Source organism: Cannabis sativa, chromosome 3 (assembly GCF_029168945.1).
Source record: "Cannabis sativa cultivar Pink pepper isolate KNU-18-1 chromosome 3, ASM2916894v1, whole genome shotgun sequence".
NCBI lineage: Eukaryota > Viridiplantae > Streptophyta > Magnoliopsida > Rosales > Cannabaceae > Cannabis > Cannabis sativa.
In genome coordinates, this window is record NC_083603.1 from 28,266,164 (window position 1) to 28,338,252 (window position 72,089).

At 34.1% G+C, this 72,089-nt stretch overlaps 1 protein-coding gene and 2 non-coding genes across 3 annotated transcripts; 1 reads left to right on the forward strand and 2 right to left on the reverse strand.

The window, feature by feature from the left end:
- Positions 1-7,605: 7,605 nt before the first annotated feature.
- LOC115711723 (small nucleolar RNA R71) lies at positions 7,606-7,712 on the forward strand. The gene has a single exon (XR_004010602.2). It is a non-coding gene; the product is annotated as a small nucleolar RNA R71 (small nucleolar RNA).
- Positions 7,713-24,465: 16,753 nt separating this feature from the next.
- LOC115709422 (probable LRR receptor-like serine/threonine-protein kinase At1g67720) lies at positions 24,466-29,860 on the reverse strand. The gene is made up of 15 exons (XM_030637522.2): positions 29,440-29,860; positions 28,317-28,845; positions 27,637-28,142; positions 27,350-27,479; positions 27,160-27,231; positions 26,996-27,064; positions 26,847-26,918; positions 26,677-26,745; positions 26,346-26,500; positions 25,995-26,239; positions 25,779-25,905; positions 25,639-25,707; positions 25,329-25,515; positions 25,042-25,177; positions 24,466-24,959 (listed from the first exon to the last, which is right to left on the reverse strand). The coding sequence occupies exons 1-15, from the start codon at positions 29,525-29,527 to the stop codon at positions 24,627-24,629; spliced, it is 2,787 nt and encodes a 928-aa protein (XP_030493382.1). The 5' UTR covers positions 29,528-29,860; the 3' UTR covers positions 24,466-24,626.
- A 5,299-nt stretch (positions 29,861-35,159) lies between these two features.
- LOC133036363 (small nucleolar RNA R71) lies at positions 35,160-35,266 on the reverse strand. The gene has a single exon (XR_009687020.1). It is a non-coding gene; the product is annotated as a small nucleolar RNA R71 (small nucleolar RNA).
- Between the last annotated feature and the right edge of the window lie 36,823 nt (positions 35,267-72,089).

Sequence of the window (72,089 nt, forward strand, 5' to 3'; positions counted from 1 at the left end):
TTATTAAGGGTTCAGAATCCACTTAATGTATATGAAAATATTTATGTTTATATTGATTCTCATAATTTAATCAGTAATCAAACCAATTATTTTCTAATAAAAAAAATAGATTTTCCTTCGCTTTAAAATTATAACTTCTAAGCATTAAATGTGAAACAATTTAATGTAAATACAAAAAATCAAAGAATATTATTTTTAATAAAATATGGAACCAAGCATAAATAATTTCTAACTATAAAAAATACTTGATATTAAAGATGAAATAAATTATTTTAAGAAGCGAAAATCATAAGCATATATTGTACTGAGAATCAAAATAAAAATAAATATTTAATTAAATACACTAGGTTTCATCGTCCTCCTTAATAATAAGGGAACTTAGAAACCCATAAGAAAATAAACTAAGAAAGCAGTAAACTAACACTGAGCGCTCTGAGCGTTTTCTCTGGATTTTTCTGTCTGAAACTGAAACTGTAACTGAATTCTAAAAACCTAAGCTTCTATTTATAGAAGGGTAAAAGGACTAATACGCAATTAAACTTATTACAAATTGCATGTGGGTAAAATTGTAAATACAAAAAGTTAATTTCGGAGTGCCACGTGTCGCATTCGGATTGGCTGCCTTTGATGAGTCGGTGCCACGTGTCGGTCACTTGTTGGCTGAAAAGAGAACAAGTTGGTCAATTTTGTGCCACTTGTCACGTGCTGAAGGAAACAAGGAAAAAGGCTTTTCAGCCTTGGAGAGCAAGACTAACGAAGCCCACTCTCGGCTGGGCGAGTGGACGAAACACACGGACTAGAAGGGTCCGTGCGCTTCACGCGCGCGTGGGCTTCGGAGGAGACAAGGCGCTGACGCGCCTTCTGCAGACGAACCGGTCGACGCCACGTGTCGTGGCTGTTGGCTGGGAGAGAAAAATGGGCCGGTTGGGCCTATTGGGCTGGACCTTTGTTTGTGCTTCAAAAAAATGCCATTTTTTTTATGTGCTTGGGCCACTTTTTTATCATCTTTTTATTTCTTTTCCACTCTTTTCACAAATGCTATTTTCTCAATCAAACACAAACAAAATTAAATCCAAACAAAATATTTTCAACTTAAAATATATCACAATAATTTTAATGAAAATATTTATTTAAAATTTAATTAATTTGTATTTCTTTAAATAAAAACAATGCATTTTCTTAACTTTTTATTTCTTTTTCTCAATTATGCCATAAATACTATTATTATTTATAAACAAAGATAAAATTAATCTTAAATAAAATATTTTCAATATAATAATATATTGCATTAATTTCTTGAAAATATTATAAAGAATTAATTTTATTTTGTATTTTTACACTATAAAATATGTAATATTTTGGCATTTAACACAACCCCCAACTAGCTTATTGCTAGTCCCTAGCAATTCAAGCAGATAACAAAATATTACCAAAATGAACAAATCAAACAAACTCTGACTAATCGAAACAAAATAAAATATTGGTGTAAACTCTAGAAAATACTATATTAAAACTTACAGTAGATATAATTCCAGATTTTGTGTGTGTGTGTTTCAAATCATATTCTTTGCTTTAATCTATAACACAAATAATATTGAAAAATCTTTAAAGTAAAAAGTCTCAACTCCAAATCCTCACAGGTATTGAAATATTTGAAAGGAGGAAGGGTTGTCACTCTAGGAGTTGGAAAGATAAATTAATTGACACTCAAATGGATAAAGATTTTTAGGACGAACAATGTAAACAATTATTGACCCATAGATAGGTTAACCAAAAATATTTTAAAATTCAAATGACAAGTTAACTTTCGGGATTTCATTACAATACCTAGAGCCAAAATAAAGAAATAAACAACGATTTTTTTTTTGTTTGTATTTGGTGACTAAAATTTACGAAAAATAAACTGTAGCAAAGTCTCTTTTGATTGATGATGATGTATTATTTTTCTTCTATATATATATATTATATATGCATATATATTTTTACCGATATATATATATATTTTTTTTACTTTGCTAAATGATTAAAACTAAGATATTGCTCTTTATATGATATATATGTATTTTTTTTTAAGGGCAATATCCACAATAATTATTTACCGTAGCAAAATTTTCTTTGGTATCTTTTGAATTTTGACCAAGCTACACTGACAGAGAAATGTTGCTCTTGTTTTTTTTTTTTTTTTTTCTTTTTTCTTTTTTAACAAGAGGCAACATGTGATAAGAAAATATAAAGATAATAAATTTACAATTAGGCTCAATTCTAAAAAAAGTATCCCTCTAGTAATTGTCATATTTTTAAATTTAAAAAAAAAAATTGATTTTACCAATTCAGAAGATCAATATATGTTCAAAAAATCGTTTTCTCAATTCTCACTTCTCACAAAAAATGAAAGCTTTTAACTTAAGATTTTTCTCAATTAAATGTGTTAAAAAAACATCAAATCATATGTTTGGTTTGTGCAATTTTTACTGGAATTACTATCTAAGTAACTAAATATAGTATAAACTAGTCTAACACAATATTTATTTATTCACATAATTAGCAGCAGAATTTGACTCAAAATTTTCAAAAAAGGTAAGAAATTTATCAAACTTAACGCAAGAATATACTCAGTACCCCCAACTAAAATGAGACAGTGTCCTCAATGTCTAAATATGTATATGATAAGAGCATGAGATGAGAACCGAAAAAAAAATAGAGAATATGCACAGTGATAGATGTTGATTTTCTAAAAAAAAACAAATGACAGAGAATAAACTAAAATACTGAAAATAAAGAAAGCAATTTAAAGATAGGACCAGTAGTGAAAGAATTCACTAACCTTGGTAAATTGGATCGTGAAGGAGTGTTTCCTCCACTTCAGGTGGTGTTAATTCTAAAAATGGTTTCAACCGTTGTCCATTGACTTTGAATATGTTACCAGTTTTAGAATTTTCAATTTCAACAGCTCCGTGAGGAAAAACAGTACGAACAGTAAATGGACCAGTCCATTTAGAACGTAACTTACCGGGAAACAGATGAAGGCGAGAGTTGTATAAAAGAACTTTCTGACCAGTGGAGAAATCTTTTCGCAAGATGTTCTTATCATGATACAACTTTGTACGTTCTTTGTAACTTTTTGCACAATCGTAAGCATCGTTTCTCAGTTCTTCCAATTCATTTAATTGGAGCTTTCTTTTCTCTCCAACTTTGTCTAGAGCAAAATTTAGTTGTTTAATTGCCCAAAAGGCTCTATGCTCTAACTCTACAGGTAAATGACATGCTTTTCCATACACTAGGCGGTAAGGTGACATTCCAATGGGAGTTTTGTATGCAGTACGATATGCCCATAAAGCATCAGTTAGTCTCAGGGACCAATCTTTCCTAGTTGGGTTGACTGTTTTTTCTAGGATGTGCTTTATTTCCCTATTGGAGATTTCAACTTGACCACTAGTTTGAGGATGATATGGTGTAGTGACTTTGTGTGTAATGCCATAATTTTTCATGAGATGTGCAAATGGCTTATTACAAAAATGTGTACCTCCATCACTAATGATAGCACGTGGTGTGCCAAAACGGGAAAAAATATTTTCTTTCAAGAAACGAACCACCACTTTGTGGTCGTTTGTGTGACATGCAACAGCTTCGACCCATTTTGAAACATAATCAACTCCAACAAGAATATACAAATTTCCAAACGAGTTAGGAAAAGGTCCCATAAAATCAATACCCCAAACATCAAATACATCAATAATAAGAATAGGGTTTAAAGGCATCATGTTTCTTCTAGACAGACTTCCTAACTTTTGACAACGTTCACAGGCTTTACAGTATGCATATGTATCACGAAAAATTGTGGGCCAATAAAAACCACATTGTAAAATTTTTGCAGCAGTCTTTTTACTACTGAAATGGCCTCCACAGGCATGATCATGACAAAAAGATATGATTTTAGTTTGATCACAATTCGGGATACATCTACGTACTATCTGATCAGGACAATATTTAAACAAGTATGGATCATCCCAGATAAAATTTTTCACCTCAGAATAAAATTTATTTTTATCTTGTTTAGACCAGTGAGATGGTATTTCACCAGTAACAAGATAATTCACAATGTCAGCATACCAAGGCAGAGAAGAAACATGCATCAATTGTTCATCAGGAAAAGTTTCGGTGATAGGGGTAGGCTCTTTACTAGTTTCAATAACTAGCCTAGATAAGTGATCAGCAACAACATTTTCAGACCCTTTTTTATCACGAATTTCTAGATCAAACTCTTGTAAAAGAAGTATCCAACGGATTAAACGTGATTTTGCATCTTTCTTTGACAAAAGATATCTTAAAGCAGCATGATCAGAATAAACAATTATTTTAGATCCTAACAGATAAGACCTAAACTTTTCTAAGGCAAAGACTACAGCAAGCAATTCTTTCTCAGTTGTGGAATAATTTAATTGAGCATCATTTAGAGTTTTGCTAGAGTAGGAAATAACATGTGGTATTTTATCAATTCTTTGCCCTAAGACAGCTCCTATAGCATAATCAGAAGCATCACACATTATTTCAAAAGGAAGGTTCCAATCAGGAGGTTGAATAATGGGTGCAGTAGTTAGCATAGTTTTCAATTTCACAAAAGCAATATGACAATCATGATCAAAAACAAATGCATTATCTTTTCCAAGTAAATGGCACAGAGGCCGTGAAATTTTGCTAAAGTCTTTTATGAATCTCCGGTAGAAACCGGCGTGACCTAAGAATGATCTAATTTCTTTCACAGTTTTAGGTGGTGGAAGTTTTGAAATAAGATCAACTTTAGCTTTGTCAACTTCTATTCCCTCAGATGAAATCACATGTCCTAAGACAATTCCACGTTTTACCTAAAATGACATTTTTCCCAATTTAGCACTAAATTCTTTTCTTTACAACGAATCAAGACAAGAGACAGATGGTGTAAACATTCATCAAACGAAGATCCATAAATAGAAAAATCATCCATAAAGATTTCCAAAAAATGTTCAACCATATCAGAAAAAATTGCAATCATACACCTTTGAAACGTCGCAGGTGCATTGCATAAGCCAAAAGACATGCGTCGATAAGCAAATGTTCCATAAGGACATGTGAAGGTGGTCTTTTCTTGATCCTCGGGTGCTATCGGGATTTGGTTGTATCCCAAGTAACCATCGAGAAAACAGTAGTACTCGTGACCAGCTAATCTTTCAAGCATTTGATCAATGAAGGGTAATGGGAAATGGTCTTTTCTGGTGAGGCTATTCAGTTTTCTGTAGTCAATGCACACTCTCCATCCAGTTTGGATTTTAGTGGGGATTAATTCATCGTTTGCATTCTTGACTACAGTAATTCCAGACTTCTTAGGAACAACATGGATCGGACTGACCCATGAACTATCAGAAATTGGGTATATAATACCCACATCTAATGTTTTAAGTATTTCATCTCTCACTACTTCTTTCATATTTGGATTTAACCTTCTTTGACACTCACGGGATGGCTTTGCATTTTCTTCTAAATGGATTCGATGCATGCACACCGAAGGTCTAATTCCTTTGATGTCAGCCATGGTCCACCCTATGGCTTCTTTGTGACTCTTAAGAACTTGTACCAATTTCTCTTCTTGTTTCTTGTCTAACGCAGATGCGATGATAACAGGGAAGGTTTCTGACTCTCCTAGGAATGCATATTTTAGATCTTCAGGTAAAACCTTTAGATCTAACTTTGGTGGTTCAGGGAGTGACTGTGATTCTAATTGGCGAAAGGGTTCAATTGACTTAACTTTGGTGTTCCACTCTTCTGTGTTTATCAATGGTGTAGACTCTAACAAAGAATTTACACTATCAAAAGAACTTTCAAAATTCATACCAAAATGACTTACACAATTTTCAAAAGAATTATCTTTGTTTAGCATGAAATCTTGTGTGACAGAATCAATAAAATTTACCTCATATACATCATCGCAATCAACAGATTTATTAGCAACATTAAAAACATTCAACTCAACAGTCATATTTCCAAATGATAATTTAAGAACACCATTACGACAGTTGATGATTGCATTTGATGTGGCTAAAAATGGTCTACCCAAAATGATCGGAATTTGAGCACTTATGTCTTCAACAAAATGAGTATCAAGAACAATGAAATCAACAGGAAAATAAAATTTATCTACCTTAATCAAAACATCTTCTATGACACCTCTAGGAATTTTCACAGAACGATCAGCTAACTGAAGTGTCATAGATGTTGGTTTCAGTTCCCCTAGACCAAGTTGCTTATAAACAGAATAAGGCAATAAATTCACACTAGCTCCTAAATCAAGTAAAGCTTTGTTAATCACATGATCACCAATAATACAAGGAATGGTGGGACACCCCGGATCTTTGTGTTTAACAAGACTTTTATATTGAATTATGGAGCTGACTTGTTCCGTTAAAAATTCCTTTTCCGGAACATTTGTGTTTCTTTTTGCAGTACACAAATCTTTCAAGAATTTAGAGTAGGCAGGTATTTGCTTAATGGCATCTAAGAAAGGGATATTTATACTTACTTGTTTGAATACCTCTAAGATGTCACCACACTGACTACCCCTTTTGATCGGGAGCAATCTTTGTGGGAATGGAGCTTTTGGAATGAACGGTAAGGTTTGACTCGATTCTTCAACCGAGTCTTTGGAATGTGAACTTTCAGGCTGACTCTTTTCATTTTCTTTCAATGAGTCTTTGTTTATTTCAGCATCAGTTTGAGGTATGTAATCAGGTTTTTCAATTATTTTTCCAGACCTAAGGATAGAAATTGATTTAGCTTCTTCAGTAGGTCTAGATGTACTTACCTCGTACTGACTCTTTGGATTTGGAATGGGTTGGTAGGAAGTTTTCCCTTTTCCCTTTCGGCCTACGGATAGCAAGCTGACCCATTTGTGTTTCAAGCTTTAATAGGGATTGAGAATTTGTGTGTAAAGCTTGTTGGGTGGTTTGCATAAACTGTTGTAGTGTATCCTCTAAAGATGGTTTTCTTTGTTGTTGAGGATATGGCATATTAGGTTGGGCTTGACTCTGATTGGGCGTGTTGTACTGGTGCCCTTGATTCATTGGAGGCTGGTTCTGTCTCCATGAAAAATTTGGATGATTTCTCCAATTTGGATTGTAGGATTGAGAAAATGGGCTATCAGATGATTTCCCATAAGTTTGAAGAGCGTTCACTTCTTCAGAAAATGCCTCTTGGTATATAGGCAATGATGGACATGACTGGGCACTATGACTTGTACTATAGCATAAGGAACAAATTTCATTCCTATGTATAGGAGTATTCATGGATTGACTTAATGACATAGCTTCAACTCTCCTAGTTAGATTTGCTAATGATGTTTTAATATCTACGTCATCTTTGACATCGTAAATTCCACCTCTCTTAGGTGTGTTGGAAGCTTTCGATCTAGGATCTTGGCAATTCCACTGTTGAGAATTTATAGAAAGATTCTCAAGAGACTCCCAAGCCTCATCCCCTCTAAATTGCAAAAATTTTCCAGTGTGCATTGATTGTACCATTTGTCGGTTTGAAGGAGATAATCCATCATAAAAGTATTTTACCAATCTCCATTTCTCAAAACCATGGTGTGGACATTTTAGCAATAAATCTTTAAATCTTTCCCAACAGTCATAAAATTCTTCGTGATCTTTCTGATAAAATTCGGAGATTTCTCTCCTAATATTATCCGTTTTAGACATTGGAAAAAATTTGGACAAAAATTTATTAACTAATTCATCCCAAGTAGAAATAGATCGAGTTTGGGAGTGAATTTAACCAGGCTTTAGACTTATCTTTTAATGAGAATGGAAAAAGTCTAAGCCTAACAGATTCATCAGAAAAATTTTGAAATCTAAATGTAGAGCAAATTTCTAAAAAATCTTTCACATGCATGTATGGATCCTCTTTACCTAACCCATAAAAAGATGGCAAAAGTTGAATTATGGAAGGTTTCAGCTCAAAATGTGTAGCATTTGTTTCAGGAAAAATAATGCATGATGGTGGATTAGCAGAAATGGGAGAAAAATGATCAATAAGAGTTTTTTCTTCCACATTTACTTGATTCGGTTCCATGATGTCAGAATTTTCACTTTTAATTTCAACCCACAATAATTTTCTTTTTACCAAACGATTTTTAGAATTTCGTTCCCAGCGAATCATACACCAAGTATCACAAAAATTAAAATAACATGAAAAAATTAGGAGGCGGTGCCTACCATATAATTGCGTAAATAAATACTGAATTTAAAATATAGCGGGAAATAAATAATATGTATATATTTGACAGAAATATAAATACTAATATTAATATATGTGCAGAAATAAAGACCGAATTTAAAATATAACGGGAAATAAATAATATGTATATATTTGACTGAAATATAAATATTAATATTAATTATAATTTATAATTTATAATATATACTTTATTATATATAATTATAATAATAATATACTTTTCTTAATAGTTGAGTAATGTATATAATAATAAATAATATATAATAAATTTTATATATATATATATATCGGTTTGCGATAATAATAATAATAAATATAATAATAATAATAATAACTTTATATATATGTTTTACTTCGTTATTAAGAAACGTAATATATAATATAATAACTAGTAGAAGAATTATACTAACCTGAATTAAAGTAGTTTTTCTTCTTGCAGTTCCCCAGCAACGGCGCCAAAAACTTGTTGTATACCAAAATGGTACGTTTTACATTTATCAACTCCCAAGCGCACGAATCTTTATTGTAGTATGGAGATTGTGAAGAACGAGGTCGAACCCATGGGAATTGCGTGAAATCGAAGAAAATACTTATTTAATCTAAGCTAATAAAACTCTAACCTAGTTCCGAAAATGGTGAGATTTTAGTAACAAAATAAAATAAAGTGTTTAAATGATAAAAATGACAGTAACAGATATTTTCAGAAATATTTTAGGATATTATTAAGGGTTCAGAATCCACTTAATGTATATAAAAATATTTATGTTTATATTGATTCTCATAATTTAATCAGTAATCAAACTAATTATTTTCTAATAAAAAAAATAGATTTTCCTTCGCTTTAAAATTATAACTTCTAAGCATTAAATGTGAAACAATTTAATGTAAATACAAAAAATCAAAGAATATTATTTTTAATAAAATATGGAACCAAGCATAAATAATTTCTAACTATCAAAAATACTTGATATTAAAGATGAAAGAAATTATTTTAAGAAGCGAAAATCATAAGCATATATTGTACTGAGAATCAAAATAAAAATAAATATTTAATTAAATACACTAGGTTTCATCGTCCTCCTTAATAATAAGGGAACTTAGAAACCCATAAGAAAATAAACTAAGAAAGCGGTAAACTAACACTGAGCGCTCTGAGCGTTTTCTCTGGATTTTTCTGTCTGAAACTGAAACTGTAACTGAATTCTAAAACCCTAAGCTTCTATTTATAGAAGGGTAAAAGGACTAATACGCAATTAAACTTATTACAAATTGCATGTGGGTAAAATTATAAATACAAAAAGTTAATTTCGGAGTGCCACGTGTCGCATTCGGATTGGCTGCCTTTGATGAGTCGGTGCCACGTGTCGGTCACTTGTTGGCTGAAAAGAGAACAAGTTGGCCAATTTTGTGCCACTTGTCACGTGTTGAAGGAAACAAGGAAAAAGGCTTTTCAGCCTTAGAGAGCAAGACTAACGAAGCCCACTCTCGGCTGGGCGAGTGGACGAAACACACGGACCAGAAGGGTCCGTGCGCTTCACGCGCACGTGGGCTTCGGAGGAGACAAGGCGCTGACGCGCCTTCTGCAGACGAACCGGTCGACGCCACGTGTCGTGGCTGTTGGCTGGGAGAGAAAAATGGGCCGGTTGGGCCTATTGGGCTGGACCTTTGTTTGTGCTTCAAAAAAATGCCATTTTTTTATGTGCTTGGGCCACTTTTTTATCATCTTTTTATTTCTTTTCCACTCTTTTCACAAATGCTATTTTCTCAATCAAACACAAACAAAATTAAATCCAAACAAAATATTTTCAACTTAAAATATATCACAATAATTTTAATGAAAATATTTATTTAAAATTTAATTAATTTGTATTTCTTTAAATAAAAACAATGCATTTTCTTAACTTTTTATTTCTTTTTCTCAATTATGCCATAAATACTATTATTATTTATAAACAAAGATAAAATTAATCTTAAATAAAATATTTTCAATATAATAATATATTGCATTAATTTCTTGAAAATATTATAAAGAATTAATTTTATTTTGTATTTTTACACTATAAAATATGTAATATTTTGGCATTTAACACCCTTCCGATGCATACTCCATGCATCCAACCTGAGCTTTACTTTAACCAATGCTCTGGAAAGAACATAACACTTCTCCAAATGCAAGTAAACTCTGTTGTAGATTATCATATCAGTAAAACCCTATGTCTGATAAATCTAGAAAACTTTATTCACATAGTCATGTTTACTTTCCAATGTGTTGACGGCACAATAAACAGGATCAAGTATGTGAAAAGGGTTTCAGATGAATTTATACATTATGTACATATAATCATGAAATAAATCATGTGAACCATGCAACATTAAATGTTATTTCTGATCTATATTAATAAGTAAATCTGATTATATTGAAATGAGTTTTATTTAGGGCATAAAACCCAACAGTTCTTTGATAATGTATCACACTACCTTAATTGAGTGGGAGAATTTTAAAATTCTTTACCCATCTTCATTTGGTTGTCACTTGTGATAGGAACTTAAGAACAATACTGAGAAAGTAAATCTAACCATTCATGTGGATAGAAATAACTTATCAGAATTATGAGAATAAGATAGAAGAATTCTTGCATAGTCCATTCGAATGACTTGAGTCAAGATTTCTAATCCTCATAACATTTTATGATATCTTAATTTGATCTCTAGCAAGTATTTTACACTTCAAATACTAGACTGCTATGTTGATAACTTAGTCTTAAAGAAACTTACAGTTTCAGACTAAGATAATAAGTCATAACTAGATATCCCTCAAAACAATAGTAACAGGTTGAAAGTATTATTTAACCAGACACCTATTATTGAGTAGGAGCCATCTGAGATGTAATCAAATAAGGAACATTAGGAAATACTCAAGAAAGATTTATGAAAGTGACCTATATGTTAGATATTAAGGAACTGTATATTAGTTATCCTTATATCTACATCAACTCATTCAGAATTTGAGATGATGGTTACTCTGGGGGTGGAGGAGTTATTCTAGAATAGTGTAAAAACCTTTCTATAATAATTCAAGCTTCACTAGAGAAGATATATATAACTTTGTAAATTTGAAATTACCAGAAAGTTATTCTAATGATGAAAATTCTACACTGTATTATCTCAGTTCCAAATTTTAAAGTATGAGAGATATGTCTTCTGTTTACTCAAATGTACTTAATAAGCAGTAAGGATTTCAGTATTCCTTGATGAGTAAAGCATATAGTTAAGGATGTTTCATAATGTTTTATGAACTTGGTTCTAGAAATTTGGGTGGTGTCAAATATACTACACTTGATCTGAAGATCAAGACAACAGATTGATTGGAATGCACAACTTGTTTTATGTTAGTGCAAGTGGGAGTTTGTTGGGTTTTGTGCCCTAAATAAAACCCATTACAATCTGATTAGTTATCAATTTAAGAGATTTGAAGTGGTTTATGTTAACATGTATTTTTCATGTTTATGGTTTAATATATATATTTAATATATGCACAAAATCAGTTAAGTCCAGAACATATATTTATTCACAATTACAGTATTGTCAACACAGTGGAATGTGATTGTGATTATATGATTCAAAAGACTAAGTCCCTGTTTCATCAGTGTTTTGGATTTACACTGATGTGATAATCAGCGATGAAGTATACTTACACTTGGAGTAAGTGTTATGTTTTTTCTAGGACATTGGTAAAGTATACTAGTTTCAAATGTATGGAGTATACATTGGATTTGAACGATATTGAACTTGGTCAAGATATTATAAACTTACCGTTGTATCTTTCCAAGTCAATATCACTAGTTGATCTTAGATTAAAAGAATCTAAATCCTGATATGCTTAGGCTCAATCTCAGGAGTGTTATTTGTTGGAAATTATTTTACCAGGATCTTAGATCTACTCACAAGTATGTTTATTAACATCCTAAATAAGAACTTTCTAAAACGATAAATTAAACACATATAAAGTTTAAGAAACCTTACATTGGGTGCAGCGGAATAATATGACTCCTTCCGTTCAGATATCTAGCCCTTGATTCCTTTCTGTAGCAGAGCATTATCAATATCTGAACCTGGATCTCTTTCTCTGAATCTTTGATGCTGAATCTCCTTTGCTGATGATCTTTCTTCACGATCTTCCTCACTATGATTGAGGTATCACTTGATGTGTGTGGGCACTACTCTAATCACTAAGAGAGGTTCGAAATATTGAGGAAGAAAAGAGAGAGAGAGTGGCGGCTAGAGAAGAGAGTGGAGGCTCAGTTTTTTCTGATTCAGAAAGTGTAATTTTCCTGAAGCCTTCACTATCTATTTATAGCATTCCTCTAGGGCTTGATTTGAATTATATGGCATTAAAATAATAAAAAAAATCATTTAAAAAAGATGACATAAGTGGCCGGCCCTAGGCTAGATGGACTGGGCCTTATTTTTGCAATTTTGCAATTTTACCACTTTTGTATCTGATTTTCTCAAAAATGCCAATTTCCTAATTCAATCATTTAAATGCCAATTCTAACTATTTAATAACTATAAATAATTATTAAATAATATTGTCATTTATCATATTTATTAATTGAACCATACAAAGTATCATAATTAACAAATATGCCCCTATAAACTCTTTCTTTACAATTTCGCCCTTACTTAGTGAAAATTTCACAAATAGACATAGTCTAATTCGTGAATTATAATTGATTAATCAAAACCAATTACATGAGTCTTACAAGCAATATTATCTCAACTAGTGGGGGGACCATGGGTCTATATAACCGAGCTTCCAATAAGTAGATCAAGAATTTAGCACTAAAATTCACTAACTTATTAATTCTTCGTTGAATCCACGCATAGAACTTAGAATTGCACTCTCAGTTATATAGAATGCTCTATATGTTCCACCATATAGACACATCATTAGTTATCCATTGTTATAATCCTAATTTGATCAATGATCCTCTATATGAATGATCTACACTGTAAAGGGATTAAATTACCGTTACACCCTACAATGTATTTATTCCTTAAAACACTTGACCCCGTATAAATGATATTTCAGCTAATGTGAAATGAGTACTCCACCATTTATGTTCGTTTGGTCAAGCTCGAAGGAGATCATCCTTTGCTTACTATTCGCCAGATAGAAGCTATAGATTCCATGTTTATGATAGCGCTCCCACTCAATTGCACTACCGTGTTCCCAAAATGTACGTATCACCCTGACCTAAAAGTAGGCTTAACTAACAAATCAAAGAACACGAATAGCCTTTCAAGATTGAGCCTAATCATATCAGGATTAAGATCATTTGATCTAGGATCAACTAGGCGATATTGACTTGAATAGATATTACGGTAAGTTTAATAAATCTAAGTCAAAGTTCAATATCGGTCCCTTCCGATGCATACTCCATGCATCCAACCTGAGCTTTACTTTAACCAATGCTCTGGAAAGAACATAGTATTTCTCCAAATACAAGTAAACTCTTGTTGTAGATTATCATATCAGTAAAACCCTGTGTCTGATAAATCTAGGAAACTTTATTCACATAGTCATGTTTACTTTCCAATGTGTTGACGGCACAATAAACAGGATCAAGTATGTGAAAAGGGTTTCAGATGAATTTATACATTATGTACATATAATCATGAAATAAATCATGTGAACCATGCAACATTAAATGTTATTTCTGATCTATATTAATACGTAAATCTGATTATATTGAAATGAGTTTTATTTAGGGCATAAAACCCAACAAACTCCCACTTGCACTAATATAAAACAAAAAGTGCGTTTCAAATAATCTCAACACCTTGATATACAAATCAAGTGTAGTAGTAGTAAACTCCTCGTAATAGGATCTGAAAGGTTGAATTAACCACAACCTTTCCTCCACTATTACTCTTCCTTTAATCACAAAAACATTGATAATGTGAAATTCCTCTCTATATGTTTACTCTCTTGGGATACTGGATTCTATACCTTTGGCAACTACTTTTGGTTAATCAGGAAATTAACACTAGTAGTTTAAGGCAATTTGGAATGGTGCCAAAGATGTATAGAACTTTCCTTAGACTGAATAAGTAACTTTCCTGCGGCTTTAACATTCAGTCCCTTTCTGGTAGACCTAGAGACTTCAGATAGGTTTTTACACTTCTCCAAAATCACTATTCCACCCCCGTAGTAACCACCATCTTATCATAAAGATTTACTAGCACATAGGCAAATTTCGAAATCTGATATGGTGTAGTCTAAGAGTTTTAAACACACCCTTATAGACTAACATATAGTTCCTCTTCTTTATCTTAAGATTTACTTGATTGTCTTCCAATGTTCTTCTCCTGGATTAATCTGATACCTACTCATTACTCCCACTCAACAGCAGGTGTCTGGTCTAAGGCATACAAAAGCATATCTAAGACCTCTCACTGTTGATATAAGAAATTTTTCCATGGCTTTATCTTTTCTGGAATAGTTGAGACTTTTCCTTAGATAAATAAAATCTATGCCTAAGAAGTTGTGAAGCTTCTATAGATTGCCATTAGAAAGAAAATGCTTCAGCATCTTACTAAAGTAAGTTGCTTGCATTAGAGTAAGTAATTACCAGGTATACCACAAGCCATAGGTTTAGATAAACTCAAACCTATAATACTAGGAACAGGAAGTTTTGTTAAGTCCATTGAATGGACTTATAAACGAAAATTTCCTTTTATGTCCTTGTAATAGAAAACTTTAGGTTACTCCATGTGAATGGATTAAACCATAGTTCTATTGGCTTTCTTCTTAGTTTCTTATCTTGACAATCCATTACTTGTTTAAACTCACAATGGATTTTTAATCACTAGTGTCTCCCAAGTCATTAGAAGGTGAGTTCCTAGAAACTCTCCCACTACGACGAGGTACCGTGAATTATGTCGAAGAAAACTAAATGGTATTAACCTCTTTGGTTGTGACAAGACAACAGAGGCAGTGGGATCATCATATATTATATAAGATGATAGAACACTTTTGGAATCAAGAATTAAATATCTCCTTTATTTGCTACTTGTTTTCCAGACTTAGTCATTTTCTTAGAAAAGTAGTATTTGTTTGAACAAACACTTTCTTATCTATTGACAATGGGATGGTCCACCCCTAATCACTTAGAATAGCTAAGAAACCATGGTTAACAGTTCTAGCTTTTCTTAAGATTTTGATTAGGTCATCCATGAATCTAGTAATGATTTACATTAAGTATACAACCATTACATCATTCTGAAATTGTATTACCATAGAAGGATTTAGGCAACGACTAGTAACTAATCATCAATATGCAACTCGAAATTTCTGGGGAGGTAAGTTTGGATATAATTCAAAAATCAATTTAATGATCTTTGAACTGCATATCTACTAACTATTTCTCCACCCCTATCAGTTCGCAAGATCTTTAACCACTTACCTTAATGGTGTTTAACCATTGCTAGAAATTAATGAAATTTTTCAAACATTTCAAATTTCTTTGCTAAAAGGTATAATCTAGAGTGATCGTTTTAAGAATACAACGAAAAACTCATATCCACCCCTGAATGTACATCCATCTGCGAATGAGATGAACTACTTTCAGTGGATATAGGCATATTAACTCTTTGCAGAGATTGATCTTGTCAAATCCACTATGAACAAGATACAAATGCCATAGATTAAGAAAAATGTGGTTGTGTCGTTTTGATGACTTAGGTATAGTTACATCAAAGAGTTCTTAGAATAGTGCAAGTGGATCCTGGTCACAGAATACCTAACTCATATTTCATACAGTTTGAATCCATTAATAAAAGATGGATATTAAACACTTGAGAAAGTGTAACTGTATTGTATCTGGAATTAGAAATATAAGAAAATTTCTATTTGGATTCTAAAATTAAAGTCAAAGACTTAAATTCAACCAAATATAATGAGTAATTCTTTCTTGGACCACCACTACTAATACAAACTCTAAGTCAGATTTGCCCATACAAGTAGGAGATTTCTAAGATTGAGGATTTATATCAATTGGGAATAGAATTTCGGGATTATAATCATATGCGTCATATAAAATGACATGAAATGATTTATAGACCATTCATCCAATGATATGTTTTTAAAGCTAATTCGAAATGAATAAGCTAAGAGGAATTAGGATAATTTCGTTTAAAATAAGAATCCAACGATGCTTCGATTAGCGAAAGTCAAAGTAATCTTATTTATACAATCTTCTTGTTTCATATCGTAAAAATACTAGTCTAAGGTGTCATCAATTGATGAACAGCTAGATGTCGCATGTACAATATTTATCTTTCGAAATCTAACACTATTATGTATGTCTAATGGTGAAAATCCACTAGGGATTTATCTCATTAGATAAACAAGCCAAGTTAGACCAACAATGAAGATTCGAAATTAAACTACAACTTAATAACAGAAAATAACATGGTTCAATATAAATTCATACACAATTCAGAAATTATAAGCATATAGCAAGTAGGAATGACAAGTGAAAATACTAAAACTTACAATCCTAAATAATTTCCAAGGTTTTCAACAAGGCGATATCAGTGTCCCGTTTAGGCGAGAGTCAAAGCTACCATTCATTGAATAGAGTTGTCAGCTCGTCTAAAATGTTAAACATTCTAGCAACCTTTTATTCGATCAAGATTGGAATTCAGCGTTGTCCCGTTTAGGCGAGAGTCAAGGCAATTCTATCTTATGAGCTTCCACCATTGTTTCATAATTTGCAAGTCAAGTATGGTCGCCACCATTAGGGTGATCCATACCATACAAAACACTTACAAACTACTTATCATGCGAGGTTAAACGGTGCGAAATTGCTAATGAACGTTCCTCCATTAGGGAGGATTACTCACTAAAACAAACGCGGTGTAAAACCCACAATGGAGATCGAATGTCTCTATAATAAAGCTCATTATTTGAAAAGAGTTGTATTTTCTTTTATTCTCTTTATTTATTCTATTTATTTTAAATATATATTTATTTAATTAAAATTTCCAATTTAGAATGAAAAATTCTAAATTTAAATTTTAATTTAATATTTATAAATTTTACTTAGATGGATATGAAAATAATATGAATTATTTCCATCTTAGTAATAATTTCCAATAAATATTTAGAAAAAATATTTAAGTTGTTACAAAATTAATTTAAATTAATTTACAACTCAAATTTAATTTTCTATAAATATATATTGCATTTCGAAAAATTAAAGTATATAAGAATACAATTTTCGAAAAATGCATATTAAAATAAAAAATAAATCCTGGAAAAATTATTCTAATTTAATGTTGGCCCAAAATTAATTAATAAAATTAATTTACAACAAAAAATATAATTTTCCTATTTAATTAAATATATATAAGAAAAATTTCAAATATTTAAGTATGATGATGAAAATCAACTTAAATATTAATTTTCTATTTAATTAAATACACTAGAAAAATACTTCAAGCAAAAATATCACATATCTAGATTTTCCTTTGACTAGTTAATTCAATTTCTAATAATATACTTTAATTCAATTTATTTTAAATTAATCAATAAATGAAAAAAAATCATTGATTTAAGTTGATCCAAGAATTAATTAAAATAGATAATTAATTTACAACTTAATCTATTTTTCAAGATAAAATTCGAAATTCTAGCATTTAAGAAATGCAATTTCGAAAATTGATTAATAAAATAAAGAAAAAAATATATTTTGAAAATTATTTAAATTTAGTTGAAAAATTAAATTTCAACTAAAAATAATTTTCTATTTAATTAAATGTCATGAAAAAGAAATATTTAAGTATGATGATAAAAATCAACTTAGATATTTAATTTTCAAATTAATTAAATGTATTAAATTCAAGAAATAAATAATTAAGTGTAGAGAAGGCTTAATTATTAATCTCTAGTTTAATACTAGGAAAAATATACTTAAAATAAATTGTACCAAAATTAATTATATAAATAATTAATTTCTCAATTTATAATATTTTCCTATTTTATATTAGAAATAATAAGTAGTCTAGAAATAACTATCTAGAAAATATCTTATTTGACTAAGTATCTTTTCCACAAAATTTGAAAAAATATCTAATTTAAGTTGTACTAGAAAAATCTAGAACTTAAATATTTTCAAATTTAAATTTAATTAAATATCAAAAATTAAGTTGTAACCACTTAATTTGAAAATATTCCATTTTAAGTTAATATTTGAAAAGATATTAACTTAAAAAAAATATCTAAAGAATCTTAATAACCAATGCCTAAAATTCCTCAACTTAATTTTGAAATTTTGAATTCAAAAGATATTCAGATTTAAGTTGGTTAGTTGAAGATAACTAAATATCAACTTAAATAGGAATATTTAATGAAAAATTTAAATTAAGTTCCAGAAAGAATCTAGATGGTTATAATTCTATATTTAATTAAATACAAGAAAATACATATAGTTTAGCTTAGAATAAAAAATTCCTTAAACTATATTTTTCTTAAATTAATTTCAAAATAAATGAAATTAATTATGTTGCTAATCAATTTTATTAGGTTAAACTAGTTTAATTAACCTAGTACGATCATTCAAATCGAGCAAATGGGCCTTCACAATTGGGGTGGTTTGTGTGAGGGAGTCTTTGAGTTCGGTATGTCGTACCCACTTCTATGGCTCCCAACTCTCACACAAGGCCCAAAAGAGGAATTTAACCTTAATAAGAACAACTGTTATTAATTGAATAAGCCCAAAACTAAATGGGCCTAAATAAAATCTATCAATGACTATGACATTTTATTTAGCAACATTAACCTATATGCATCTATAATAAAATTAAACACATAGGCTCACACGAGCACACTTTGGATGGGTCCTATCATGTTGCTAGGTCATACACGGATGAAAGAAGATTGTAAATATACGTTACAAATTATTATCTTGACCAAGGGAGCCATCAGATCATTAGATCTGGCAAAAAGTAACCATGGCTATTTGCAATCAAGTAATAATAGGTTTTAAAACTTACACACAAGCTAAAACACATACTCCTGCAACAGGGTTAGCTGGATAGTTGGATGTAGGATTTATTTAATAAATATTTAATTTCGAAAATAATTAATTAAATAAAAAAAATAAAAAATTTCGAAAATTTTTAAAAAAAAATTTAAAAAAAAATTCGAAATTAAAAAAAATTTAAAATTAAACCTACAATTTTTGAAAAATTAGGTTTCAACCAACCTAAATATCATTTCAAAAATTTGCTAACTACTTTTAAATTTTAAATGTTATTTTATAAATAAAAATTAAATAAAAATTAGAAAAGATAAATAAATATCTTTTTCAAATTTTTAAATGTAATTTAAATAAATAAAATAACAAAATTTAAAAAATTAGCAAAATATCTTATATCTATTTAAAATTACATGATTATAAATATCTTTTTTTTAAATTTAAATATGGTCAAAATATCTAAAAAGATTTAATTACAAAATCTTAAAAGATAAGATATTTTTAAAATATCTTAAAAGATATTATAAATATCTTTAAAAGATAAGATATTTTTAAATATCTTAAAAGATATTATAAATATCTTAAAAGATATTATAAATATCTTAAAATATCTGACCTTAAATTTAAAAAAAATATAATCAAATTTAAAAATAAGATAGATTTTTAAGCAAAAAGATAAATACTAATTCTATTCAAATTCAAATTACACTAATATCTTGAATTAAATTAAAAAAAAATTAAATTAATTCAAAATGATAATTAGAATTGAATTAGGAATAGTAATAGTATATATACAAAACCATACAAAAAATTGGAAGTTAATTCCATGAAAAAGTATGAAAAATTGAAGAAAAAGGAAAAAATCCGAAACTGTACGGACAGTTCTGCGATCGCAGGAAACTATCAAGACAAATTTCCGATTTTGTCAAATCTTCAAAAAATCATAACTAATTCAAATAAAATCCAAATTGAGTTCTGTAAAAGGCTAACTTGCTTAATTTTTTCCATACTATCCAATAAAAATAATTCCAGAACCGAAATAACAATTATTTTTCACGAAAATTTCACAATCATCAATCAATCATCAAATAACACTCAATACAACATGATACCATCCAAAGAACATACAAACAATCGTTTTAAAGTCCAAATTTCATGTAAGTAAATCAATTACCATGGCTCTGAGGCCAGTTGTTGGAAATTATTTTACCAGGATCTTAGATCTACTCACAAGTATGTTTATTAACATCCTAAATAAGAACTTTCTAAAACGATAAATTAAACACATATAAAGTTTAAGAAACCTTACATTGGGTGCAGCGGAATAATATGACTCCTTCCGTTCAGATATCTAGCCCTTGATTCCTTTCTGTAGCAGAGCATTATCAATATACGAACCTGGATCTCTTTCTCCGAATCTTTGATCTTTGAATCTCCTTTCTTGATGATCTTTCTTCACGATCTTCCTCACTATGATTGAGGTATCACTTGATGTGTGTGGGCACTACTCTAATCACTAAGAGAGGTTCGAAATATTGAGGAAGAAAAGAGAGAGAGAGTGGCGGCTAGAGAAGAGAGTGGAGGCTCAGTTTTTTCTGATTCAGAAAGTGTAATTTTCCTGAAGCCTTCACTATCTATTTATAGCATTCCTCTAGGGCTTGATTTGAATTATATGGCATTAAAATAATAAAAAAAATCATTTAAAAAAGATGACATAAGTGGCCGGCCCTAGGCTAGATGGACTGGGCCTTATTTTTGCAATTTTGCAATTTTACCACTTTTGTATCTGATTTTCTCAAAAATGCCAATTTCCTAATTCAATCATTTAAATGCCAATTCTAACTATTTAATAACTATAAATAATTATTAAATAATATTGTCATTTATCATATTTATTAATTGAACCATACAAAGTATCATAATTAACAAATATGCCCCTATAAACTCTTTCTTTACAATTTCGCCCTTACTTAGTGAAAATTTCACAAATAGACATAGTCTAATTCGTGAATTATAATTGATTAATCAAAACCAATTACATGAGTCTTACAAGCAATATTATCTCAACTAGTGGGGGGACCATGGGTCTATATAACCGAGCTTCCAATAAGTAGATCAAGAATTTAGCACTAAAATTCACTAACTTATTAATTCTTCGTTGAATCCACGCATAGAACTTAGAATTGCACTCTCAGTTATATAGAATGCTCTATATGTTCCACCATATAGACACATCATTAGTTATCCATTGTTATAATCCTAATTTGATCAATGATCCTCTATATGAATGATCTACACTGTAAAGGGATTAAATTACCGTTACACCCTACAATGTATTTATTCCTTAAAACACTTGACCCCGTATAAATGATATTTCAGCTAATGTGAAATGAGTACTCCACCATTTATGTTCGTTTGGTCAAGCTCGAAGGAGATCATCCTTTGCTTACTATTCGCCAGATAGAAGCTATAGATTCCATGTTTATGATAGCGCTCCCACTCAATTGCACTACCGTGTTCCCAAAATGTACGTATCACCCTGACCTAAAAGTAGGCTTAACTAACAAATCAAAGAACACGAATAGCCTTTCAAGATTGAGCCTAATCATATCAGGATTAAGATCATTTGATCTAGGATCAACTAGGCGATATTGACTTGAATAGATATTACGGTAAGTTTAATAAATCTAAGTCAAAGTTCAATATCGGTCCCTTCCGATGCATACTCCATGCATCCAACCTGAGCTTTACTTTAACCAATGCTCTGGAAAGAACATAGTATTTCTCCAAATACAAGTAAACTCTTGTTGTAGATTATCATATCAGTAAAACCCTGTGTCTGATAAATCTAGGAAACTTTATTCACATAGTCATGTTTACTTTCCAATGTGTTGACGGCACAATAAACAGGATCAAGTATGTGAAAAGGGTTTCAGATGAATTTATACATTATGTACATATAATCATGAAATAAATCATGTGAACCATGCAACATTAAATGTTATTTCTGATCTATATTAATACGTAAATCTGATTATATTGAAATGAGTTTTATTTAGGGCATAAAACCCAACATTATTCATGTTCTTTGATTTATTAGTTAAGCCTACTTTTGGGTCAGGATGATACGTATATTTTGGGAACATGATAGTATGATTGAGTGGGAGTGCTGAACATAAATATGGAATCTATAGCTTCTACTGGAGTATAGAAGTCAAGTGATGATTCCCTTCGAGCTTAGCTAAATAGAAGTAAATGGATAAGCTCTTGTTTAAGTGACTAATTCTTAGATCACTAAACATCATTTACAGGTAGCTAAGTGTTTTAAGGGGCAAAATACGTTGAGGGGTGAAAACGGTAAATTTATCCCTTCTCGATGTAAATCATCTATATAGAGGATCTTTGATCACATTAAGATTATAACGATGGTTAAATGAGATAGCGTATCTATATCGTGGAACATATAGAACGCTCTATATAAGTCTGAAAGTACAATTCCAAGTTCTAAGAGTGGATTCAACAAGGAATTAATAAGTTAGGGAATTTACTTGGTAAATTCAGTTCGGCTTATTGGAAGCTCAGTAATATAAAAATGTGAGGGTCTAAAATACTCTCTGGCTATTACATGTGTGTGTTAGTATTTATCTTTTTTTATTATTAATGTATATGAATGTAATAAATTAAGGTGTTAAAATATTAATATTAATATTAATATAATAAATAAAAAATATTAATATAGTTATTTTTCTCAAAGTATTAAAATTAAAAAATATATATTTAAATTTAACACGAAAATATAAATTAAAGTAAGTAAAATAAATAATAAAAATATTAATATCTAATAGTGAGAACTTAATGTTGCTAAAGAAATAAAAATTTGGGGATTAATTTACCAAAATATAAAATTTGGAGACTAACTTGCCAAAATTTGTATAGTTTGAAAACTAATTTGTCAAAAAATAAAATTTGAAGACTAACTTGCCAAAATATATATAATTTAAGAACCTGCGGTACAAATATATCAAAAAAAAAAATATATATATATATATATATGGTTATTAATTAATGAAGTAAGAAAAATCATAATAGCTTATGTAATTTTGAATTTAAATGTGAGTTCCAAATTTTATTATATTTGAATGTATATTTTATTATAATAACGTTTTAACTAAAATATAAAAATATCTAACAATTAAATTAAATTTTATAACTATAACATACCTAAATATCTATGTTTATTGTTTAGTAAAGTTTGCATGTTTTTTCTTTTTCGCTAAAGGGGAATGGGAATCAATTGTATGGATTGATTCCCATTTATTTGTTTACTAAATTTTAGAACACGAGAAATTAGTAGGTCCCACACAAATTAAGGAAAAAATAAAGAAAAATATTCTCTCCCATTTTCATAAGTAATTCCCTTTCTTTAACTTACTTTAATTATATTTTTTTTAATTAAAAATAAAAAAAAACAAAACAAAAAAAAAACAAATACACTCTTCAAAATATATAAATAAAAAATAACTACATGATAATTTAATCAAATTAAGTCATGTAAACAAAATAAAATGATTCTCATTTCCTTTCCCATCAATTTAGTAAACAACAAAATAAAATATTGTTTCCGATTATTTTATATTTTAACCCGTTTCATTGATTATTCTGATTTCCAATTGCAATTTAGTAAACTTGTCATTAGTAGAGACCCGTTTAGTTAGGAGTGATATTTATTAAATAATTAATCAAAAATCAAAGATAAAAATATTATTTAATTAAAAATCATACTTTAATAAAAATAACTAAACATACAAAATTTATAATCAGAATACCTGAATTGCATTTGCACTTAATAAAAATAGATAGATTTATCTAGAGCCAGAGTTTATCATCAACCAACGCTTCAATCAATTCGCTCTCTCTCTCGCAGCCTCGCTCTCTCTCTCTCTCTCTTTTTTTTTTTTTTTTTTTTTGTGTACAAGCCAATTTATTCTACAGTAACAGAAATGTGAATTCTTTTTTTCTTTTTTTAAATCACAGAGAAAATATTACTATTATTATGTGCTTCATTCACAGACCAGCTTAATCAGTTTCAACTTAATTATGTTACAAATTCCAACTCTCGGTCTCTCACTGATCCAAACTTGTCAATATTCAAAAATGACAAAACAAAAGCTTTTTTTTTTCAAAATCAAGATTTACAACTTCAACATTGTATGAAATTAAATGAAGCTTTTTCCCCCCTCAAACCCACTAAACAAAGAAGGAAGAGATAACTCTCATATGTACTACTGTTTTGTTTTACTAACCAAAATCACAATACTACCGAGCACTTGGGCGAGCAAACTCGTCAATAGACAAAAAATTATCAGTTCCAATAATGTCAAGGGAGCCCAAGTTGAGAGAAGAATGGCCTGAGTTTCTTGATGTGTCATCTGAGTTACCTTCTCTCACTGTTGTTGCTTCTCTTTCCATGGTGATGGCGTCCTGGACCTCCTTCAGAACTTCCGAGATTGATGGCCTCATGTATCCATGTGGCTGAACACACATCAAAGCTTTCTCAGCTATTTTCCACATGGATTGGATGTCATACTCGTTGCGTAAGGCAGGATCAATGATGCCTTGGATGTCACCACTCTCTATGTGTAGCTTTGCCTGCAGTACATATTAGTGTATAAAGAATCAGAATAAACTACAATGGAAGGAAGAAGAGAAGGAAACACTTTCTTAGACTTACCCATTGGACTATGTTACGACAATTAACGCCAAAACTTTCGTTAGATATTGCTTCTTGACCTGATATTAGCTCAAGAAGAATGACACCGAAACTATACACGTCACTCTTATCCGTTAGTTGCTGAGAGATGTAATACCTGCCATATCAATGAGAAGATGAAAATTTTATACAGACAAACTAAAAAATGCAGAGAGTTTTGTTAAGCTGACAAATTTCAACTTATCTCAAGCATGTTGTGCAAATTATCAAAAAACTAACTCTTAATGAAATATGGCAAACAGCCTTACTCAGGATCTAGATATCCCACAGTGCCCCTAACTATGCTTGAGACATGGGACACCCCATCAACAGCAAGTTTAGAAAGACCAAAATCTGAAACCTTAGCTCTCATTTGTTTGTCCAGAAGAATATTACTGGTCTTTAAATCTCGATGAATAATGGCTGGAGTACATCCTGTGTGAAGGTATTCAATCCCTGACCAAACATGGAGAAAAATATAACGTATAAAAATCAACTGGTTGGGAAGTTCTAAAATCTAGCCTGTGTAAAATTGGAAAAATAAAGAATAAACCAGAAAAGATCATAGTGCTTAAAAACCTTTTGCCGAATCTTCAGCAATCTCAAGGCGCTTGATCCAGTTGATACTTCGTCCGCGAGTTAGTGGCCCTACAAAAGAGCATAAATGGTTGGTCCTTGCAACTTGTGTAGATTCTATTGAAATTTATAGGTGATCCTACCATAAAGATGTTCCTTGAGAGTTCCATTATGCATGAACTCATAAATAAGCATACTCCTTTCATCTTCTTGGCAATACCCGAGAAACTGTACCAAATTCCTGTGGTGTATCCTTGAAAGAAGAGTTACCTGTTCCAAAGAAAAGCTAGGAACAATCCTTCAGGAAAGGCCACAAATTTATAAAATGTAAGAGACTCAGACAAAATAAAAGAATATACCTCATTTGAAAACTCTCGCTTTCCCTGGTAAGAGTTACTTGTCAAGACCTTGACTGCAATTTCTCTGTCATCTTTCAATTTCCCATAGTACACAACTCCGAAACCTCCAGACCCAATTTTCTTCTCAAACCTTTTTGTAGCAACTTCAATGTCTGAAAGTGCAAAGCAATGTGCAGATTCTGTGGGAGTCTCGCTTTTAGAAGCAACTACTGGCTTTTGAACCGGGAGGGAATGTCCAGGTTGCTCTGCAATAAGTACAAACAACTTCATCACATTAGAGTCAATTGAAACTTAACATCCATTTCCGCCTGGGGAATGGTGTAGGATCCTAATATTGTCATGGAATTGTACCTTTATCACGATTTCTTTTACTCCCTTTGTGCAAGCATAGGCAAGACACAATAGTAACTATGAGCAAAACAGCAGCACCAATTGATGCACCAATGATTGCATTCTTACGGCTTCCACTTGAGCTCCCTTTACGAAGATCTTTGTTTCCCGTAATGCTACAGATAAACAAAGTAGGAAGGCAAATTAATTTGTAGAACCATTTAAAGTTTCTCTACAAATATTACTTCAAAACTGAAGAATAAACTTCTGAATATTTGTACAACAAGTTATCATTTTTTCACCTTCATGTAATCTAGTCATGTGACTCATGTCCATAGAAAGAAATACTCACTTGAAAGTCATATTTTTGTTGAAAAGACCCTTTGGGACTGATCCGGATAGCATGTTATTTTGCACATACCTGCAACCATCAGATTCACCCAGTTGCTGCCTTATATTAACTATGTCAATGACAGTTTTTCATTCAAAAAATAATGAATATAAGAGTTGCAGAAAACATACATTTCCTTCAAATTGGGTAGGTTTGTTAAAGAGGAAGGCAGCCCACCTGTCAACTGATTGTTTTCAAGATGACTGTACAGAGCAAAGATATGAGTTAGGTAATTGTTTTGAACACACCCATTCTAAGAAATGAAGTCAACTCAGATTACATTATCTGTAAGTTCACGCATCCAGTGAAATCAGGTATTGAACCCGTCAATGAATTCCCATCTAGCCATCTAGCAGTTAAAGACAAAAGACAAGAAAAAAGTAAAGAGCTAAACCTCAAAAGAATTGCCACCACCCACAAAAACAATAATGAATTCATACTTACAATTCGACTAGTCCACTCAATTTTGTCAAGTCCAAGGGGATATTCCCTGTCAAGTTCTTACCAGACAACATACTGCCAGTCAAAATCAGCACCAATGTAGTTGTGATTAGATTAGACGCTAACCATAATCTACTCAAAGAGTTAAAGGACTAGGTACCCAATTAAATCTTCAAAAAGAATTAACTATTACATTGCAACTATTCTCGGTTGTGGATCTGAGGTACAATGAACCCAAGACCACGGAACTGGTAGGCATGGGTCACCGCCTTCTAGTGCCCAGTCAGATGAGTAGCGTGAGACTACATTAGAAATGATAGGCCCTGAAAGTTGTAGAAACTTCAGGATTAGTATGATTGTATAGCTTAGAAACAATTACTAGGAACATACAAACAAAAGCAATACGTGTAGTTAATATTTGTAGCTGATTTCAAATCTAGACATCAGACCAAGGCATCCAGTATCCAATAATGCACTTACCATCTATAGAACCTTCACTTTTCTCCAAATACTTATTAATCTCCATTGCATTCAGGAGAGGACCAAGGGAGGAGTCTACTGTTTTCCCAAATCTAAAAGATAATACAAAGGGAAGAGAAATATTTGTAAATCCTGGCTCGTAGAGACGGTATTTCCCTTGTGCATTTTCTTCAATATTGACAATAGCTTTGCTGATATCAGGATTGCCGGGGAGCACTAGCCTAAACTTTCTTGACTCATCCGGTTTAAGATCTTCAATTTCTGCAAAGTAGGTCATTGCCCACCCACTACCAGGAAAACCATCCAAGTTCAAACGGTAAGTCAATGACCCATTGCTACCAACTACAGCCGTCTGCATAACCTTTTCAGGTGGTCTCTCATCCCTGTTAGCATCAATTGGCAATTTCGTTGACACTTTTGTGGTTCCAGGTGCAACATCAACCAGATAATTGGCTTTCTTCACAGAGTCTGACTGCCATAGTCTATCAAACGGGTCATCAGGATACCTGAAATTAACAGGTACAGATTACTCACAAGACAAGTTCTCCTCTAAAGTATAAGACAAGTATATTTTCTTCCATTAAAGTTGAAGCTATCATTCTGGCGAAGAACATGTGAAATATAAACATATTAAGTTTTTCTGGATAATCCAGATTTAAACCAAACATACTCTAGCGTACCTAACAGGAGCTTCACTGTCTGCACCAAAATTTATCCTTGCAGAAACACTGAGGTAGTAATTATCTTCAAAATCGGTGTAATAAGCCGAACCATTGAACTGTCGAAGTTCAAGGGTTGATATAAATGGCTGCCCAGTTGTAGCATTGGATAAACATACGCTGATTGTAGGAGTTGAAGCCAAGAATATAAGCTCCCTAGTCTCTATATCATCAGCATCCGCAATAACAATATTTGACCAATGGGTTGCCCCAAGAGAGATATCAAATTTGGGATAAACATTATTGTTGTCAAAGTTACCATACAAGAATGTTGCTCTTATAAGGTATCTGGTCCTACTTGTGACATTAAGTATGTAACAATACTTCCTTGAATCAGCAGGAAAGTGTCTCAGAGTCATATATTCCCTCCTGGTCTCGTTTGCAACTGCTATACTCGCTGTCTCGCCATAAGCGATATTGTCAGGACTCCACATTAGCCCAATATCATCTGTGAAAGATTCATTACCTCCACAATCCAAACTCACAAAACCTGCTCCAACAACAGCAGCACATAATCAGTACCCTATATATATATATATCTTATATATATGAGATACAACAATAATTATGTAAACGAAAATCCATACTTCCCTAGAAACCTAAATCCAATATCCAACAAATTATTAATAACTTTAAAAGAGTCAAAATTACTAAATTTGCTTCCTTTTCTTCTCTATCTTGTTTTATTTTTATTTATTATTATTATTATTTTTATTTTTTTATTTTTTGCTTGAAGAAGCTTAAGCGTAGTTCAGATAACAGCATCACATATGAAAGATTTTATATATGAAGACCAAATTTCATTATTAAAAATTTAAAAATTCAGCTAGCATAAAAAAGATTATTATTTCCATATGCAATCTGAAAAGGGAAAAAAAAAAAAGAACAAGAAGAACAAGAAAAGCAGTGAGTTCCATAAAGAGCGCTTTTAAAGCAAGTAACAAAACATGGAGCGGAAACGAAAATGAATGAAAATCAAACAAAAGAAAACAGAGATACCTATACGTTTATACATGTATAATTTATATGTACATACATTAACGTATATGCGTGGATAGAGATTAAAGAGAGTAAAAGAACGAACCTGGCATCTGAGAAGAGGATGAATGGATGAGAAAAAGGAGGGAAAAAACAAGAAGAGGCAATCTGAAGTAGTAGTAGTAGTACTCCATTTGATTTTCCTTCTCAAAAGAGAGTCACAGACGACGTGACGATCATCCAAAGAAGAAACAAAATAGTTTCTTTTTCATGTATATTTACATTAAAGAAAAGCGAAGCAACGCAAAGATTATATTTTTTTTTTTTTCTCTTTTTCTGTTTGGTTACTGAGAAAAGAAAAGAGAGTAAAGTAGTGAGAGAGAGAGAGAGAGAGAGAGAGAGAGAGAGAGAGAGAGAGAGAGAGAGAATGGTTTGAATAAGTGAGAGTTTTAGTTTAGTATTTAGAATTAGCTGTTAGGAAAGATAGGAAGAAGAAGAAGAAAGCAGAAGGTTGAGAAGTGTGGGTCCCACTGGAAAAGGTGACAGAGAAAGGGTAAATATGTAAATCATCATTCTAAGATGCGGACCCACCATTGGTTTCTGTACAATAGGTCACATCACATCATACCCCCAACCTCTCCTCTGAGTCCTGATGTTGCCACTCTCCACTCTCTAGTCTCTACGCTATTCTTCCCTTCTCTCTTTTTTAAGAAATTGCGTAGATATATATTGACTAAAAAAAATTAGCGCGGTCACTGTAAATTAAAGAGCAATTTGCGGCGAAACCCTTATGTTTTGATTTTTATACACTTAACCCCCTTATTTTTATTTTTGGTGGCAAAACCCCTTTATGTTTTAATTTTTATACACTTAACCCCTTTATTTTTTTTTTTGTGGCAAAATCCCCTTATGTTTTAATTTTTATACACTTAACTCCCTTATCTTTTTTTTTGGTGGCAAAACCCCCTTATGTTTATTTTTCTTTGCAAATTTGACACGCCAGTTAAATATTACCGTTAAATATCAACTGGATGACCACTGTATACACCTTTGTATATGTAACGGTAAAACCTCGAAGTCGATACAGTAGTAATCCGGTTAGTATTTAACGGTAATATTTAACTAAAATTTTAAATTTGCAAAGAAAAGTAAACTGAAGGGTTTTGCCATCAAAACAAAAGATAGAGGGGTTAAGTGTATAAAAATTAAAACATAAGGGGGTTTTGCCACCAAAAATAAAAGATAAGGGGGTTAAGTGTATAAAAATTAAAACATAAGGGGGTTTTGCCACAAAAAAAAGATAAGGGGGTTAAGTGTATAAAAATTAAAACATAAGGGGGTTTTGCCACCAAAAAAAAAGATAAGGGGGTTAAGTGTATAAAAATTAAAACATAAGAGGGTTTCGCCGCAAATTGCTCTAAATTAAATTACACGGTATGAAAGACAGATTCACTATACCAATTAAATTGCTACTGAAAAGTTCATTTAACCACATTACAGACTGTAAAATTAAACAGTCTATAAGTAAAAAGCAAAATTACAGCCCGTCAAAATGCTTGAGAGCTTTTTACATTGAAGTGCATAATTAGTAATATCCCAAGTCGAAGTAGTTCCCTTCAGAGTATTAATCATCGTCTTCGAGTCGCTCTCAATGATCACAAAAGAATGCTTCTCTTGAACTGCTGCTTCCAGGGCCAACAGACAAGCTCAATTTCTCCAATAAAAGGGTCAGAGAATTTGAAGATTTTGCTTGCCACCCACAAAATTGACTCCTTATGATCCCTCGCTAAGGCCATCACACACATCGAATCGTTACCAACCTTAACGTCACAGTTGATACTAACCCAATCGTCTAGCGGTGGAGACCAAGAAGGAGTCGAGCAAATCACCAGCGGAGAAAACAAACAAAGGCTATAATCTGCATAACAAGAAAAAATATCGTCAGTACACTTTTTAATGTTACAAGTATAATTAGTGTATGAATCTTATCATTCCTGATTTTCTAAATCGTATCCACGATTATCGAAGTGCATAGGAAGATCTCATTGACCTCCACTCCTTTGTCCTTCAGGCCCCATAAGAACTTAACCCAATCCCACATTCGGCCCCCCGACTCCAGCATTTGCATCACACCCCAAGGGGATGATCTCCAAAGGCGAGCAACAAAATTGCAATATAGGAATAGATGCTCCACAGTTTCCTCTTCTTATCTGCAAAGAGGGCAGAACACCTCATCAATATGCATTCTTTTAGCTAGAGCATTCCTGATCGGTAGAGCATTTGAGAGGATATTCTACTACAAAATCTTATGACGCTCCAATACCCTAGAATTCCAAAGTTTATTCCAAAGTGTGGGTGCCACCGTGCTAGGCAGAGCTCAGGACATGGTCTGAGCAAGATAGGCAGATTTCGTAGAAAACCGACCAGCTGGGTCTTTTGTCCAAATCCATTTATCACTGTCTTGCCCCCGGCCTACCCCCTCTAAGGATATTAGTGGTTGTCACTTGGTCAAACAGGAAATTGAGCTTGTCAACATCCCAGTTCCCATCCTCAGTAAGAAAGTTTGCAACTTTTTCCAACTCTCAGGGCGACCATTTTTTGGATCGGGATAGAAATTCTAAACATGAATCACCCACAGATCATCCCTTCCTTCTTCTTTATTACAACTTCTTCTTTTCTTTCTTCTTTTTGCTTAAGATTCATTTCTTTTTTAAAGAAAAAATACAACATTCATTTCATTATAAAACAATGGCCTACAAAGAGCTCAAATGCTCATAAAATTTGGGAGATCTAGACACCACACATAACATTATTAAGAGTAAGAGAAAAATCATGTTTTATGGTATTAGCGGACCGATTACTATGTTTAAAACTAAAAGCATATAATAATATATATAAATTAATCACACCAATCAACATATTTCACCGAATATTATAGATTTTAAAATTACTAAGTTTCAGATATTTAGAATATCCTAATTTATTTTTCTAATTAAAAAAATAAAATTATTTCCTATCACATGTACCCAATCATTCTTACTAGAGTTAAGTCGGGTTATGTTAAGAAATATTAGATTTCATCTAAAATTTAATTGGTAACTAATCATCTATATAAATTTAGATCGAATTGTTAGAATATTATTTTACCAGGATCTTAGATCTACTCACAAGTATGTTGTTTAAATACCCTAAATATGAACTTTCTAAAATGATAAATTAAACACATATAAAGTTAAGAAAACCTTACATTGATGCAGCGGAATTAATGTCTCCTTCCGCTCAGATCTCTAACCCTCGTATCCTTTCTGTAGCAGAGTATAATCAAGATCTGAGCCCGAATGTCCTTCTTCTTCAAGTTTGATCCTTCACAGCCTTTCAATCTATGATTGAGTTACTGCTTGCTGTGTGTGGGCACTTACTCTTTCACTAGGGTCGAAATTGATGAAGGAGAAAAGATAAGAGAGGGTTTCGGCCAGGTATAGAAAGTGGGGAAGGCTCAATTTTTCTGAAGAGAGAAATTTCTGTCAGAAAGGCTTGTCAAAACTTATCAAAGCATGTGTTGTGACTGAGCCATCACTTTCTATTTATAGGCAACTACTAGGTTTAGGTTAGGAATTATTTGGCATTAAAATAATAAAAATATTAATTTGAAAAACCCTCAATAAGTGGCCGGCCATGGTGTTATAGTGGGCCCCACTTGATTTTGCAGTTTTATCAAATTTTATTTCTATTTTCTCAAAAACGCCAATTTTCCATTTCTAACCTTTTAAATGCCAAAACTAATTATTTAATAACTAAAATAGATTATTAAATAATATTGTCATTTAATTTAATTATTAATTAGACATATAAAGTCCATTAATAAATAAATAAACCTAGTGTTAGGTTATAATTAGCCTATGTCTCGGGTCTTTAAAGTTAGCATTATCTCGTCTATTGGTGTCTTTTGGAGCAGTTTTACGCTTGATTTTCATTATTTCAGGTTCTCGGAGTGTTAAAGTTCAAATTCAGTCAAATGGCGAAAAACTGGGATAAATTGGAAAAAAATTGGAAAATTCGTCTCCAGAAGCTACAGTAGTCGCGACTTCCATTGAGCTAGGTCGCGACCCTTTTTCCTGGTCGCGACCTTGGTCGCGACTTCGAGGTTTGGCAGAACCTTCGATTTTCGAGGTTTGCCTGCAGTCGCGACCAGCTTAAATGCTAGTCGCGACTAGGTACGGAAATCGCAGATTCGACCTAATTTTAATTTTTCTCTCAATTGGAGGCACACCACTCATCCCTATATAAGGAATACGACATTGAAGGTCAGAAGTAAGCAGAATTAGACCTAAATAGTGGATGCAAGTGGAGAGGAAGCTATCTTGAAGACCCGGAGCGATATCACCTTCTAGTTTCTTTCTTTTACCCTTAAATTCTTCTTTATGTTTGTTTTTATTTCTGAATTAATCATGGATGTTTTTAGAGTTATTATGAACTAAATTTCCCAATAAGGGAGGATGATGATTGTTGTTTAAGTTTATGCCTAGTTAATAAATATTTGCCATTCCTTCATCTTATGTGTGAATACTATCTTTATTTGTGTTTGGTTCCATGTGCAAGCTTGATCACCTTTTACATGTTTAATGATCTCAATTTGAAATCTGAAAAGTGAGAATTGAGAATGCTAAAATTTGGATAGTCTAGGTTTTGATGTGAAACGAAAGTATTTACATAGCCTCAGTGACGAATAGATTATTGCTTAATGCTGATTTTGTGTTGATTTAATTAAGAAGTTAATTAGAGAACATATTATTTAGAACCTAAAAGATCTGAAAAGAGTTAGGTTAATTTATAATCTGTCTTTCACATTGAGATAAGGATAGCAATTAGGTATTAACATTGGTAACTTATCAACAGGATTCACCTCCCTAATCTCTCATCTTGATTAATCGTCGTTTATTTTCACTTTAATTTTCTGAGTTATTTACTTTCAAATTGCAAACTTATTATTTTACCAAATAGAATCATAAGTATATTTTAGTAGTACTTAATCCAATTCCCTGTGGTTCGACCTCACTTGCGTGAGATACTACTTGATTGCGTACACTTGCATAATAAACATAAAAATTCGTAACAAGTTTTTGGCGCCGTTGCCGGGGAATTGTTTAAAGATTAATATTACACAAATTATACTAACTTCTACTTTGGTATATTTTCTCTTGCTGATTTTTCTAACCTTTTTCTTGCAATATTTTCGTGATCTATTTCAGGAATCATAAGTGTATGCGCCGTCAAGGACAAGCTGTCATATTACCAGTTGATCCCGAAATCGAGAAAACTTGTAGGAGAAACCGAAAGAACAAGAGGCAAGAAGGAGTTTCAGCAACTGCTAAAACTACAGAAATCATGGCTGCTAATGCTGCAAACAATGGAGGCAATAACGGTAACAATGGTGGCGCAGTAGAAGATCAAGCTAATGGCCGCAGCTTGAGAGATTACATTCTCCCTTCTCTGACGGGAGTCCAGTCATGTATCAGGCCACCGGCAGTGGATGCAAATAACTTTGAGATCAAACCTGTCATACTTCAAATGGTGCAGTCTTCAGTTCAGTTTGGTGGCCTCCCTTCTGAAGATCCTAACCTGCATCTCTCTAACTTCATGGAACTTTGTGAAACTTTTAAAGTTAATGGAGTTAGTGATGATGCCATTCGACTGAGACTGTTCCCATTCTCTCTCAGAGAACGAGCCTAGAGTTGGCTAAACTCCTTGCCACCAAACTCTATTGCCACCTGGAATGATCTGGCAACGAAATTTTTGTCAAAGTTCTTTCCTCCAGCCAAGTCTACAAAGCTGAGAGGAGAGATCAATAACTTTTGCCAACAAGACAATGAATCTCTCCATGAGGCTTGGGAGAGGTTTAAAGATCTAATCAGAAAGTTCCCTCATCATGGTATAGAGAAGTGGATGCTAGTCCACAATTTCTACAATGGGTTGGTAGGAAACACTAGAACTCTAATAGATGCAGCAGCTGGAGGAGTCTTTATGAGAAAAAGTGCTAATGAGGCGTATGATCTATTGGAGGAGATGGCTCTAAATAATCAGCAGTGGCCAACTGAAAGAAGCCAATCAAAGAGGGTAGCTGGTGTGTTAGAGGTGGATGCCATCACAAAGTTGACAGCTCAGGTTGAGGCATTGACAAAGATAATTGCAGGGCAAGCTAAACAAGCCCAAGTTGTGTGTGAGTTATGTGGAGGAAGCCATCACTTTTCAGAGTGTCAAGCAGATGTGGATGATTTGCCAATGGATAAAGCTAAAGCCATTGGAAACTATTCACAGAACAACAACAACAATTATGGGTTCAACCAGGGTAATAACCGAAGAAACAGTGGGTTCTATCAGCAACGAAATCAGAACCAGAATCAGAATCAACAGTTTAATCAGCAACAAACCTCTGGTGGAAATTCTAGTTTGCAAACAGATTTATTGCTTCAATTCATGACTGAAACTAGATCTTCAATCAAAGACCTGCAGATACAGATGGGCCAACTAGCAACTCAAGTAGCAACTCGTCCTCAAGGGAATTTGCCTAGCACAACTGAAGTAAATCCCAAAGAAAATTGCAAAGCAATTACCTTAGAAGCGGTAAAAATTATGATGGTCCTGAAATGCCACAACTAGTGAATGGAGAAAAGGAGAATGAAGCTCAACCAATGTCAACCCCAACACCCACTTCAACGAAGGCTACTGATAGTCCAACACAACCACAGCAGTCTCCACCAATTAATAGTGATCACCATGTGAAAATACCTTACCCTCAAAGGCTTAGAAAGTCAAGCTTAGACAAGCAGTTCACCAAATTCCTAGAAGTTTTCAAAAGACTTCACATTAACATTCCCTTTGCTGAAGCTTTAGAGCAGATGCCAAGTTATGTGAAGTTTATGAAGGAAATCCTGTCAAAGAAGAGAAAGATGGAGGATTATGAGACAGTGGCTCTAACTGAAGAGTGCAGCGCCATCCTACAGAAGAAACTCCCTCCTAAACTCAGAGATCCAGGGAGTTTCACTATTCCTTGTACTATTGGGAGAATTGAGGGAATAAATGCACTTTGTGACTTGGGAGCCAGCATTAACTTGATGCCTCTATCGGTGTTTAAAAGATTGCAGCTGGGTGAAGCAAAGCCAACAACAGTAACTCTCCAATTGGCGGACCGATCACTAGCCCATCCTAGAGGAGTCATTGAGGATGTGTTAGTTAAGGTTGACAAGTTCATCTTTCCAGCTGACTTCATCGTTTTGGATATGGAAGAAGATAGCAATGTCCCAATCATACTTGGGAGACCATTCTTAACAACTGGCCAAGCCTTGATCGATGTTCAGAAGGGTGAATTAAAGCTGAGAGTCCAAGGAGAAGAAGTGGTCTTTAATGTGCTAAAGGCTATGACGTACCCAAAGGCAAGTGATAACTGTTTCTTCATTGACTTGATTGATGAAATGGTGGGTAAGAAAAAGCTGCTAGATGATCCTCTTGAACTAAGTCTAACTGAAGATGAATTGACGGAGCAAGAAGGACAAGAGGTCATGGGTTATGTGAAGTGGCTTGATTCCTATGGGCCCTTGAACAAAAGATATTTTGAGGAATTGGTAGCAGTTCCAAAAGAGCTAAAGCCATCTACTGAAAAGCCTCCAGAACTTGAATTGAAGGTGCTTCCTAGTCACTTGAGGTATGAATTTTTGGGTCAAGATAAAAAGCTGCCAGTTATTGTTTCAGCTTCTCTCTCTGACGTGGAAACTGATAGACTTCTGAGGGTACTCCGAGCTCATAATAAGGCCATCGCTTGGACACTAGGTGATGTCAAAGGAATCAGTCCTTCAACAGTGATGCATCGAATTCTCATGGAAGACAATGCCAAACCAACAATTGATGCTCAACGAAGACTTAATCCACCCATGAAAGAAGTTGTCAGAAAAGAAGTAGTTAAGTGGTTGGATGCTGGAGTTGCTTATCCTATTTCAGATAGTAAGTGGGTTAGCCCGGTGCAAGTGGTCCCAAAGAAAGGTGGCATGACGGTGATCAAGAATGAAAAGAATGAGTTGATTCCTACAAGAACGATCCTTTGGTTGGAGGATCTGCATCGATTACAGGAAACTCAACAAAGCAACAAGAAAAGATCACTTCCCTTTGCCCTTCATTGATCAAATGCTAGACAGATTGGCGGGGCAAGAATATTACTGTTTTCTTGATGGATATTTTGGATACCACCAGATAGCTATAGCACCTGAAGATCAGGAGAAGACTACTTTCACATGTCCCTACGGTACCTTTGCTTTCAGAAGAATGCCCTTCGGCTTGTGCAACGCCCCTGCTACTTTTCAAAGGTGTATGATGGCTATCTTTTCAGATTTGATTGAATCTTGTATTGAAATTTTTATGGATGATTTCTCAGTGTTTGGTTCTTCCTTCGATCATTGTTTGGAAAATTTGGAAAAAGTGCTAACAAGGTGCGAGAAGTCTAACTTGGTGTTAAACTGGGAGAAGTGCCACTTTATAGTAACAGAAGGAATTGTTCTTGGGCACAAAATTTCAAAGGCAGGAATTGAGGTGGATAAGGCTAAAGTTTCAACAATAGAAAATTTGCCACCTCCAGTTTCTGTAAAAGGAGTGAGGAGTTTCCTAGGACATGCTGGCTTCTACCGCAGATTTATCAAGGACTTCTCCAAAATCTCAAAACCTTTATCTAGCTTACTTGTCAATGGTGTTCCATTTGAGTTTGGAGAAGATTGTTTAAAAGCTTTCAAGATTTTAAAGGAGAGATTGATTACAGCACCGATAGTAACTTCACCAAATTGGGAATTGCCGTTTGAGTTGATGTGCGACGCAAGTGATTATGCCATTGGAGCGGTCTTGGGTCAAAGAGTTGACAAAGTATTCCACACAATCTACTATGCTAGTAGAACTCTGAATGATGCTCAATTAAATTACGCCACTACAGAGAAAGAAATGCTGGCAATAGTGTTTGCTTGTGACAAATTTCGACCCTACCTGATTGGAAATAAGGTGATTATCTACACAGATCATTCAGCAATCAAATACCTTATGACCAAGAAGGATGCAAAACCAAGACTGATTCGGTGGGTACTTCTACTTCAAGAGTTTGACTTAGAGATAAAAGATAAAAAGGGCACCGAAAACCTGGTAGCAGACCACTTGTCAAGATTAGAGCTGGAAGAGAGTCAAAATACAAAGGAGGTACAAATAAATGAGCAATTTCCTGATGAACAACTCTTTAGTGTGAGGGAAAACCTGATGGTACCGTGGTACGCTGACTATGTTAATTTCTTGGCTGCAAAAATAACTCCTCCCGAGCTTTCGCGTCAACAATTGAAGAAATTCTTTTCTGAGGTGAAACATTACTATTGGGAAGAACCAATCCTCTACAAGCACTGCGCTGATCAGATAATAAGGATATGTGTGCCTGAAGAGGAGATGTATTCTATCCTAAATCATTGTCATGCTTTACCATGTGGAGGACATTTTGGTGGAAATAGAACAGCTGCAAAGGTGTTGCAAAGTGGATTCTTTTGGCCAACGCTATTCAAGGATGCTACTATCTTTGTAAAGGCATGTGATCGTTGACAACGAACAGGTAATATCTCAAGAAGAAACGAGATGCCTTTAACAGGAATTTAGAAGTTGAATTGTTTGATGTGTGGGGAATAGACTTCATGGGTCCTTTTCCTTCATCCTTTAGCAATCAGTACATTCTTTTGGCTGTCGATTATGTGTCTAAATGGGTCGAAGCTGCAGCTACACCTCAAAATGATGGTAAGACAGTTCTCCGCTTCCTACAAAAGAACATCTTTACTCGGTTTGGTACTCCTCGAGCAATAGTGAGCGATGAAGGGAGTCACTTTTGTAACAAGCAGTTTGAAGCACTTCTTTCAAGATATGGTGTCCGACATCGAACTGCTTTGCCATACCATCCCCAAAGTAATGGCCAAGCTGAAATTTCTAATCGGGAGATTAAGATGATTCTAGAGAAAACAGTGCAAAGATCAAGGAAAGATTGGTCAAGAAAATTAGATGATGCATTGTGGGCATACAGAACTGCTTTCAAAACACCGATTGGCATGTCCCCATATCGGTTGGTGTTTGGAAAGGCTTGTCATCTACCGGTGGAGTTAGAGCATAAAGCTTTTTGGGCCATGAAGACTCTTAACATGGAACTAAAAGCTGCAGGGGAGAAAAGACTGTTACAGCTGAATGAGTTAGAGGAGTTTCGAAACGAAGCCTATGAAAACACAAAAATATACAAGGAGAGAACTAAAAAGTGGCACGATCAAGGTCTAGTACGGAAAGAGTTTCAACCAGGGCAGCAAGTGTTACTCTTTAATTCAAGGCGGAAACTATTTCCTGGAAAGTTGAAGTCAAGGTGGTCAGGACCATTCACGGTGGTCAAGGTGTTTCCTTATGGAGCGGTGGAGTTAAAAGGTGAAAGTCCAGCAACTTTCAAAGTTAATGGACAGCGTTTAAAGCTCTACTTGCGAGGTCAATTTGACCAAGCCAAGTGTAAAGCCCGGTTAGTTAATTTGGAAATTATCAGTTAATTATGATTAATTATGAAATTATTTATAGCTATTTAAATAATTTATTATGCTGTTATTTATGGAATTCAGAAATGCATGTTTATGTTATTCAGTAGTTTTCATATTTTGCATTTCCGGTGCCCGGTATTTTGGAACTCGGCGTTTGGCTCAGTAGAAATCACAACTTAGCATGTTATTAGTTTGGGACGGGTTTTAGACATTGGGAATGTCGGGAATGGCCGGGAATTTAGAATTTCCCAAAATACCCCCTTTAGTGATTTTTATGTGATTTTAGTGTGGAGGGGCAAAGTGGTCTTTTTGCCCCAATGACTTTTGTCTTTTAGTGACTTTATTATTGAAAAATAAATGTTATTATTTTATTATTTGGCTGAAATAGATTTTTAGTTAAAGCCTTCTCTTTATTTATTTCCATTTCACTCAAAATCATAAGTTTAGAAAATAGAAAAAAAATTGCAAAAACTCTCTCTCTTTTCCTCTCTTTCTCTTTCGGCTGGAGGGTGTTCCAAGGGCTGGAAAATTCTGATTTCAAGCTATTTCTCTTGCATTCTAAGTGTTCTTCATCCTTGGTAAAGTTTCTAAACTTCTCTTTTTATAATTTTAGGAAAAAATGTGTGAAAAGATGATGATGCATGCTTGATTTTAATGTGTTCTTGCTGCTGTGAATTGAGGTTAAATTCAGAGGTTTAAGCTTGTTAGATTAGGGTTATTTAAAGTTGTTTTGATGCATGATTATTAGGTTGAACAAGCTATAGCTTTTTATATGCAAAAATGTGATTTTTGAAGATATGTTGTGAATCTATTACTGAGATGTTGCTATTGTTTTGATTAGTTTTCAGAGGTGATTTTATGTATGTTTTAGTAGATTTGAGTGGGTTTGAATGCATGCTAGGTGGTTTTGCTCAAGCTTGAGTTTAGAACTCAAAGCTTGAGCTTTAATGGCAAATTTTGATTCTGTGCTTGAAGCTTTGTTTTATCACTTGGAAAATGTTTATTAGGGTCTAATTAGCAGGTTTGGAAAGTTTGGTTGAGTTTGGAAACGTTTTGGTTGGTGAAATGTTTTTTGAGGTTTTTAAGGTAAAGCCGGCTAGTTTTACCTTTGCGTGTAAAACCGGTTACCGGATTTTGCGACGGGGTGAGAAACCGGTTTTTCTCAACTTTCCGTTTTGTGCTAGTTTCGGGTTTTCAGACAGTTTGTTCTCTGCTAGTTTGGGGGTATTTTAGTATTAAGTTACAGTAGGTTAAGTTTGGTTTTAAAACCTTTGTCCCCGTTGTGATTTAGCGTGTCACTTATCGGTGTTGTGATTTTTACGGTTTAGGAGCCTGTAATCCGTCGCTCAGCTAAGTTCCACTCAGGTTGACCGGCACACCTGAATTCGGAATCCAGGTAAGATTAGTATAACAGTATGCATATGTAGATTACATGTTAGCGTGCATGTAGGAAGGCTATTAGATTACATTAGTTGTATGTTGGCTTCGAACCATCCAACCCTGTCACGTCGGTACAGTGGAGTATGACCGACGGCGGAGTATGACCGGCTCGACCGATCAGTGACATTTGGTTGGTGGTTCCGTGCTATTGACCTATCCCGTCGGTACGAGTTTGGAGTATGACCCGGCGGCGGAGTATGACCGGTTCGACCGATCAGGAGGATACTTGTCAATAGTACCGTCCCTGTGAACGTTCAAAACTCAGTACCATGTTGGACATGGCAGTAGTGGCTGAGTACCATGTTGGACATGGCAGTAGCGGGACTCAGTATCGTGTTGGACACGGCAGTTAGAATTATGTATGAGTATTATTATGCTTTTCTTACTGAGTCTGTCGACTCACAGTTTACGTTTATGTGTAGGTAAAGGCAAGGCTAAAGCTGATGGGCCGTGAGCGAGCTTGTGAAGATTGTACATGTCGGGGCGGTTAGGCCTGGAGCGTACGATCCTCGGGACAGCAAGGCTGATTTTTTTTGTAACTGGTCGTTAGACGACCTTTATTTTATGTAACAGTTAAACAGTTAAAACTTTTTGTAAATAATTTTATAATCGGGATCCCGAGTCTTTTGTAATATTGTTTTATAAGTTTAATTAAAAAGCAAAATTTTAATTATTCACGTTTTTCCATAAACCTCGTTGATTAGCAACGAGCTGCACAGTATGTTTGAAAATCACGTAATACGCCTAAGTTAGTTAGGGTGTTACAATTTGGTATCAGAGCCGCCAGGTTGTCTTCCGAAGATCGTCACGACATGTACAATCATCATCAGCAGTTAGCTCGTTTCACGGTTCAGTAAGCCTTTATTGCTTTAGTAGTTTATTTTATTCAGTTATGAAAAAGAAAAGCCTGTTAGGAAGCATGTTAGTAGCCTAATAGTAGAATAGGCGCATGTTTCGTTTTTCATTTCCAAATTAAGCGGCATTAGTAAGCCCTCCTTGAATACGACCTGATATGCCAACTCTTGGTTTCGCAGGCGGTTCTAATCAGATGGACGCCAGGCGGACTACCAGGAGTCAGGGCAACTCGGTAGGGTCGAACCAAGGACAGGGAGCTCAGTTTCCCCCACCTGCTAGGGGCCGAGGTAGAGGTCCCCGAGGCAGGGCTCGTGGTCGGGGTGATGAGAACCCACCACAGGCTGCCCAGGCTCCCCCAGCCGATCAGGGAGCCCCGAACTGGGAGTTACGGTTTGCGGAGATGCAAGCCCGGATAGAAGAACAAGACCTCGAGATTCAGAGGTTGAGACAGTAGGGTGCTCCTGCAGCCTCCAAAGGTTCGTAGTTCCGGTGGCACACCCCTTTGCCCAGGCCGAGATAGTAGTGGCGGCCCATAGATTGGAACCTCTGTATGAGCGGTTCCGGAAGCAAGCACCTCCGGTTTTCCTGGGAGGTCCGGACGTGATGAAAGCCGAGCAATGGCTAACGGTGATTACCAAGATACTGAATTTCATGGGTGTCACCGGTAACGACAGAGTGGTGTGCGCCACATTCCAGTTCCAGGAGGACGCGCTGGTCTGGTGGGACATGGTGTCTCAGATCCATGACGTCACCACCATGACCTGGGAAAGGTTCCAGGAACTCTTCAACGCAAAGTATTATAATGAGGCGGTCAGAAGCGCCAAGAGGAAAGAGTTCGCTCACCTGACCCAGCGTGAGAACATGAGCGTCACTGAGTATACTACTCAGTTTGATCGGTTGGCGAGGTTAGCCTCGGGAATTGTGCCGACCGACTTCAGCAAGAAGGAGAAGTATTTGGACGGGTTGAATCCCAAGATCAGGCATGACTTGATGATTACCACGGACGACAGCACCACCTATGCTCAGATGGTGGAGAAGGCACTGCGTGCTGAGGGCGCAGTTGGGTGCATGTCAGAGTCAGCCAGTACTCCGGTTAGTGGCGGGGCTCCTACCCCTCCTGCATCAGGCTATAGCAGGGGGAGTAGTGGTTCGGCCATTGATCAGAGGAAGAGAGCACCCACTGCTTCCGGTGGCTCGAGTCAGAACAAGAGGTTCTGGGGAACCGCAACGAGAGGAGTCGTCCTGGTGGTACTGAGACCCGATTCTCCTATCCCGAGTGCCCTAGCTGCAAGAGGCACCATCGGGGTGAGTGCAAAGGTCAGGGATGCTTTCATTGTGGCATGCCCGGACACTTCAAGAGGGACTGTCCCCAGCTCCGACCAGAGGCACCGAGAGCTCCAGCGATACCCACTCCAGCCAGGGTGTTCGCTATCACGCAGGCTGATGCAGATGCCAGCCCATCAGTTGTCACAGTTCAGCTTTTTATTAACAACTCGCTATATTCAGTGCTGTTTGATTCTGGGGCTACAAATTCTTATGTGGCGGCCAGAGTCTTTAGTAAATTGGGTAGACCCTATGATAGATATGAATCAGGGTTTGGAACCCTGTTACCTGGCGGAGAATTGGTTATCTCCAATAGGTGGATTAGGTCTATGCCGATCAGGATAGATGGTAGAGAGTTAAGTGCTGATCTGATAGAGATGAGTTTAGTCGAATTCGATATTATTTTAGGAATGGATTTCCTATCTAAATATTCGGCGAGCATTGATTGTAAAAGGAAGATGGTGGTCTTCCAACCGGAAAGTGAGGAACCATTTGTATTTGTTGGTTCAGTTCAGGGATCTCGGATCCCGGTGATTTCGGCTATGTCAGCGAGAGATTTGTTGCACGGCGGTTGCTTAGGGTTTCTGGCCGTGGTGGTGGACACCACTCGGCCAGATACCATTCGGCCAGAAGACATCAGAGTGGTTCGGGAATTTTTGGATGTTTTTCCCGAAGAACTTCCAGGGTTACCACCTCAGCGGGAGATTGATTTCGTGATTGACTTGGCACCAGGGGTGGAACCGGTTTCCAAAGCCCCATATAGAATGGCTCCAGCTGAACTTAAGGAATTAAAGATTCAGCTCCAAGGGTTGCTTGACATAGGGTTCATTCGGCCCAGTGTGTCACCCTGGGGAGCCCCAGTTTTGTTCGTCAAGAAGAAGGATGGATCTATGAGGATGTGCATCGACTACAGGGAGTTGAACAAGCTAACGGTGAAGAATAAATATCCATTACCTAGGATCGATGATTTATTCGATCAGCTTCAGGGGAAGACGGTCTTTTCTAAGATTGATCTCCGTTCGGGTTATCATCAGTTGAGAATCCGAGAGGAGGACATTCCGAAGACGGCTTTCCGCACTAGGTATGGATATTATGAATTTCTGGTTATGTCATTCGGACTAACCAATGCTCCTGCAGCATTCATGGACCTGATGAATAGAGTATTCAAGGATTTCCTCGATATCTGTGTGATTGTGTTTATCGACGACATCCTCGTGTACTCTCAATCAGAAGAGGAGCATGAGTTACATCTTCAGATGGTACTGCAACGGCTTCGAGAACATAAGCTTTATGCCAAGTTCAAGAAATGTGAGTTCTGGCTATCTCAGGTGTCCTTCCTAGGGCACATTGTGAGTGAAGATGGGATCAAGGTGGATCCCGGGAAGATTGAATCCGTCAGGGATTGGCCGAGACCGAAGACAGTGACAGAGATCAGAAGCTTCTTGGGTTTAGCTGGGTACTATCGTAGGTTCGTCGAAGGGTTCTCCAAAATTTCAATGCCCCTAACCGAGCTTACAAAGAAGAATCAGCGGTTTATCTGGTCAGATAAATGTGAAGCTAGTTTTCAGGAGCTAAAACAGAGGTTGATTACCGCTCCAGTGCTAGCTTTGCCTTCGGACAAGGAGAAGTTCGTGGTTTACTGTGACGCATCCAAACAGGGTTTGGGGTGTGTGTTGATGCAAGCCGATCGGGTCATCGCTTATGCATCCCGTCAGTTAAAGGATTATGAACAGCGATACCCGACTCACGATCTAGAATTGGCCGCAGTAGTTTTTGCACTGAAGATTTGGCGGCATTACCTTTACGGGGAGAAGTGTGAGATCTATACCGACCATAAAAGTCTCAAATATTTCTTTACTCAGAAAGATTTAAACATGAGACAAAGGCGTTGGTTGGAATTAGTGAAGGATTACGATTGTGAGATCCTCTATCATCCCGGAAAAGCCAACGTAGTGGCCGATGCCCTGAGCAGAAAGGGTCCCGGGCAAGTAGCTAGTATGGTTCAGATCTCACCTCAGCTAGCAGAGGATATGATTAGATCCAGCATTGAGTTTGTAGTAGGTCAGCTTCACAACTTAACGCTGCAATCTGATCTGTTGGAAAGAATAAAAGTCGCTCAGATGACAGATCCGGAGTTAGTGAAGATCCGAGATGAGGTGTTGGCTGGTCAAGCCAAGGACTTTTCAGTGTCAGACAGTGGGATGCTTTTGTATAAAGCCAGGGTTTGTGTTCCGAACAGTGTGGAACTTAGAAATGAGATCTTTGAGGAGGCTCATTCTACCCAGTATTCTCTGCATCCCGGCACCACTAAGATGTACCAAGATTTGAAACCGTACTTCTGGTGGAGCGGTATGAAGAAGAATTTGGTAGAATTCGTATCGAGATGCCTCACTTGTCAGCAGATTAAGGCTGAACATCAGAGACCAGCAGGGTTATTACAGCCTCTAACCCTACCTGAATGGAAATGGGAGGATATTACGATGGATTTTGTGGTCGGGTTACCTAGGACCACGTGTTTATTTGATTCCATCTGGGTAGTGGTGGATCGATTTACGAAATCTGCTCATTTTCTGCCGGTTAGAACAACGTTCATAGTGGATCAGTTGGCAGAGTTATATGTCAGAGAGATAATGAGACTTCACGGGGTACCGAAGTCTATAGTTTCGGACAGGGATCCGAAATTCACCTCCAAATTTTTGCAAAGTTTGCAACGGGCAATGGGTACAAAGCTGAAATTCAGTACAGCATTCCATCCTCAGACAGATGGTCAGTCCGAAAGGACAATTCAGATATTGGAGGATATGTTGAGAGCCTGTGTTATGGACTTTGAAGGCTCATGGAATAAGTATCTACCGTTGATAGAATTTTCTTACAACAACAGTTATCAGAGTACGATAGGGATGGCTCCCTATGAACTGTTGTACGGTAGGAAGTGTAGATCCCCTATCCACTGGGATGAGACAGGGGAGAGGAAATACCTAGGTCCAGAGTCAGTTCAGCGGACCAATGAGGCGATAGAGAAGATAAAAGCTAGAATGCTTGCCTCACAGAGCAGACAAAAGAGTTACGCAGATCCGAAACGCAGAGATGTTGAGTTCCAAGTAGGGGAACATGTGTTTTTACGGGTATCTCCGGTGAAGGGGATTAAACGTTTCGGGAAAAGAGGCAAGTTATGCCCTAGATTTACAGGACCTTTCGAGATTCTCGAGAAGATAGGTCAAGTGGCATATCGGTTAGCATTGCCTCCAGCCTTATCAGCAGTTCACAACGTATTCCATGTCTCGATGTTGAGAAAATACGTTTCAGACCCCTCTCATATACTCAGTTATGAGAGCCTTCAGCTACAGCCAGATATGACTTATGAGGAACAGCCAGTGCAGATCCTGGATAGAAAGGATAAAGTCCTTCGGAATAAGACCATAGCATTGGTCAAGGTTCTCTGGAGAAACAGCAAGGTGGAGGAAGCCACCTGGGAGCTAGAGTCGGATATGAGAGCTCAATATCCGTAGTTATTCAGGTTAGATTTCGGGGACGAAATCCTTTTAAGGGGGGGATAGTTGTAAAGCCCGCTTAGTTAATTTGGAAATTATCAGTTAATTATGATTAATTATGAAATTATTTATAGCTATTTAAATAATTTATTATGCTGTTATTTATGGAATTCAGAAATGCATGTTTATGTTATTCAGTAGTTTTCATATTTTGCATTTCCGGTGCCCGGTATTTTGGAACTCGGCGTTTGGCTCAGTAGAAATCACAACTTAGCATGTTATTAGTTTGGGACGGGTTTTAGACATTGGGAATGTCGGGAATGGCCGGGAATTTAGAATTTCCCAAAATACCCCCTTTAGTGATTTTTATGTGATTTTAGTGTGGAGGGGCAAAGTGGTCTTTTTGCCCCAATGACTTTTGTCTTTTAGTGACTTTATTATTGAAAAATAAATGTTATTATTTTATTATTTGGCTGAAATAGATTTTTAGTTAAAGCCTTCTCTTTATTTATTTCCATTTCACTCAAAATCATAAGTTTAGAAAATAGAAAAAAAATTGCAAAAACTCTCTCTCTTTTCCTCTCTTTCTCTTTCGGCTGGAGGGTGTTCCAAGGGCTGGAAAATTCTGATTTCAAGCTATTTCTCTTGCATTCTAAGTGTTCTTCATCCTTGGTAAAGTTTCTAAACTTCTCTTTTTATAATTTTAGGAAAAAATGTGTGAAAAGATGATGATGCATGCTTGATTTTAATGTGTTCTTGCTGCTGTGAATTGAGGTTAAATTCAGAGGTTTAAGCTTGTTAGATTAGGGTTATTTAAAGTTGTTTTGATGCATGATTATTAGGTTGAACAAGCTATAGCTTTTTATATGCAAAAATGTGATTTTTGAAGATATGTTGTGAATCTATTACTGAGATGTTGCTATTGTTTTGATTAGTTTTCAGAGGTGATTTTATGTATGTTTTAGTAGATTTGAGTGGGTTTGAATGCATGCTAGGTGGTTTTGCTCAAGCTTGAGTTTAGAACTCAAAGCTTGAGCTTTAATGGCAAATTTTGATTCTGTGCTTGAAGCTTTGTTTTATCACTTGGAAAATGTTTATTAGGGTCTAATTAGCAGGTTTGGAAAGTTTGGTTGAGTTTGGAAACGTTTTGGTTGGTGAAATGTTTTTTGAGGTTTTTCTGGGTAAAACCGGCTAACCGGTTTTACACTGCGTGTAAAACCGGTTACCCGGATTTTGCAGCAGGGTGAGAAACCGGTTTTTCTCAACTTTCCGTTTTGTGCTAGTTTCGGGTTTTCAGACAGTTTGTTCTCTGCTAGTTTGGGGGTATTTTAGTATTAAGTTACAGTAGGTTAAGTTTGGTTTTAAAACCTTTGTCCCCGTTGTGATTTAGCGTGTCACTTATCGGTGTTGTGATTTTTACGGTTTAGGAGCCTGTAATCCGTCGCTCAGCTAAGTTCCACTCAGGTTGACCGGCACACCTGAATTCGGAATCCAGGTAAGATTAGTATAACAGTATGCATATGTAGATTACATGTTAGCGTGCATGTAGGAAGGCTATTAGATTACATTAGTTGTATGTTGGCTTCGAACCATCCAACCCTGTCACGTCGGTACAGGCTGGAGTATGACCAGCAGCCGGAGTATGACCGGTTCGACCGATCAGGCTGACATTTGGTTGGTGGTTCCGTGCTATTGACCTATCCCGTCGGTACGAGCCGGAGTATGACCGACGGCGGAGTATGACCGGTTCGACCGATCAGGAGGATACTTGTCAATAGTACCGTCCCTGTGAACGTTCAAAACTCAGTACCATGTTGGACATGGCAGTAGTGGCTGAGTACCATGTTGGACATGGCAGTAGCGGGACTCAGTATCGTGTTGGACACGGCAGTTAGAATTATGTATGAGTATTATTATGCTTTTCTTACTGAGTCTGTCGACTCACAGTTTACGTTTATGTGTAGGTAAAGGCAAGGCTAAAGCTGATGGGCCGTGAGCGAGCTTGTGAAGATTGTACATGTCGGGGCGGTTAGGCCTGGAGCGTACGATCCTCGGGACAACAAGGCTGATTTTTTTTGTAACTGGTCGTTAGACGACCTTTATTTTATGTAACAGTTAAACAGTTAAAACTTTTTGTAAATAATTTTATAATCGGGATCCCGAGTCTTTTGTAATATTGTTTTATAAGTTTAATTAAAAAGCAAAATTTTAATTATTCACGTTTTTCCATAAACCTCGTTGATTAGCAACGAGCTGCACAGTATGTTTGAAAATCACGTAATACGCCTAAGTTAGTTAGGGTGTTACACCAAGTCCGCCATGATCCTGGCGCCACTTTGAAGTACAAGGCTCAGCGTCCAGCTGTATGACGAAAAAGACAGCGCTCTTGGGAGGCAACCCAAGTGTTTTTCGTTAATTTTTTTTTTCAGACTTTTGATTATGTTTTAGTATGCTTTAGTATTGTTAGTATTTTCAATTTTTAGATTAGTACCAGACATTATTTTTTTTTATTGAATCGTGAAAAGCGCAAAAAAAAAAAAAAAAAAAAAAATTCGACCTGGAACCCAGTGGTCGCGACTAGCCTTTGGCCAAGTCGCGACCTATTTTCCAGGTCGCGACCCCAGTCGCGACTTCCTAATTTTCCAGAGAGGCATGAAATTCGATCGTAAGCTAGTCGCGACTAGCCCTAGGCCAAATCGCGACTTGCTCACGAAAATTTCTATAAATTCAAACTTTCCCCCTCATTCAACCCTACACCAAAAATTTCAAATTTCAAATCCTCTCAGCCGACCCTACCCTTTTTCAATCTCAAAAATTCAATTTTTCATCTCCAATCTTCAATCTTTTCATCTTTTCTCAAATTTCTTAAACCCAATCTATTCAAGAGCCCAATTTCACTCAACAATCTACACATATCATCAAAACCCACACCAAAAATACCCATAATAGCCCAAATCCAAAAATCACCATTGTCTTCAACTTCAAGCTCAAGCTTTCAAGATCATTCAACAATGGAGGTGGAGTAAAGCTTTTTTGGGTTTGTAAGTATCACTTTCTACAATCTTTAAAGAACTTGATTAACTTTCTCTAGATTTTGAGTGATATAAATGTGTGTTGTGCAAAAATATTGTTGATATTGGGTTTGTCATTATTGTGTTGTGGTATTGAGTGTTTGGGAATATTGTTTGAGTGAATTTTTATTTTTGGGATAGAGAAAAATTAAGGGGAAGTGCTGCCCAATTTTTTTTAGAAAAAAAAAAAGTTTCAGAAAAAAAAAAGAAAAAAAAAAGAAAAAAATGGCACCAAAGAGGACTAGGAATGTAGAGGAGGGTTCGTCTTCAAACCCACCACCAACGGGTTTTGATAGAACCCGCTTTGGAAATATTGAGGCCCACAATCGCTTCGTGAGGTTAAAGAATAGGGCTTATATTGAAGATCGGGGTATTGAATTCCCGGAAAATCCCTTGAGGCGTCAACCTCGGTTTGAAACAATCAGAGCTCAAATAGAAAGAATGAAGTGGGGGAGCTTTGTAGATACTCGGGGTCGGGCTAATGTTACTATGGCTTGTGAATTCCTTACGAATTGGCCCGACCGCCGGAATGGGGAAGTGAAGGTGCGTGGAAAGAAAGTTCCCGCTACGGCTGATGCATTCAATGTGATGTTCTCTGTCCCAGATTACACTAGGGAGGAACAACGCCTCCGAATTATTGAGGAGGAAGAGCAGTTTGATATGGTGGATGTGGCAGAGACAGTGGGATTTCCTGGGTTGAGGTTCCATGACAATGATGGCACCGAGGGGTCGCCAAATATTCTATACCGGTGTGAGCTGAACCCGGTGGCAAAAACATGGCTGTACTTTGTGAGTGCTCGGTTAGTGCCCAACAAGCATTTTTCCGATGTCCAAATGGATCGCCTGAAATATGTGTACGCCATTATGAAGGGGTACAACATTAACATTGGACAAGTCATCAGGCAAAGCATTGAGCAGATCGTGCAAGGAGCCACGAGAGGTGGTTTTGGTTTGGCAAGAGTTATCACAGAACTCTGCGGGGCATATGAAGTTCCCCAGTTAGAGTATGACAACACGGTGTTGCCACTTCGCAAGATGGACATCGCCTTTGTCAACAGGCTGAAAGAGCCACATCCCTATGGCCAGCCACCACCAATGCACCGCAAGGGCATAGGCGGCAACGCGAGCCTAGTGTTGAAGAAGAAGAGGAGCAACCCCTACAATTGCCTGGGCCCATCGATCCTACAACACAATACACTCATGCACAGCTGAGTTATATAATTCAGCAGAACAACCACATGCAACAATACATGGTGCAAAGGAGTATCTATGATGAGGGGCAAGTTCAGCAACTCAACTCTCTTATCAACAGAATGAATATTGGGATTGATGACCCGAACTATTTAGCACAACCTCCTCGGTTCTATCCCTATGACCAGCCGCCACCACCCAACCCTTTTTGAAAGGGTCTCAGGTAAGTTTCTTCTCTCTGCATAGTACTGTATACATTGGGGACAATGTAATATTTAGTTTGGGGGGAGAGACTTAAAAATTTTAAATTCTGCACTTTAATTTCTGCATTTTAATTTTCTGTTTTAGTTTTTTGTTTTAGTTAAGGAATGGCAATAAGCTTGATGATAGTTGTATACTGCTGATTAGTGCGATGTGTTCTGAAATTGCAAAATAACTGTGTGCTTGATGCTGTTAACTCTTTGGATTAGTTTGGATGCTTAGAAACCTGTGTTTAATTGTAATTACTCAATCTGTGAAAATTGTTATAACTGTTTTACTATGGTTTGTGGTAAGATTAACAGGATAGCTTAGAACTTGCACGTTTATTCTTTTGAGGCGAAATCCTTGATAGTGTTCAATTGGAATATGACTTAGGCATTTGTTGGATAGTTTGAGCCTTTCGAGCCTACCATAATAATGTGTATCCCTAGTTAACCCTTTGAGCCTAAACCTGTTATGTTTTTCACCCTTTGATTTGGAAAAAAATTATAACCACACTATTAATTTTTCTTCACCATGTTATCCATGATATCATAAGCTACATGATTAGTTTGGGGGAGGAGAAACATTTAGTGTGAGGAAATAGTGAGAGGGAGAAAAAAAAACTTGTAAGATTGAGAAGGAAAAAATTGTGCAATTCAATGTCACTGAAAAAAGAATATGAGAAAAAGAAAAAGAAACACAATGAAAAAGTAAAAATATGTGTTTAAAAGAAAAAAATAAAACATATGATTTCAGTGATGTTGGAAATTAGTAGAGATGTCTTCTATCAATCTTGGTAAATTTGGGAACAGTATGGGGTTTTAGAGAAAGAGAAGTAAAAAGCTTGTGGGTTCTGTTTGTGTGCTTATGATATCTTGAGCCAAAATTGTCTTTTGCTTATCCCTGAATATCTGAGCCATACTACCTAAGCCTTGAAAAGACCTAATGATTCCGAAGAACACTATCAACATTAGTGGAGAAAGGTAAGCATGCAAGCTTATGAGTTATTGGATTGTGGAATTAATGGAAAGAGTAAAACTTTTATAACAATGTTTCACATTTGAGTAAATTGTTGCAGTTGTACATAGTGTTATTTATGGAGCATCCGAGTTAATTATTAGAGTTAGTAGGATCAAAATTTCTAGTTTATGCAAGTAGAAAGCAGAGCATGAGTCAGCAGTGTAGTGATTATCTCATAGTGTAGTTAGTTTTTTTTTTTTTTTTTTTTTTATCTTACTCGGGGGCGAGTAAGAATCTAGTTTGGGAGATTTTGTTAGGTTATAATTAGCCTATGTCTCGGGTCTTTAAAGTTAGCATTATCTCGTCTATTGGTGTCTTTTGGAGCAGTTTTACGCTTGATTTTCATTATTTCAGGTTCCCGGAGTGTTAAAGTTCAAATTCAGTCAAATGGCGAAAAACTGGGATAAACTGGGATATCACCTTCTAGTTTCTTTCTTTTACCCTTAAATTCTTCTTTATGTTTGTTTTTATTTCTGAATTAATCATGGATGTTTTTAGAGTTATTATGAACTAAATTTCCCAATAAGGGAGGATGATGATTGTTGTTTAAGTTTATGCCTAGTTAATAAATATTTGCCATTCCTTCATCTTATGTGTGAATACTATCTTTATTTGTGTTTGGTTCCATGTGCAAGCTTGATCACCTTTTACATGTTTAATGATCTCAATTTGAAATCTGAAAAGTGAGAATTGAGAATGCTAAAATTTGGATAGTCTAGGTTTTGATGTGAAACGAAAGTATTTACATAGCCTCAGTGACGAATAGATTATTGCTTAATGCTGATTTTGTGTTGATTTAATTAAGAAGTTAATTAGAGAACATATTATTTAGAACCTAAAAGATCTGAAAAGAGTTAGGTTAATTTATAATCTGTCTTTCACATTGAGATAAGGATAGCAATTAGGTATTAACATTGGTAACTTATCAACAAGATTCACCTCCCTAATCTCTCATCTTGATTAATCGTCGTTTATTCTCACTTTAATTTTCTGAGTTATTTACTTTCAAATTGCAAACTTATTATTTTACCAAATAGAATCATAAGTATAGTTTAGTAGTACTTAATCCAATTCCCTGTGGTTCGACCTCACTTGCGTGAGATACTACTTCATTGCGTACACTTGCGTAATAAACATAAAAATTCGTAACACCTAGAAACTCTTTTCTTTACAATTTCACCCCTGCTTAGTGAAAATTCATAAAATTAGACATAGTCTAACTTTAGAATTATAATTGATCAATCACGAATCAATTAATGAGTCTTACAAGCAGAATGTTCTCAACTAGAATGGGGACCATGGATCTATATGCTGAGCTTCCAATAAGTGAACCAAATTTACCAAGTAAATTCCTACTTATTAATTCTTCGTTGAATCCACTCTTAGAACTTAGAATTGCACTCTCAGACTTATATAGAGCATATTATATGTTTCACGATATCAATATGCTATCTCATTTAACCATTGTTATAATCTTATTGTGATTTAAAGATCCTCTATATAGATGATCTACATCGAGATGGGATTTCTTTACCGTTCTCACCCCTCAATGTATTTTGCCCCTTAAAACACTTAGCTACCTGTAAATGGTGTTTAGTGATCTAATAATTAGTCAGTTAAACAAGAGCTCATCCATTTACTTCTATTTGCTAAGCTCGAAGGGAATCATCACTTGACTTTTATACACCAGTAGAAGCTATAGATTCCATATTTATGTTCAGCACTCCCACTCAATCATACTATCATGTTCCCAAAATATACGTATCACCCTGACCCAAAAGTAGACTTAACTAATAAATCAAAGAACATGAATAGCACTCCTGAGTTGAGCCTAAGCATATCAGGATTTAGATTCTTTTAATCTTAAGATCAACTACTGATATTGACTTGGAAAGATATGTATAACGGTAAGTTTGTAATATCTTAACTTAGTTGCAATATCGGTCCAGTCCAATGTATACTCCATACATTCGAAACTAGTATAATTTACTAATGTCCTGGAAAGAACATAACACTTACTCCAAGTGTAAGTACACATCACCGCTGATTATCACATTAGTGTAAATCCAATAACACTGATGAAACAGGGACCAAGTCTTTTGATTCATATGATCATAATCACATTCCACTGTGTTGACGATACTGTAATTGTGAATAAACATATAATCTGGATTTAACTGATTCTGTGTGTAAATGTAATAAACATATTTAAACCATTAGCATGTAGAATTCATGCAAACATCAATCACTTCAAATTTCTTATATTGATAACTAATCAGATTGTAAAGAGTTTTATTTAGGGCATAAAACCCAACAAACTCCCACTTGCACTAATATAAAACAAATTGTGCAAATAGGTCAATCTGATGTCTTGATCTTCAGATCAAGTGTAGTATATTTGAATCCACCCAAACTTCTGGAAACTAGTTCATAAAAACTCTTATGAAACATCATTTACTATATGCTTTACTCATCAAGGGATACTGAAATCTTTTACTGTTTTAAAAGTACATCTGAACAAACAGAAGACATATCTCTCATATTTCAAAATATGTAATTGAGATAATACAGTGTAGACTTTCTTCTGCAATATAACTTTCTGGTATTTTCGAATAGACAAAGTTATAATTCTTCTCTGGTAGAGCTTGAATTATTATACAATAATTCCTCCACCCCCAAAGTAAATACCATCTCATAGGTCTCGAAATTAGATGGTGAGATACAAGGATAACTGATACACAGTTCCTTAATATCTGACATATAGATCACTTTCATAAATCTTTCTTGACTATCTTCTAATGTTCCCTATTTGATTACATCTCAGATAGCTCCCACTCAATAGCAGATGTCTGGTTAAATAATACTTTTAACCTCTGATTGTTTGGAGAGTTACCTAGTTGAGACTTTTGTATTAGTCTAAAACTTTAAGTTAAGACTAAGTCATCAACATAGCAGACTAGTATTTGAAGTGAAAAATACATGCCAGAGATGAAGTAATCAAAAATTAAGATACCATCATATTTTATGAGGATTAAGAATTCTTAGTTCAAGTCATTCGAATGGACTGAACTAGAGTTCATTATCTTATTCTCATAATTCTGATAAGCTATTCCTATCCATGTGAATGGTTAGATTTGCTTTTCAGTAGTGTTCTTAAGTATCTATCACAAGTATCAACCTAATGAAGATGGGTATAGAATTTTAAAATTCTCCCACTCAATTAAGGTAGTGTGAAACTTTAACAAAGAACTTTCAAAAGTATCAAACTTTTACTTACAACAGTAAAACGAAATGGAACATACAATCAAGATCAAGAATTTATATTGACAATAGCTGACTCATTATATTACTTCCATGTTTAAAGAAGATATGTGTTACATAGGGAATTGTGGAATAGACTCTACCCCTAAGAATATACATATAGGGTACCTATGGATAACCTCCACCCCTAAGTATATATAGAGAATATGATCCACCTTTAAAGTGTGATAGAGTTTATGTGGAGTTGAATACTATCCAGAGTTCATTAGATATAAGAGATCGTTGAACTGCATAGTTTTCTTAACTTTTCTCCACCCCTATCAGATCAAAAGATCCTTTTATTAAACAAATTCTTAATAATTGTATTTAGAATTAACAATTATTAATAAACATAGAAATAATTTCTAGTGTTTATTTAATATAACTCTATGAAGAGTTGTAAATATTATAGAATTTGCATCAATAATAAAAACACTTACACATACAAACATACAAATATAATGTGGTAATTGTTGATGAAGATAAAATAAATGAAGTTCAATCTCATAAATTGCAATGGTGATTTCGAAAATAAAGAATTCTTTATAAATAATAAAATAAAATTTTATTGCAACAATATGAGAAAAACAGGGATAAATATCCCTAACTAAAATTTGAAATCCAATTTGTCTTTAAACTAAAACAATTAATTCAAAAATAAATTGAAGAGCTTCATCTTCATCTGGACGATTTCACCCTTTGGTCCAGCTTTCTGATCCAACTCATCTGAGTTCAAGTAGCTTGGCCTATAAGAAGAAGAAAACAAATAAACAAAGTTAGTCCAGAATCATAAATCCAATTGGATAACAATTCACTAAAACTCTTAAAGTTTATAAATAGAAATACCTTGTTTCTTTGCAAGAAGTTTAGGACACTGGGGTTTCCAATGACCTTTTTCATTGCAGTTGAAACACTTTCCTTTAAGTGTAGCATCACCAGAAGGAACAACCTTTTTATTCTTCATGGCTTTTGTTCGCTTCTTGGTGTTCTTCCACTTCTTCTTCGATTTGGGCTTTGAAGCAGAGGCAACATTTGCTTCAGGTTTCATCGTCCCATTACCATTCCCAGGATTATGAGGTTTACTCCCTTTCTTCTTGGGTCCTTCAATCAAATTTTCATAAGTTTGAAGGTCATTGACTAATTCATGAAAGTCAATTTCCTTCTTATTCATGACATAATTTGATGTGTATGGTAGAAATGCTGGAGTCAGGCTATTCAAGATAAGACTTACTTGAGTAGCACTGTCCATTTCAGCACCATGATCCTGGGCTTCTTGGAAATAACTTGACATAAGGAGAACATGGTCACGCACGTTTTGATGAGGTTCCATCCGTGCATTAATGTACTTCTTAGTCGCGTCAAAGCGTGACTGAAGTGATGCCTTACCGAATAGCTCATTTAACTTCGTCATAACTTCAGCAGCCTTTTCGGTTTTAGAAAACCGAGTTTTGAGGGTGTCAACCATGCTAGAAAGCATAAAGTATAGAGCTTTGTCATTTGCTTTCTGCCAACGCTCATACTTTTCTTTCACAGCTTTGGAAGCATTGTCCCAGGCACTTCAGGTGACGGCTCAGTTAAAACAAACAAGGCACTTTCTCCTATGAGAGCAATATTAATGTTCTCATTCCACTTATTAAAGTTAGATCCATTCAGCTTATTTTCAGTCAACAGTGATAACATGGGATTCATTTTGATAATACAGGATACTGCAAAATAATAGAAATCAACAAATAGAAATTAATAATGGTTCAACACAAAATCAATTCATAAATTATAAGCACATAGCAAGTAGGAATGATATGAGAAAATACTTAAAAAAATTCAATCCTAAATAATTTCCAAGGTTTTTCAACAAACTGATATCAGTGTCCCGTTTAGGCGAGAGTCAAAGCTACCATCCATTGAATAGAGTTGTCAGCTCATCTAAAATATTAAACATTCTAGCAACCTTTTATTCAATCAAGATTGGAATCCAGCGCTGTCCCGTTTAGGCGAGAGTCAAGGCTATTCTATCTTATGAGCTACTACCATTGTTTCGCAATTTGCAAGTCAAATATGGTCGCTACCATTAGGGTGATCTATACCATATAAAACACTTACAAACTACTTATCATTCAAGATTAAACGGTGCGAAATTGCTAATGAACATTCCTCCATTAGGGAGGATTACTCACTAAAACAAACGCGATGTAAAACCCACAATGGAGATCGAATAATAATAAAGCTCATTCTTTAAAATGTATTTTCTTTATTATTCTAATAAATATACTCTCATTAAATTCGAAATTTAGAATTGAAATTCAAAAAATAAGAATTTAATATAATATTTATAAAATTATACTTAGATGGTGATTGAAATAAAATTAATTATTTCCATCTTAGTAATAATCTTAAATATAAATATTAAGGAAATTAATTTAAGTTGAATTAAATTAGATTAATTAGCAACTTAAAAATTTCCTTGAGAATATATTTATTGAGTTCGAAAATTTAAAGTATATAAAAACTATACAATTTTCGAAAAAAAAAATAGAAAAGAAATACTTCAAGCAAAAAATATCACCTATCTAGATTTTCTTTTGACTAATTAATTCAATTTCTAATAATATATATATTTTAAATTAATCAATTAAATGAAAAAATCATTGATTGAGATTGGCCCAAGAATTAATTAAAATAAATAATTAATTTACAACTCAATCTATTTTTTCAAGATAAATTCGAAAAAAAAATTGCATAAATAAAATACAATTTTTGAAATTGATTAAGAAAATAAAGGAAAAATATATATATTGAAAATTATTTAAAATTAAGTTGAAAAATTAAATTTCAACCTAAAAATAATTTTCTATTTAATTAAGTGTCATGAAAAATAAATAAATATTTAAGTATCATGATGAAAATCAACTTAGATATTTAAATTTTTCAAGTTAATTAAATGTATTAAATTCAAGAAATAATAATTAAGTGTAGAGAAGGCTTAATTATTTAATTTCTAGTTTAATATTAGGAAAAAAAATATACTTAATAAAATTGTACCAAAATTAATTATTTAAATAATTATTTAAATAATTAATTTTACAAAGTATAATATTTTCCTATTTAAATATTAGAAATAATAAGTAGTCTAGAAATTACTATCTAGAAAATATCTTATTTGACTAAGTATCTTTTCAAAAATTTGAAAAATATCTAATTTAAGTTATATAGAAAAAATCTAAAACTTAAATAATTTCAAATTTAGATTTAATTAAATATCAAAAATTAAGTTGTAACCACTTAATTTGAAGATATCTTTTTAAGTTAATATTCGAAAAGATACTAACCAAAAAAAATATCTCAAATATTCCATTTTAAGTTAATATTCGAAAAGATATTAACTTAAAAAATATCTTAAGAATCTTTAATAACTAATGCCTAGGATTCCTCAACTTGATTTAGAATTTAAATCAAATATTCAAATTTAAGTTAGATAAGAAAAATCAGTTGATACAACTAATTTATAACTTAAATAGGAATATTTAATTAAATAAGTTCCAGAAAGAATCTAGTTAGTTAAAATTCTATATTTAATTAAATACAAGAAAAATACAAATAGTTTGTCTAGAAATAATATCTAAAACTAAAAGTGTTTTTCTTAAAAATTAACTTTAAAATATTAAAATGAAAATAAATTTTCATATATTTTAAAAGTTAATTATGTTGCTAATTCAATTTTATTAGGTCAAACTAATATAATTAACCTAGTACAGTTATTCAAATCAGGCAAATGGGCCTTCACAATTGGGGTAGTTCATGTGAGGGGGTGCTGGGTTCAGTATGTCGTACCCACTTCTATGGCTCCCAACTCTCACACAAGGCCCAAAAGAGAGGAATTTAACCTTAAAATAAATAACTGTTATTAATTGAATAGGTCCAATAACTAAATGGACCTAAATAAAATTTATCATGGTGTGACATTTTATTTAGCAACAACCTATATGCATCTATATAATAAAATAAACACATAGGCTCACACAGGTACACACTTGGATGGATCCTATCATGTTGCTAGGTCATACACAGATGAAAGAAGATTGTAAAATTTACCTGTTACAAATTATTAACTTGACCAAGGGAGCCATCAGATCATTAGATCTGGCAAAAAGTAACCATGGCTATTTGCAATCAAGTAATAATAGGTTTTGAAAACTTACACACAAGCTAAAACCACATACTCCTGCAACAAGGTTAGCTGGATAGTTGGAAGTAGGATTTATTTAATTTTAAATAAATAATTTTGAAAAATAAATAAATAAATAAATAAATAAAATTAAATTTTCGAAAAAAAATAAATAAATATTTATTTTCGAAAATAAAAAAATTAATTTAAATTTCGAAATTATTTTAAAAAAGAATATTTAAAATTAAACCTACAATTTTGAAAAATTAGGTTTTAACCAACCTAAATATCATTTCAAAATTTGCTAACTACTTTTAAAATTTAAATGTTATTTTGTAAATAAAAATTAAATAAAAATTAGAAAAGATAAATGGAATATCTTTTTCAGATTTTAAATTTAATTTAAATAAATAAAATAACAAAATTTAAAAGTTAGCAAAATATCTTACATCTATTTAAAATTACATGATTATAGTTATCTTATTTTAAATTTAAATAAGGTCAAAATATTTTTTTAAAAAAATTAATATAAAAAATTTAATATCTGACCTTAAATTTTAAAATAAGGGAAGATATAATTAAATTTAAAAATAAGATAAATAATTAAGCAAAAGGATAGATATTTACTAATTTCAAATTCAAATTACACTAATATCTTGAATTAAATTTAAAAAATATTAAATTAATTCAAAATGATAATTAGAATTGAATTAGGGATAGTAATAGTATAAATACATAACTATACAAAAAATCGGAAGTTAATTCATGAAAAAGCATGAAAAAACGAAGAAAAACGAAAAAATTGTGAGCTGTACGGACAGTTTTCGCGATCGCAGGAAAATTTCAGCACAACTCCGATTTTTCCGAATCTTCAAAAAATCATAACTAATTCAAATTAAATCGAAATTGAGTTCTGTAAAAAAGTAACTTGCTTAATTTTTTCCATACTATCCAATAAAAATAATTCCAGAAAGAGATATTCAATTATTTTTCACGAAAATTCACAAACATCAATCAATCATCAAATAACATTCAATACAACATGATACCATCCAATAACAAACAAACAATCGTTTTAAAGTCCAAATTTCTTGCAAGTAAATCAATTACCATGGCTCTGATACCAGTTGTTGGAATATTATTTTACCAGGATCTTAAATCTACTCACAAGTATGTTGTTTAAACACCCTAAATATGAACTTTTTAAAACGATAAATTAAACACATATAAAGTTAAGAAAACCTTACATTGATGCAGCGGAATTAATGTCTCCTTCCGCTCAGATCTCTAACCCTCGTATCCTTTCTGTAGCAGAGTATAATCAAGATCTGAGCTCGAATGTCCTTCTTCTTCAAGTTTGATCCTTCACAGTCTTCCAATCTATGATTGAGTTACTGCGTGCTGTGTGTGGACACTTACTCTTTCACCAGGTATAGAAAGTGGGGAAGGCTCAATTTTTGTGAAGAGAGAAATTTCTGTCAGAAAGGCTTGTCAAAACTTATCAAAGCATGTGTTGTGACTGAGCCATCACTTTCTATTTATAGGCAACTACTAGGTTTAGGTTATGAATTATTTGGCATTAAAATAATGAAATTATCAATTTGAAAAACCCTCAATAAGTGGCCAGCCATGGTGTTATAGTGGGCCCCACTTGATTTTGTAGTTTTATCAAATTTTATTTCTATTTTCTCAAAAACGCCAATTTTCTAATTCTAACCTTTTAAATGCCAAAACTAATTATTTAATAACTAAAATAGATTATTAAATAATATTGTCATTTAATTTAATTATTAATTAGACATATAAAGTCCATTAATAAATAAATAAACCTAGAAACTCTTTTCTTTACAATTTCACCTCGCTAGTGAAAATTCATAAAATTAGACATAGTCTAACTTTAGAATTATAATTGATCAATCACGAATCAATTAATGAGTCTTACAAGCAGAATGTTCTCAACTAGAATGGGGACCATGGATCTATATGCTGAGCTTCCAATAAGTGAACCAAATTTACCAAGTAAATTCCTACTTATTAATTCTTCGTTGAATCCACGCTTAGAACTTAGAATTGCACTCTCAGACTTATATAGAGCATATTATATGTTTCACGATATCAATATGCTATCTCATTTAACCATTGTTATAATCTTATTGTGATTTAAAGATCCTCTATATAGATGATCTACATCGAGATGGGATTTCTTTACCGTTCTCACCCCTCAATGTATTTTGCCCCTTAAAACACTTAGCTACCTGTAAATGGTGTTTAGTGATCTAATAATTAGTCAGTTAAACAAGAGCTCATCCATTTACTTCTATTTGCTAAGCTCGAAAGGAATCATCATTTGACTTCTATACACCAGTAGAAGCTATAGATTCCATATTTATGTTCAGCACTCCCACTCAATCATACTATCATGTTCCCAAAATATACGTATCACCCTTACCCAAAAGTAGGCTTAACTAATAAATCAAAGAACATGAATAGCACTCCTGGGTTGAGCCTAAGCATATCAGGATTTAGATTCTTTTAATCTTAAGATCAACTACTGATATTGACTTGGAAAGATATGTATAACAGTAAGTTTGTAATATCTTAACTTAGTTTCAATATCGGTCCAGTCCAATGTATACTCCATACATTCGAAACTAGTATACTTTACTAATGTCCTGGAAAGAACATAACACTTACTCCAAGTGTAAGTACACATCATCGCTGATTATCACATTAGTGTAAATCCAATAACACTGATGAAACAGGGACCAAATCTTTTGATTCATATGATCACAATCACATTCCACTGTGTTGACGATACTGTAATTGTGAATAAACATATGATCTGGATTTAAATGATTCTGTGTGTAAATGTAATAAACATATTTAAACCATTAGCATGTAGAATTCATGCAAACATCAATCACTTCAAATTTCTTATATTGATAACTAATCTGATTGTAAAGAGTTTTATTTAGGGCATAAAACCCAACACGAATACCATATCAAAAAACATGTGATGATATTTTCCAATAGGAGAAGATAAATAAATATCCTAATTTATTTTTCTAACTTTAAAGAATAAATTATTTTCATTTCATGTATGTATTCAATCTGTTAATGAATTACTTCTCTCATTAAAGCAATAATTTTTAAAAGTACCAAGTTAAAGAGGGGTGATTTTTATGTTTTAAATGTAATTGAGGGTTGATAGTTAGTTGAGTACCTTGAGTTCTGCCGTTGTTTTTGTTATGTAATTGTGTTCGATTTTTGAATAAAATTTTTCTTTTGTTAAAAAATAAAGATAAAAGTGCATCAAAAATTCAAAACGACTATTTTAAAAGGCATACTATAATTTTTTTTTCCCTATTTTCTATTTATTAGGGAACATGTAATTGTATTTTATTTTTGTCAATCTAATATTATTTTTAAGGAAACATAAATATTAAATAATTTTTTTAAAATAGTTTAACAAACTATTTGAAAGAAAAAAAAACACAAATTTATGCTCATAATCTATGTTTTATAAACAATGTAATAAGCTTCATGTTTTAATCATTGTAAGGGTAAGGATAATACCTTAGCTCATAATCTAGCACAATTTGCTCTATTTTTAGATTATGCTTGGTGGTTGGGTTTTTTAGTTGGTATTTAAGTTGTTTGGATTTATTTTTTTAGGGTGCATTTGTTAACATTTTTAAATTATTTTTTTTTTGAATTAAAAATGTGAAAATATTTTCCAAAAAAAGTATGTTCTATAAAATTGTTTTCACTTTTTATTTTTATTTTTTTTAATTAAGAGTCTAAATTTTTAAATCTTGAAAAAAAATCAATTTCAAATTTTTTTAAAACAAATTTTTTTCCTAATCAATATTTTTGACTCCGACCCCAACCTGAACTTTAGGACTCAGACTCCGACCTCAGCCCCAATCCCAGACTCAAACCAGACTTGAACCTAGACCCAACCTAAATAAAATTAAAAAATAAAAATGAAAGTTATAGAATGTTAAAATAACGATTACTCATAATCATTAAAGCCAAGATCTAGTATTTATTTAGAGCATCAAAGACAATAAAACACACACCTCACATGCCATCCATGAGAGCCATCATCACCAAGATCCTTGAGCAAAAGTTTTGGAGAGAACACTTGTGGAGCAACCCTTTTTCCTTTCACCACACAAAAACCATCACACTCCTTTACCACACATAACACACATATATATATATACATGCTATTGCTCTTATAACCCTAAGGGGTTATTAACCAATTGGGCTTATGGGGTCTTTTATGGTGTACTATAATTTAATGGGCCAACTATAGTATTAAGGGTGCTCTCATGAACACATAATTAAGTTGTTAACTATCCCATTATGGTTATTAGCAACATTAGGCACATAGTTAATGATTGTGTATTATGGAATTAAACCTATGATTGTATTAGTCCATTATAATAACTCTAACATTCTCCCACTTGGACAATACAATCACGCCACCATAATAATGTCTATCACACATAAGGTAACCAATTAAGACGTACATAATATCATATCGACAGGATACATGTATTATGTATGAATTGACCTTGTAGACATTTATCCATTAACAATCATTAACAATCAAACTAAACATGCATGAGGTACGAAAAAATTGAGATTATGCGCATTCATCTCGTTTTGTTCCTGTCACTTCCTTGAACAACAACATATATGTATAAGCATACATATGTAACAACAATAAAGAAGTGACTTCAGTATCATAATGCATGTTCTCAACAAAACACAAGCCATAAGCAATCCGTACAAAATACTAACATGTTCAATACATTAATAACAAACTCCCACTGAGCTTAACAAGCTATGCTTCCAACAATCCCATTCAGGCAACATGCTCCAAAAATACACATATGGGTAAGCCTTTCGTTAGTGGGTCTGCTAACATGCCAGTGCTAGGCGTGTATTCAATAGAAATAAGAGACTCTGTAACTTTCTCTTTAACAAAATATAGTACTTTGTGTCAATATGCTTTGAGCGAGAAGTACTTCTAGTGTTCTTAGAGAAAGCTACTACTGCAGAATTATCACAATATAATTTCAGCGACCTCGTGATAAAGGCTACAACACCTAGTGCTGAAATGAAATTCCGCAACCATATTGCTTGACAAGTAGCCTCACAACATGCCATATACTCTGCCTCTATCGTGGATGAAGCTGTGAGTGTCTGCTTGACACTTTTCCACGATACAGCTCCTCCAGCCATCATATGAATGTAGCCTGAAGTGGACCTTATTATCGTCCACGCATCCCACACAATCGGCGTCACTGAACCCAACTATATCCATAGTGTCAGCTCGCTGATAGGTCAACATATGATCCTTGGTACCCTAAAGATACTGCATGACCTTCTTAGCCACTTTCCAATGGCTAAGTCCAGGATCACTCAAGTACCTACGCAACACACCAACAACAACAACAATATGAGGGCGTGTGCATACTTGAGCATACATAAGGCTACCAACCAGTGACGCATAAGGAACAACTTTCATTTCATCTCTCTCTTTATCATTTTGTGGACATTAGGCTTTTGAGAACTTGTCACCCTTCACTATCGGTGCCTTCCTAGAAGAACATGAACGCATGTTGAATCTTTTCAAGATCTGATCAATGTAAGTTTTCTGAGAAAAATGAAGAATACCATTGGCCCTATCTTGAAGGATTTGAATCCTAAGCACATAAGAAGTATTGCCAAGGTCTTTCATGTCAAAATGGTCAAACAAGAGTTGTTTTGTCTCAGCCAACAAGTCAAAATTATTAGATGCAAGAAGGATGTCATCAACACACAGTACCAAGAAAATGAAACTGCTCCCACTGACCTTCATGTATATACATTGATCCACCATGTTCTCCCACTGACAATCATATCAAACTTGAGATACCACTGCCTTGATGCTTGTTTAAACCCATATATCTACTTCTTGAGTTTGCAAACCATGTGTTCTTCACCAGACTTCTCAAAACCCACAGGTTGAGTTTGCCCTCTCTCTGACTATAGCCTTTAGCAAGTCGAGCCTTGTACCTCTCTACTTGCCCATTTGAGTCACGTTTGATCTTATACACCCATTTGCACCCGATGGGTCTACAACCTTTGGGTAGTTCAACCAACTCCCAAACTTTATTTTGTGACATAGAACTCAATTCTTCTTTCATTGCATCCACCCACAATGCAGATTTAGGACTATTCACTGCTTCTTGGTAACCGGCTGGCTCAGAATCATCTCCTACATTAAACTCATGTTCTTGCATATAGACAAGATAGTCATCAGGAATAGCAGGCCTACAGGCTCTTTGTGATCTTCTCACCACAACCTCATCGTCCCCCAAATCAAGATTTTCATCTTGTACTGGATCTTAAGGTTCACCATGAGCTTCTATTGGAACTTGTTTAATCATAGGATCATTAGTAGGATTAGCAGCGGAAACAGAAGTAACAAGTACATGGACATAGACACATTCTTCCCTGAATACAATTTCTCTTGACCCTTGACTTGAACCAAATTCATCCTCAAAATAGACAGCTCGGTCTGATTCCATCACCCTGGTGGTGTGAGAGGGACAATAGAACCTAGAACCTCTTGAACCAATAGTGTAGCTTACAAAACTTTCACTGATAGTCTTCGGATCCAGCTTCTTAGATTTAGGGTTATAAGGCCTTACCTCAGTCTTGCATCCCCAAACATGAAAGTAACGCAAAGTCGATTTCTTGCCAGACCACAACTCGTATGGCGTCTTTGGAACCGACTTGCTAGGCACTTGATTCAAGATATAAGCAGCAGTCCTTAATGCCTCACCCCATAAGAACTCTGGTAAGCTAGAAGAAATAAGATACAACGTACCATATTAAGAAGTGTGTGATTTCTTCTTTCAGCAATTCCATTCTGCTGGGGTGTACCTGGCATTATATATATCTTGCATCAATGCCACATTTCTGCAAGTATCTGGCAAATGGCCTGGGGTTCCTTCCAGTTTCATCATAGCGCCCATAATACTCTCCACCTCTATCAGAATTGACAACTTTAATCTTCTTTCCCTTTTGAAGCTCGACATTCGTCTTGAAAATCTTAAGGCATCTAAAGATTCAAACTTCTCACGAATGAGCTCAATATGACCATATTGGGAAAAATCATCAATGAAGGTAATGAAGTATTTATAACCGCCCATAGCAGGTGGAACAAAGGACCCACAAATGTCAGTGTGAATAAGCTCCAATACATATGTGCACTTATCTGACTTACTCTTTCTAACCTTAACAATTAACTTTCCTTTTTATACAATCAACACAGGCAGTGAATTCAGAGAAATTGAGATCTTGAAGTACACCATCTTTCACCAATCTCTCCATTCTATCTCTAGAAATATGGCCCAAACGTTTATGCCAAAGCATGGAAGATTTCAATTCTAATCTTGCACGTTTGGAACCAACAACAACATTAAGAGAAGAAGAAGAAAGGCAAGAGGGAGAAGTAGCAGAAACAGCACCATATAAATCAAGCTTATGTATAAAGTTCCACATAAACTTCCATTACCAACCCTCATAGAGTCACGATACAAAATCAGTTTTCCAATTCCAAAAAAAGACTATAACCTAGTCTATCCAAAATAGATACAAAAATCAAGTTCCTCCTAATAGAGGGCAAGTAAGCAACAACTTCCAAAATTCCAAGAAAATATCCTGTATTTAACTGTAGTCAAACAATCCCAAAACTCTATTCTAACTTTAGATCGTCTTCCATATATACGTACCCTTCCGAACTATTCGACCTTCTTTGATTTATCACTGCCTTTCTTCTCTAAGTGGACTTTTGGTCACTAGAGTTGTTGGAAGTGGACTCTCTCTTCTGAGAATTGCTTGGGTTCGTTACCATGTAGATGCTTCTTGCTTTTCCCTTATCAAGTCCTCATCTTCCTTAGCAAGAATGGCAGTCATCTCCTCAACGGTCCATTGCTCCTTTTGAGCATTATAGCTTGATCTGATCGAATCAAATTGAGAGGGAATGGTTTCCATCACAAACCACACCATGTAATCCTCACCAAGATCCCATCCCATGCCCTTGAGCTTTTGGTAACAACCCATCAGTTTGTCAATGTGAGATCTAATGTCAACTGAATCAGCATAATTAGTCTGATGGAACAAAGTCAGGCATTCATTTTTCTCACTCTTTGAGAATTTCTTGTACTTCTCCTTGATCGCATTGAGAAAATCTTTTGCAATCTCAATTTGGGGAATACTATCACGAATGGACTCATCCATGTGATATCTCATAAGCATAAGACAACAACAATTGGAATGCTCCTAATCCTCATAGGACTTTCTATCCTTTTCAGTGGTATCATTAGTAGGTTTCGGAGGTGCATAAGTTCTCAAAAGCCAAATCCACTCTCATAAGAGTCAAATTCATCATGAGAGATTCTATCCATTGCTTGTGGTTAGTTCCGTTCAGCGTCAACATGACAGAGGTTCTTGGATTGCTTAAAGCTAATGAGAAACAAGAGCAATAACCATTAAATGCATGTTATAACATAATCATGCCATTTGTGCTCTTTTCTCATAAATAAATGATCACAAAATAACAAATGATCATTATGCATGCTAGAGTTCTCAGACAAATTAACAAGATGGAACTCATACACAGGTAAGAACAATCTATTAAATATTATAATCAAATGCATTAATTCACTATCGAAAGGATAGATAAATTGTGATTCATAATATTTAATAATTTTCTTCACCATATTAAGCATCTTTAATAAGAAACCATCATCGATAGGATAATTAATTACTTATTAAAATCTTAATGATATTTGAAGGAAAATACAATACTTAAAGTGTTCCTCATTACCAAATAATTTTCCATGCTTAATCTTACGATAGGCAAGAAAATAAGCACTAATTGTTGAAATAAATGACAAAATTTATGTCACAATACTAAAATTATTAACCAAATATGAATAAAATTCATGCAATTAGTATTGTGCATACCAAAAAAATGATAGAGAATTAAAAAACATGAAAATGGTGGAAAAATGGCCCAAAAACACCCTTGCACGCGCCCCCACGCGCCTATTTTCCTCTTCTTTTTTTTAAACTGATCGTACGACATGTCGTTTTGGAAAAACGACATGTTGTTTGGTGGATGAACGACAAGACAGAGGATTAAAACGATCCGTCGTTCGCGCTGAAGGGGGGCTGAGTCGTTATGCGTACGACATGTCGTTTTAAGGAAACGACATGTCGTTTTTCCTGAACGACAGCCAAATGGGTCAGAAAATGACCCGTCGTTTTTCTCCGTGGGGGCTGAATCAAAAGGGCGAACGACATGTCATTTTGCCCGACAGAGGCAAACGACATGTCGTTTTTCAGTCGTCCCTGTCGCCCAAAATTGCTCAGTCGGATCCGTGGGTCTGAAATCCGGATCGGCGTGACCCGGTTCGTGATCCGGCCATATCTCCCACATCCGGCCACCAAATTCGACGTCGTTTGAGGCGTTTTGTCCCATTTTTAATCCTCTATCATTTTTTAATACCCATTTACTCAAAAAACACAAAATAATACATCATAAAATGATAAATCCAAAATGGCTTTCCATTGTTAAAGCTCATATATATATCTCAATAAAAAAAAATATATGAATACATTTAGGAGGATAAAACACATATCCATTCACCATTAAACTTATTAATCCGAAAAAACATCATACATTTTAGATTTTGAAAATGGGTTTATGGGAAAAAATTTGAGCCCTAAAATCAATAACTTTGGCTCTTGATACCAATTGTTAAAATAACTCATAATCATTAAAGCCAAGATCTAGTATTTATTTAGAGCATCAAAGACAATAAAACACATACCTCACATGCCATCCATGAGAGCCATCACCACCAAGATCCTTGAGCAAAAGTTTTGGAGAGAACACTTGTGGAGCAACCCTTTTCCCTTTCACCACACAAAAACCATCACACCCCTTTACCACACATAACACACACACACATATATATATATATATACATGCTATTGCCCTTATAACCCTAAGGGGTTATTAACCAATTGGGCTTATGGGGCCTTTTATGGTGTACTATAATTTAATGGGCCAACTATAGTATTAAGGGTGCTCTCATGTGCCTCTAACACATAATTAAGTTGTTAACCATCCCATTATGATTATTAGCAACATTAGGCACATAGTTAATGATTCTGTATTATAAAATTAAACCTATGATTGTATTAGTCCATTATAACAATTCTAACATAGAACATACTTTTGTAAGCTATTTGACTGGCAAGGTCTCGGATCAGCTTATACGAGAGAATTTTTCTCATAATCAAACAAGTTTGACCGTGTGATATGGAAGCCATAACTAGATTATTATTTCCATAAGATTTTTTTTAGCATATTTAAAATGCTAACCACGGTTAATGCTGAGTTACACTAGACATGACCATAGTTAGAATTTGAAACTATAAATAGCACACAACACTTCATCTTTTGTTACAATTTTTACTCTCCAATATTTTGACTCTTTATTATTTCTTTCCTAGCTCTCTCGGCCAAACACTAAGATCACACCTCCCAAACAAATATCATCATAATAAAGTCTTGACTAGCACCACCCTTACACCATTATTCCTTTGTTCCTCGCTCACTCAAGTCTAAGATTCTAAGTCACCATCATTCTTGTTATGTATCTCATACGTAGCAAAAACCTTCTGTATCACCAAACACCACAATCATCCTCATACATATATACATTTCCTTATCGTATTGACATCACTATCACCACTATTTTTACATTCAAGTTTTAGTGTTCAATTAAATTTTATTGGGAGCTACTTAAGGTTTTTCATAAAGACAATTGTTGATTCTCAAGGATCACTCTCGCAATCAAGGCTAGGATTCCACATTCGAGGTAAGGAAATTAAGTAAAAAAAAAAAACATAAATTTTCTATATGTAATAACATTAATAGGAAGAGTGAGAATAGTAAAAGAGAAGTTAACTAAAGTCTTCTGCCTGACTCTTTATTGTTTGTTATTTAATGTACTGTATAATATATATTTAAATAATATATTTATAAGATTCATGTTATTTATGTATGTTTACAGTATTAGAGCATGACCATTGCTAAATGTATATATTTGAATAATATATTTATAAGATTCGTGTTATTTAAGTATGTATGTAAATAGTGTGTTTATAAGATTTACATTATTTAGTTATGATTGTTATGTTATTTAAATAATGTATAGTAATTTGGCATTATTTAAATTAGATAGATTATAGTTTATGTGACATGGTTTGACCAAGAAGATAATGATCAAATACTTAATTGTTGGGTCTATATGGTAGATAGGGGTCATTTAGTAGTGGGTACAATTTTACTGAACCCAGCCCTCCGCCGTTTAGTTCAATAGTTCGGGTTTATTTTCCAAAGTTAGAATCAGGCGTAATCATTATTATGTGATTTAGCTTAGAAACTAGTTATTAGTTACTAGTGATAGAATTAAGTTTATGTAGTACTATTTGTCTAAATATGTGCATGTATGTTCTAGTTGTGTTTTATTTTATTTATGTGACTACTTGACACACATTTTCTTACTGAGTTTAGTAGCTCACCCTTATCAAATTACCATGTGCAGACCAGGTAACTAAAAGTCTAGAATGTCGGTGGCGAGTGGAACTTTGGATGCTTGTGTGTGTGAACTCGCTGAGGGTCATATAACTGTGGGCGGTTAGGGCGCTCTGTTTATTTATTTACGCTATTAAATGTATGTCACAATTATTTTTAGTTATTATTTATGATTTCTTTTATACAAAATCTGGCCAGTTGTAAACGTTTCTAAGTATCAAATAAAAATACGATATTATAATTTTTTGTGTTTAATGCTTGTAAATAATATTTAATATTTTTATAAAAGTACGGGTGTTACATATATATAATATAATCTTTACGTGTTGTACTAAATAAACACTTAGAAATTATATAAATTACTACTCTAAGACCATATTATAGCTTCTACATGCCAAAGCATGTACACTTA

Bases quoted from the DNA above. Each gene is read 5' to 3' on its own strand.
- LOC115709422 (XM_030637522.2), bottom strand. From the start codon at position 29,527: ATGGAGTACTACTACTACTACTTCAGATTGCCTCTTCTTGTTTTTTCC. The intron at 26,919-26,995 runs GTAATCTGAGTT...TGCTCTGTACAG, and splicing joins TGCGTGAACTTACAGATAAT to TCATCTTGAAAACAATCAGT. The intron at 25,178-25,328 runs GTAAGGCTGTTT...TTGATATGGCAG, and splicing joins GTGGGATATCTAGATCCTGA to GTATTACATCTCTCAGCAAC.